The sequence below is a fragment of the Capricornis sumatraensis genome, chromosome 7 (genome assembly GCF_032405125.1).
Source record: "Capricornis sumatraensis isolate serow.1 chromosome 7, serow.2, whole genome shotgun sequence".
Classification (NCBI taxonomy): Eukaryota; Metazoa; Chordata; class Mammalia; order Artiodactyla; family Bovidae; genus Capricornis; species Capricornis sumatraensis.
Window position 1 is genome coordinate 107,113,957 of NC_091075.1, and position 71,004 is coordinate 107,184,960.

At 45.9% G+C, this 71,004-nt stretch overlaps 3 protein-coding genes across 3 annotated transcripts in view; 2 read left to right on the top strand and 1 right to left on the bottom strand.

Annotated features, from left to right (window-relative positions):
* Positions 1-388: 388 nt before the first annotated feature.
* Positions 389-26,528, bottom strand: ZBTB49 (zinc finger and BTB domain containing 49). The gene is made up of 8 exons (XM_068975484.1): positions 26,467-26,528; positions 21,170-21,340; positions 16,794-17,896; positions 13,348-13,394; positions 6,402-6,475; positions 4,885-4,967; positions 4,637-4,798; positions 389-1,246 (listed from the first exon to the last, which is right to left on the bottom strand). Exons 2-8 carry the CDS (start codon positions 21,319-21,321, stop codon positions 570-572), a joined length of 2,298 nt encoding a protein of 765 aa, XP_068831585.1. The 5' UTR covers positions 21,322-21,340; positions 26,467-26,528; the 3' UTR covers positions 389-569.
* Positions 26,529-26,675: 147 nt separating this feature from the next.
* LYAR (Ly1 antibody reactive) lies at positions 26,676-45,872 on the top strand. Its single transcript, XM_068975459.1, has 9 exons — positions 26,676-26,790; positions 34,610-34,795; positions 36,131-36,245; positions 37,092-37,199; positions 37,323-37,406; positions 41,179-41,587; positions 41,932-42,018; positions 45,054-45,139; positions 45,643-45,872. Exons 2-9 carry the CDS (start codon positions 34,674-34,676, stop codon positions 45,775-45,777), a joined length of 1,146 nt encoding a protein of 381 aa, XP_068831560.1. The 5' UTR covers positions 26,676-26,790; positions 34,610-34,673; the 3' UTR covers positions 45,778-45,872.
* A 15,708-nt stretch (positions 45,873-61,580) lies between these two features.
* Positions 61,581-71,004, top strand: part of TMEM128 (transmembrane protein 128) — a 13,867-nt gene continuing 4,443 nt past the window's right edge. Inside the window, exons 1-3 of the mRNA XM_068975587.1 lie at positions 61,581-61,682; positions 63,203-63,344; positions 67,738-67,896. Coding sequence (XP_068831688.1) covers positions 61,586-61,682; positions 63,203-63,344; positions 67,738-67,896 — 398 coding nt within the window. The 5' untranslated portion in view covers positions 61,581-61,585. The remainder of the gene's footprint in view (positions 61,683-63,202; positions 63,345-67,737; positions 67,897-71,004) is intronic.

Consider the following 71,004-nt stretch of genomic DNA (forward strand, 5'->3'; position numbering starts at 1 on the left):
GGGTGGGGAAGATCCCCTGGAGAAGGCAATGGCAACCCATTCCAATACTCTTGCCTGGTGGCCTACAGTCCATGGGGTCCACAAGGGTCAGACAGGACTTGGCAGCTAAACCACCACCACCACATGGTCTTTAGGTTAATAAGAATGTTGGAGGAAACACAATATTATGCAGAAAGGCAACTTCCATTTATTCAAATTAAATTATTGTATGAGTTCCCTATACAAATAAAATCTTTTTTGTAAATAAAAATACAAAATGCTACAAATTTCAACCATGTAAAAGTGCAAAAATAATATCTGGATTATTATAGATGTATCCTTTCACTTTACCATGACCAAAATAAGCAGCAGTTCCCCGCAGTCCATACCACCCTGTCCGTGAGCCTTGTTCAGTCCCGTGTGCACCTCCCCGAGGGGCCAGGAGGCTTTCTCCCGCACGCTGAGCTCAAGGTGCTGAGATGCTCACCCCTGCCAGGTCAGGGTCAGGCTCTGTCTGGAGCTGGTGAGAAGGTGTCCCGCTCCGAAGCCCGGCCCCGCCCCCCGATGCTGAGTGAGACCCGACGGGGGCCTCATTGGTCTAGCTCGCTTTCGTTCTGCAGCGTCTTCATCGCCAGCCCCCAGAGGGTCATGCTGGAGAAGAACTGGCCCTCCGAGTTCCTGTAGGCGGGGGCGGTGGCGCGGCTGCCCAGGGGGTCGGTGCAGGGGGGGTGGTCCAGGGCCGCCAGGGACGATCGCAGGGCGGCCACGCCGTCGGCCTGCAGCGGCTCGGCGCCGGCCGGGGCGTCCATGTCCGGGTAGCCATAGGCCTGGTGCTGCGCCGGCGGCACTTGCGGGGGCTTGGCCAGCTTCACCGGCTCCAGGCTGAGCTTCTCGGGCTCACTCGGCCCGTGCGGGGGCTGAACCACCGGCTGGAACTTACAGGGGCTGTCAAACTCCGCCACCGAGTCCTCATCCGCCGGGTGCGCGGGGATTTTGACGGTCACGGCGGGCATCAGAGGCACGGACACGTCCTGGGAGAAGGAGTCGGAGCTCTGGGAGCGCTCCAGGTCCGGGGCCTCGATGGCCCGCGCGAGTGCCTCCAGGGCGTCCGGCCCCTCGTCGCCCGCCCGGCAGTGCGTCTTCTTGTGCCGCCGCAGCACGGCCGAGCGCGTGAAGCACTTGTTGCACACGTCGCAAGTGTATGGCTTCTCCCCAGTGTGCGTGCGCACGTGCCTGCGGAGGTCGCCCGACCCTCCGAAACACTTCCCTGCAGGAACAGACAGGGCGCTATTCAGAGGAGGACTTTCGGGAGGGTGTCCCCGCCGCCCCCAAGTGCCCCACTTTCCTGTGAAGTCGGCCAAGCGCTGCCATCACCCACTCATGCCAGTTCCAGACCCTTCCATGCCCCACCGCTGCAGCCCCCCAACCTGCAGCCTCGGTCTCCACGAGCCGTGTCACCTGAGGGCTCCGGAGCCCCATCTCCCTGCCCAGAAGCATCCCAGGGGGGCCTGGGCGCCTGACCGACAGCCCACGCTGAGAAACTGCATCAGCGCTATTCAGCTATCACCAAATCGACCACAGCCAATCTCCACTTTAGAAGCATCTTTTCTAAAGTTACTTATACACTCAATTTTTAACGTAATTTTACGCTCCTTCTCCAGGTCGTATTTCCTTTCTCTAGGTATAAACTAGAGATAGGTGACCTAAGGCCTGCCATGAGGTCAGAACACCAGAAGAGAAAAACCAATATATAACCTTATAGAAGCCATTTACAAAGGACTGAAACAAACTATGCTTTGTTTGAAAAGACGTTTGCTCCTTGGAAGAAAAGTTATGACCAATCTAGACAGCTTATTAAAAAGCAAAGACATTACTTTGCCAATAACGGTCCGTCTAGTCAAAGCTATGGTTTTCCCAGTAGTCATGTATAGATGTGAGAATTGGACTATCAAGAAAGCTGAGTGCTGAAGAACTGATGCTTTTGAACTGTGGTGTTGGAGAAGACTCTTGAGAGTCCCTTGGACTGCGAGGAGATCCAACCAGTCCATCCTAAAGGTAATCAGTCCTGAGTGTTCATTGGAAGGACTGATGCTGAAACTGAAACTCCAATACTTTAGTCACCTGATGCAAAGAACTGACTCACTGGAAAAGACCCTGATGCTGGGAAAGATTGAAGGCAGGAGAAGAAGAGGATGACACAGGGCGAGATGGTTGGGTGGTATCACCGACTCAGGGGACATGAGTTTGAGTAAACTCCAGGAGTTGGTGGTGGACAGGGAGGCCTGGTGTGCTGCGGTCCATGGTCACAGAGTTGGACACGGCTGAGCGACTGAGCTGAAACAAACTATATGATTTGCACGGACACACCTTCCAGAACTTCTCACTTAACCCTACACCCCTGTGTTTGAGTCCTCAGCTAATCTAGCCCTGGTCAAGCACTGGTGGGCTGTTTGGACTGCTTCCACCTGTTTGCTACTGTACCTGAGGGTCAGCTCACATCGTCCTTTCCCTTGTTTCCTTAAGATAGATTCTCAGTAGTGGACTTTTATGTGGCAAAAGGTGTCAAAGGATATAAATTTCAGCTGCAGGAGAGTTTCCCAGAGAGGGGAAATGGGAGAAGTCTCTCCTTTGTACCTCAAGTCAAGACAGGGGCTTGATGTGGGTCCCTAGGAGGTCCGAGTGGAGCAGCACCTGCCTCCAGCATGGGGAAAATGGAGACAGCTCGCTTACTGTATGGGCAGCCGACAGAGAGAGAGCAGACGGTCACCTCTGCACCCACGTGGGCCTGCAGACCTCAGAGCACAGAACGTGAGTATTTCCACAGAGCAGACGAGGGTCATGCTCGCAAGGAAGCCAGCCTTGGAACCTCAGAGGACTGCCCAGAGGGGCGCTGGGACACCGACAGGGAAAGCCTCCTCAGGATGAATGGCTACAAAACCGAGGGCTTAAAGGAGAAAGTCTGGCCAGAAGAAAATGCACCTTTCCATCCTGGAAAGTGCAGCTAAGTGGGGAGGGAGAACAGGGTATAAGGGGGAGGCTGTCTGAGGAAGAAGGGAGGGGGAGGGGGAGGAGGAGCGAGGGAAGAAGAGGCAGAGAGGGCCAGGCTTTCAAGTCAGCAAAGCTCAGACTGTGAAGCCACCATGAAATGGAAACTGTCTTTTGAATCCAAGAAAACGAAAACATACACCCACACATACACTTGCATGTGAATGTTCACAGCAGACTTGCTAAGCGAAATGAAGTCAGTTACAGAAGGCCACACATTACAGGATGCTACTTCTATGAGCTGTCTGGAACAGGCAAATCTAGGGACCGAGAGTAGGTTAAGGGTTGCCGAGGGAGGGAGTGGGGAGTGACCGTGAGTGGGCACGGGGTTTCTTTCCTGGGGTGATGGAATGTTCTAAGACTGTGGCGAGGGCAGCACAGCACTAATGCACCCCAACTGCTGACTTGCTTGCTCCAAGTGAGCAGGTTCCATAGACAGGACTCGACTCAGCAAAGCTGCTAATACAGATTCGAACCTGCCACACAGAATCACTCTCGCTCCCTTCCTCTCCCTGCTTTCCTGAAAGCTGACCTCATGTGGGTCAGAAGCCTCAGGTAGCGAGTAGCAGGGAGGGGTGGAAATGAGGGACGGGGAGACAGGGGCCCACTGCACTGCCTTCCCTACAGGGTCGTAGCTGGCAAAAAGCAGGTCCTGGCTGGAAGGAACAGTTGAATCTGAGGTCAAGTTCACAGTCGTAATAAGAATAACCGACATCCTACACTAGGGATTTGAGACTGCAACTGTGATTGAAAGTGATGCAATTTTATCCTCTAAGAGGGAGCAGACAAATCACGGAGCTGCCGATACTGGTGTCCAGGGAATCTGACCCAGCTTAAGCGGGAGACATGAAGGAAGCTGCCTCCGGCCACATCCCACACGTCCTGCCCTATTTTAGGGACCAACCACAATGAGAACAGAGCCGCTCCGAGGATGCCCCAATTCCAGGCTCCCCACGGCCTGACTCTGAGCATTTTTCCTCTTTGTTCTAACCAGGTAATCATAAAAATGGTTACTCACTCATTCAGTCCACATTGCCAGTGGGACATGTGTACACACGTGTGTGCGCACACACATGCACGCCCTCCCCCAGTTCTTCAGAAGCTCTAACACTCTGTGATCACGGGTACTTAACTCGAGGCCCCAGTTCCCTGGCCTGTGCAGTGATGTGCCTGGAAACTGAGCCTCCCGACGATGTCACGGATGCGCCAAATGCTGCAGAGGTGACCTTTGCTTTGTGACATGTGACAAGATCTCAAGAAGCCCCCCTCCCGAGCCCACAGTGTGCCCTCGGTGTCCCGCAGCCCGCTGTGCCCCAGCCCTGCAGCTGCACGGCACGCTCTCCCCCACCTTTCCCATTGCCAATGCCCCATGGCATTTGGGACTCTGTTATCAGTCATCTTTGTATCTAGGGCAGTTGCCGAAACCTTGGGTAAATGGCACATGAACACAGATGAATCAGAGAAGGCCAAAGTGATCAAGAAATAGCAATCACTTCCATGTTACCCATGAGAAGAGGGGTGACTTATCTAAGCACCCCTAATGACCCAGGACAGTGTGTGGGCACAGAGCCCAGCATCCTTCCCGCGGGGTCTGGGGTGGGCGGAAACTTACCGCAGGCAGAACAGCTGTAAGGCCGCTCGCCCGTGTGCCGGATTCTGTGCTTTACCAACTTCCTCTGCATGTTAAAAGACTTCCCGCACTCATCGCAGGTGAAGACTTTGTCAGCCGTGTGCGTCTTTTTGTGTTCCTTCAAATTACTGAAGTTACTGAACCCTAGAGGAGACCACACACCGGGGTTAGGCTGAGGGATGGAGAACATTTTAATTGGAAATCTTCCGAAGGGAGACGCTCGGCCGTACCTCGACCACAGATGTCACACAAGTGTGGCTTTTCTCCTGAGTGGATGATAATGTGACGCTGGACATCTCCCGAGGCTGCAAACCTGCAAACGCAATTTGGAAAGTCAATTAAGAGCCTGCCTGCGTCACTGCAGACCTTTCTAACTCCAAGTCACCCAGGGAGGGGACGAGCTGCTCCCTCGGAATGTGACCAGGAGTGGCCTGATTTCGTTTGTGATGCTCATTAGAAAAGAACATCTTTTTTTCCTCTTCTTTTTAAAGGAAGAGTAGAGAATGATCCTAATGTTTCATTTCTAAAACAGTTTTTCCCTACCTACTTGCGTTAACCCTTCTTCCTCTGAGGTGATTGCTAGGTGGGCTGCGGGTGGGGGGTGGGGGGGCAATCCTGGCCCAACCCAAGCCCCACTGTGGAGCTAAGTTCCTCTCTGTCCTGCCTCACTTGATTTCAGGACCACAGGTTGCATCTGGGAAGATGTATCTGGTAACACTATAAACACATTAACTTCTAAATGGGAGTTCAGAAGGCTCACACTGAAAACACCCTGAGAAACAAGACTCTCAAGGACCCGCCCCGCAGCGAAACAGCAGAGGGCCTGTGCTACAAGGCACCCCAGACAGGCAGGACCCAGGACCTGGGTGCTAAACCTGGCCTTCAGTGTCTGGGCAGCTGCAGAGACACTATCAGGCCAGGAAGCCTTTATTTCTGTTTTCTACCATCTGCAGAGACAACTGCTTTTTCTGGAACTGAATCAAGGGTGCTGTCCCATGCCAGTAGAAGACTGTGACTATAACTGCCCCATATCATCCCACCCCCACCCCCGACTCCTGAATACAAACGTATCAGGAGCAGAAAATGTCAGTGTTCCCATCACAGCACTTAGCATACAGCAGGTGCCTAATAAATGCTGAATGGCTGTGGTAGAGGCCTGGCCATTGCCTCCTCTTCTAGAATGACCAATCACCAGATGATGACCAACCCCCAGATGACAGAGGGAGTGGAATCCCAACGAATGCCTCCGAGGGGCAGGGGGTACAGGCTGCAGGCTGGTGTGCCCACAGAACGGGGCACCTCCACCTCCAGGGGGAGACTGTGGTCCCCCAAGTCCTTGGCCTCCCCGGCCCTGAGGCTCGCCTGTTCTTCCTGCGGCTGCACTCTGCCTTTTCACGGGTCTGGCGTGCCCCCAGCACCCCCTCTCCTGATTCCAGGCATTCAGGCTGCCAAGTCTCATTTCCCTACCAGACGGTCACCTCCATGGGACCAGTCATCTTTTAATAGACGTTTCTGGAATGAATGGAAATTTTAGCGTAATTCTGTTTCCCGTAAAATCCCATTTCCTACGACTGTGTCCTAGATTCTCCTTTGAGTAACATGTCCATCTCTTTCCGCCGTTCTCATGTGTGTCACAAGGAAGGCCAGCAGGCTGGGCTCTGCTGTGTCCCTGGGTGGCAGCAGCCCCGCGGGGCTCGGAGCTGCCGAGCCGGCTCCCCTCGGGCGGCTGACCGAGCCCTGCACTGACCTCTTCCCGCAGACCTCGCAGATGTACGGCTTCTCCCCAGAATGCCGACGCAAGTGAGTCTGCAAGTTACCCGCCTGCAGGAAAGGAAAAGAAAAAATATGCCAATAATGGAAAAAAAACTTTTTTAAGGGCACATACATTCAAAAGGGACACTGACAGATTTAGCCAGGTTCCAGTCCAACTTCCCACTGAAGATCCCAGATGCACGACTCAGAAGCAGCCACGTGCAAGGAGATGGAGGCCCAGCCTGATTCTGATTTGGGAGCGGCCCTACCTGGCAATGAACTGAACAGGGGGCGACTGATTTCAGCTCGGCTCCATGCCAGCCCCTGGCCCATCCCTCAACAGGGGGACAGGCCGCCATGTCCCTGTAAAATGGGCCCGACATTCTGTGGGGGCTGCTTTTAGGTTTGCTAAGCTTGTCTTTTGAACAGCTGTTGATGTATTATATATTTTTTTTTTTAACCTCGACCACCTACATGCAAACATCATTTGAAAAAAGGTAGCATTTGTACTTGGTCATTTCAGTATTCATTGTTTTTTCTTGAAAAACATGCTTTTGTTCATAAGGAAGGTAAGACATTTACAAAAAGTATTTCTTCTGGTGGTACAGTTGCTCTTACTGACAGGTTGGTCATTTTTACTTCTGTGCAAAAAAAGCAAATCAGGAGATTCACGGTGGTCCTTCAGCTGCAGGCCTTTTATGTTTCTAATCTCTGAAACAGCAGGGCTTTACGAAGAATAACTGATTTAAATGGAGATCACAAAATAGATTTCCATGTGCTAATTAATCAACAGGAAATCAACACTAAATTGCCTAAAGTACAGTGAAATTAAACCTGCAAATGCCTGACTTTACAAAAGCTACTGGCAAATGTTTCAAATTAGGACTGGAAAACACAATCTTCCATCGCTGTGATTTACATTAACAGTCTCAATCTGCCACTTCCCAACTTAATTTTTCATAGTGTTCTGCTATGAACAACACTGAGGAGGACGAAGACATCCAAGGTAATAATGTGCAGGCCTTACGTACAAAATAAGCCAAAAAAGAGAATGAACAATAATCCCCAACTCATAAATTTGGCTTGTAATTTTTTTTTTTGGATAGGTAAGAAGTGGATTTATTTAGAGAGAAACACACAGACACTGTGGGCCACCTCAGAAGGCACGAGTGGCTGGCTTAAACTACATTTTAGATGAGATTCAAAGATAGTTCATGGTTATAGGACTGAAAGTATAAAGAAAACTGCGGATTTCATGTTATGTAACACAGAAGATTCTTTAAGTCTATCAGAGTCTGAAAAAACTGAGTTAGATACTGTATTTCAAAATATGATAAATATGGCTTAAGGAAAAAAAAGCTGGTTTCTTTTAGGTAACCAAAGAGAAAGTATTTGGCAAAACAATGGGAAATACCTAGCTTTTAACTGAATGACTATTAATAACAATAATAAAACAGCAAATGTCAACAGCAATAGACATTTGGTCTACTCACACATAACCAAATTACCCCTAGAAATTGGTATTATTGTCTCTGTTTTCTAGGTGTACAATTGAGATTCAGATAAATAAATCAGTTGCTCTGGTTACACAGTAGGCCAGAAATTAATGCTGGTTGATCTGAGCTTAAACTCTTGTCTTCCATGAGGGCCTGCAAGCTTCTGTGAATAAGCTAGCTTGTGCTGAATTCTCAGTATGACAGTGACTGTGCTATCCAGGAAACGGCTCACTGGATTTAAGATAACACACATTTTATATCAGTCACTTCCAACTTTCAGAAAAGCTGGTCATTTAAATAACAATTTGTATGGCACCATCTGCTCAATGGTTTAATTAGATCCTTCGTTTCAAGTTCTTATATAAACCATGTATTATGGTTAAAATACATTCGGATTCAATTCTTAGCAATGGTGCATCTTTCCTTTTTAAATACAGCTTAACAATTACTTGTTTTCAAAGTAAATAAAACTGAATAGTCTTCCACTTAACATTACAGTGGTGGTGGTTTAGTCGCTAAGTCGTGTCTGACTCCTGTGACCCCGTGGACTGTAGCCTCCTAGGCTCATCTGTCCATGGAATTCTCCAGACAAGAATACTGGAGTGGGTTGCCATTTCCTTCTCCAGGGGATCTTCCCAACCCAGGAATCGAACCCAGGTCTCCTGCGTTACAAGCAGATTCTTTACCGACTGAGCTACAAGGGAAGCTTAAATATTACAGTAAACAACAGTAAAACAAAATAAGATGTTTTCTTAGCTATTTAATACTGAAAATGTATAATGAAAATGATTATCATTCCCCCTGATAAAGGAGCATATATTAGTCTGATAAATGGCATAAAAGTAGATTAAGTAATGGAAAGATTCAGGCAAAAAAATTTCAATCATGCATTCAGATAATGTATACCAAATTACATAGCAAACTGGGGCCCCGATTATTTGCCCTTTAGTCAAAAGTCGTCATTTTTAGTAATTTTGCTATGCTCTGCGTGCTTGCATGCTAAATCACTTCAGTCATGTCTGACTCTTTGTGATCCTATGAACTGTAGCCTGCCAGGCTCCTCTGTCCATGGGGTTCTCCAGGCAAGAATACTGGAGTGGGTTGCCATGCCCTCCTCCAGGGGATCTTCCTGACTCAGGAATTGAACCCTAGGCTCCTGCATTGCAGGTAGATTCTTTACCACTGAGCCACCAGGTTACTAATTATATCCTAAGTACATGGATGACATCTTAGAAATTATCTACGTACTGCTGGATCCCTGAAAACTCCAGCAGGGGGTAAATACCAGGAGGTCTCCTTTGTTAAGAGTTTACTACGAGTGGAACACTTGCTCACCAGTTACAAACTGACTTTCAGAGAGTCCTTACAATGTCCTCATAAAGTGCCATTCACCAGCTCCAGGAGGTAAACAGAGGCCCTGGGAGGGGAGCAGCCATGGCCCCTACAGCTGGCATGGAACACTCCCCAATTCGACTTTGTCTGTGGACTCAAAAAGCTTGTGCTGCTGTTGGGGTGAAAAACATTAGCAAAAAAGGAAATTCTACCCTTTCTAAGTGGACACCACTTTAGTTTAGGATGGAGTTGTCAGAACTCAAAAACTCTGCTGCAGAAAAGAAGTTAACACCTGGTTTGCTGAATAATTTAAAAAATAAACTCCTTCCAACAGGTACCTGAACCTCAGTATTTAACCGTGATCAAATCAAGCACATGTTCTCGAGCAGAGTACCCTTCTAGTGGTGGGTGACTGTTTCTGTACAAAATCGGGAACTGTGAGACTTTACAGACCAAAGAGAAGTCAGATCTTAAAAGTCATCTTGAGAAGTTTTAAGACTATGAAACAGAAAAAAAAAAAAAATCTGGAGATTAGCAGAAGGCTGTTACCTAAGGGACAATGATTACTCCACTGATAAAAGGACATTTAACATCAAAAGTGTGGGAAACACCACCGCAGAGTCGGAAGATTTAATAATTTAGGTTCACTGAAGTATTGCTTCTGGCATATTCACCACAGATGGGATGCAGCTTTGCCACCTCTGGCATGGGGCCGCATCAGCACCCTGGAACATGTCTCAGCAGCCTCCCAGGGATGCAGCGCCCTGCCAGTCACACCCTGCACAAAGGAGATGCGGGGAGGGTACTGAACCTCTCAGAACCCGACCTTCCGCAGCAGCTGTTCAGGGTCTCTATTCTGATTCACTGGAGAGGCGAGGCGACTCCCCTCCCCTCCCCCAAGACAGCTGAATACACCGGGTTTCCCTTTGCCTGTTTTTCTTGTGACAGGTATTCCCGACCCATCATGGTCTTAGATTTCGCCTCTGTTTGCACTGAACAGCCCGGGTTCTCCTGCACATGGGAGACATGTGGCTCCCAACGGGGCCTCATGCACACTGTCAGCTACTGCGTGACTCTCACTTGCTGCCATCCGGGCAAGGGCCGTGTCCGAAATTGCGTTAATACACGCAGAGCCGGCTGTCACAATCTAGGCTTGTCACAGCTTTTCCAAAGCTGAAGTAAACTGTTTGCTGACTCATTATTAAGGTTGTGGCTAATTTTATTTTTTTTTAAAGACTAACCAACCCTATTAAATACTACAATGAATAAAGTTAATTCTTATTGGTAGGTCCACTTTCTGAATCTTCCAGAAGGGAGGGTATTTCCAGTTCACTGTAACCACGTTTTCCAGTTCATATGAGAAATGAAGGCCCGGTTACTAAAGTATAAACACCGCCACTGCTCCCTCCGCCTGGAATGCCAGAGCCTCAGGCCCATCAAGGGCTCCCATCCTCAGGGCCCTGCCCCAGTCACGGGACAATTCCCAGGACCTCAACCACCCAAACATCACAACTTTCAGGCAGGAATGACCACTGCCCTCTTCACCCAAACTGTCCCCTGCACAAAAGCCATGGAATTTCCACCGTTTCATTGTGCTTTACCACTTTATGCACCTGTTTCTTCCTCTAAACATAAAGCTCCTTGAAACCTTATTTATCTTTGTGCTGCAGCACAGGCAGAGCTCCTCAGACATTGCAGGTTTGTAATAAATACTTGTTCAAAGAGTCCTTATTCACAAAAACTTCATCATTACATTAGGAAGTAAAACAGCAATATACATCTAAAAACCATAAATATATGGTTATGTTCATTAAAAAAAACCTCGATGTTTATAAAAGTCTGATAAAAACACAGACACCGATATAGAAGAGGAGGATTTCTGTAGCGTCTATCAGACACTGCTGCCCTTGGTGGGACTTGACGGGAACATGTAGGAAAGGTCTGAAGCAGAGGACGGGGTGCTACCAAAACCACTGTACTCAAACGCGCCGACACTGAAGCCCCAGCCCCAAGCAGCAGTGCCAGAATCTCTGAGGGTGAGCCCGGCATTAACTCCAAGAGAGAAGGCTGAAGGCAGACCCAATGCCTCAGTGTCTGGTTTCACTTTATTTGACTAACAGTGAAAACCCACGGGATTCTGAGCAAGAAAAGGATAGAACCTAAACTGTTACCACAGTGTAAATGCATAAAGGACTTTCACGTCCATTTTTTTTTTCATTTAATCCTCCGAATATTCCCATGAGGTGGTATCATCTCTATTCTAAGAATTAGAAAAATGAGACCCAGAGAAGTTGTGATTGCTAATTATTAATGGTCGTTAAGCCACTTTTTTAAGGCTTCCCATGACACCAAAGCTGGAAAGATTAAAGTGGGGGGTGGAGTAGCGGGGGAGTGTCCCTTCGGAAGACTGGTCTGTAAGAGCAGAGAGGACAGAGAAATGAGGGGCAATGGCCACGGGAGAGGGGCTACTGATGTGTCCTGAGGACTCACCACAGGCCAGGCGTGATGCTGAACATCTTCAGTTGCTCAGTCGTGTCTGACTCTTTGCAACCCCATGGACTGTAGCCCACCAGGCTTTTCTGTCCATGGGATCTTCCAGGCAAGAATACTGGAGTGGGTTGCCCCATTCTTCTCCAGGGGATCTTTTCGACCCAGGGATCAGACCCTCCTGCCTGCAAATGCAGGCAGATTCTATACCACTGAGCCACCTGGGAAGCTGACTGTCTTATAAACTCATTTACTCCTCACACACCATGAGGGCCAGTGGTCCCACACACCTGCTTCACAGATAAGGAAGCCAAAGTGCCAAACACGGAGACTGTCCGAGGTCAAAGCAGAAAACCAGAGGCTGGATCCAAATCCACACTGGCTGGCTCTAGAGGCCGAGTTCTGACCTCCAGGGCAGGCTGGAAGGAAGCAGCACAGGCCTCAGCTAGAGTGCACGGCAGGTAGACCAGCAATCCCTCCACTCAGCTCAGCAGAGGCTTACGGAACACTCGGTGGGGCCCACAGCCCCTGCCTGGACTGATAACGCCAAGGACCACGCTGGGGCATGGTGAATTATGGCTCACAGCCAGCAGGAAGAGTGAAAAGCAGCCAGATGGCAGGTGTGGGCGTGTGGGAGGCTGAAGTGGGCGTCAGTGCTGGGGCCAACCTGTGGTTCCTGTGCTCCATGGGGCGAAGGGGTCCAGCTCCTCCACCGAGGCCCAGCCCCAGGGTCCTTCCCCAGTCAAGGAGCATCTGTACATGCTCTTACTCCATGACTGCCATGCGAGTGTAGAAACGGTTGTGAACTATCTCCTCTGGGCACTGGGCCTTTCGAGCAGCTTCTGGGAACAGCTACCTTCTGTTGCAGAAGGATAAGCAGGTTCCCACAGCCATTCTACCGTGTTCAGAATACCTCTGAAACCTTCGCTCTCTCTGTCTGGTGCCCAGATGAGTACAGAGCCTACATGAGGACACACACACCGGCCAAGTGAGAGGCAGGGAATGCAAAGTGTGTGGTCTTTTCTCCAACACCCTAACATCTACAACCCCAATCAGAGTAAAAAGGCATCTGTCTTGGGTCCAGGCTGGCATAAACTGCAGCCCCCACATGTGTATTCAGTTGTTCAGACTCTTTGCGGCCCCACGGACGGTATCTCGCCAGGCTCCTCTGTCCATGGGATTCTCCAGGCAAGAATACTGGAGTGGGTTGCCATTTCCTTCTCCAGGGGATCTTACCCACCCAAGGATCAAACCCATGTCTCCCATACTGCAGGCGGATTCTTTACCACTGAGCCTTCTAGGAATCCCCCAGCCCTCAAGTGGTGCTCAGTATGGTTTATATCATGCACAGGAAGAGAAGAAATACACTAGAATTAGACCCATCGTTAATGAGGGATAAGGTATTGTGAGAGTTCAGTTATGCTTATAAAAAAATGGTAACCCCCACAATGAGCTAGAAATTTTTTTTCTTGAAAATTATTTTCTCCTGATTTAGTCTGAAGTCTTTTAAGTTACAGATATCATCAGTCTTCTCTCACAAGTCCCAAAATTATGTCTCATCTGTAATAAAAATAAACACTGGGTTTCAGGTTTCTGATTATTAACAATAAATAAAAGTATTCCCACCTGAGAGAAGTGTTTCCCACAAATGTTACATTCAAAAGGTTTCTCACCTAAAACAAAAGAAAACAACAGCGGGTAAAATCATTAGTAATACCTGCACGACAGGTTTCCACTTACAATGTTTAAACTGCCTTCTGTGTCCCACCATTCAAAACAGAGCATAACGTACTTCACCATCAGGGTATGAACATGGGGAGCCTCTGTCCTCACCATCTCTCTCACCCTCAGATGACAGGCAGAGATGATAAAAGTGAGATCTATATCTGTGTGTGTGCTCAGTCATGTCTGACTCTGTGACCCCATGGACTGTAGCCTGCCAGGCTCCTCTGTCCATGGGGTTTTCCAAAAAGAATACTGAAGGGGTTGCCATTTCCTCCTCCAGGGGATCTTCCTGATCAAACCCATGTCTCCTGCATCAGCAGGCGGATTCTTTACCACTGAGCCACCTGGGAAGTCCCAATCTATATTTACTTCTCTCTTTAAAAAAAAAAAAAAGTGGTTCTTCAAATTTAAACCTGTATTGAAATCAAACACATTTATGTGCACTCAAAGTACACTGGGGCTTTGGACAGATTTCCCCTTCAGTCGAAAATCAAATGTGAGTTTTCTTGCTGAACAGCACAAACCCATCTTTTAGCCTGGCTCCTGCACTGACCACAGGTGAGTCCTAACAGAACCAGGGGGACTCATCCATTTCACATGAGGTATGAACCCCAAACTGCTCCAAAGAGAGCAGGACCTCCTGTGCATGTGCTGGGAAAATGCCCCTCCCCACTGCCTTTTAGCCTTGGTTGAAACGTGCTAACAGAGGAAAAGAAGATTCCACCATGGGACGTGTTCCCTTGCTGACTGCTTGGCCCCTCTGACTTCACTAACTTTGAATGATCACATGTTGGGACAGAACAGATGTAGAGAATGGAACTCTACTACAAAGAAACCACAACGGTTCTGAAGACAGTCTCCAGAAAATGGTCTGTTTAAAGACATACTTCAGGTACTGCCTTTAACCTATAGAACCCTAATAAACAAACAGACCCCATGAAGGCCAAGAACCTTTCACTTTCCCCATCCCCTCAAATCAAGTGCTTTCATTAAGATCCCTTCTAAAAAATGTTTCCCCTCCTATTGTGTTGCTGGAGTTGGCTAGCTTTCTGGGCTTCTGCTAAAGTACTTTTGATCTTTTCCTGAAACTGTTTAATGGCTTCCCCAGGGATGAGTGGGGAGCTCCTGAGCACAAGTACAGGTGACCCTTGAACCACAAGGTTTTAACTGTGCAAGTCCACTCACACGTGGATGTTTTTCAATAGTAAGTATCACAGTACTACATCATGGAGGTTGGCTGAATCTGCAGCTGTGGAGGGACCGGTACATGCAGGACCAACTATAAGTTATACCAGGATTTGACTGCTCAGATGGGCAGCACCCCTAAGCCTCGTGTTGTTCAAGGGTAACTGTAATTATAACCACATGGATGCGGCATTTTGAACTACATTTATGTCTGAAGATAAGGGAGATAATAGATAACGTTACATTAAAGCCCCCACTATGAGAAACGAGAGTCTGAAAAAAGAGGTTACTAGTTCCTTAGAGTCTCAGGTGACCAGGGTTAATAACCCTACACCAGTGGTTCTCACACTTTTTGCTCTCAGGACCCCTTCACACTCTTAACAGTTGAGGACCCTAAAGAGCTTTTCCTTATGTGGGCCGTATCTGAGGGTACAGTCTATATTAGAAATCAAAACGGAATGATTTTTGAAAGAAACGGCCAGACATTTTTCACTGGCCACCAGGTGAAGCCCTCATCACACATTCTGCAGCCTTGAACTGACCCCACTGCACACTTGCCCTGGAGGAGGAAACGGCACCCAGCTCCAGTCTTCTTGCCTGGAAAATTCCAGGGGCAGAGGAGCCTGGAGAGATACAGTCCATAGGGCCACAAGGAGTCAGACACGACTGAGGGACTGGGCACTGTACACTTGTTGGGGAAGCAGGAGGGAAGGAGGAGCATCCTACATGAGGCTACAAATGGTTCTGGCCTCACTGACCCCCTGAAAGGATTCCCCAAACCATACTGAGAACTGCTGCCCTTCTCAATCTACTTATGTCCCAGGAAGCAAGTGTGCCACAGAACTGACTGCTATTATTCAAAGATGTTCTTGCAGGATAAAAACAATTCTTGTTTCCTTTAAAGCTAAAGCAGGTAAGTTTCTCAAATAAAAATTATACTGATCTTTAGGCTCCAGAATATTACAGAATGATCTAAATTAAGCTTTTGCAGGGCAAAATTTAGTCAATGGTACTGTCTTTGTATGGAATAATTTTGAGCAACTAGTAAAAATAATGATAGTAGTTTATATTCAAATACAACAAAATTTATAGAAGGCTTTCATAAATATTAGTTCAGTCTCAACAATGCAATAAGGGAGCAAATGGGGAATCAGGAGTGATAACAGGACATCACACCAATAGTCACAATCACACAAGCACCTTGAAAGCAGTTACTTTAGAAGCCTCCTGAACATACTCCTTCTCATGCCTCGAAGATAACTGCCAATAATGTGTAATGTGTACTAGGGTCATCAGGCTTAAGTGCAAGAAAGAAAGTAATATACACGTGTTATATTACATACTGTATAAATATTGTATAACACTTTTTCAAAAGCTTTGGAAAAAATAAATATTTTGGAAAGGGGAAGAGGTATAAGCTAAGGTAACAGAACTTTGAAAATTCAGTGTTCAAATGGAAGAATTTTTCACTTGAAAATACCAAATGGTTAAAGCTGATCCTCATTCAGAAGTTTACCTCCTGCCTCCCAAATCACAATTTTTAAAATCTGACATTCAAAGACGGAGGGGACATGTACACCTATGGCTAAGTCATGTTGATATATGGCAGAAATGAGACCAATATTGTAAAGCAATTCTCCTTCAATTAAAAATAAATAAAATTTAAAAAACACATTAAAAACAAACAAAAAACCTGACATTCAAATTACTTTCCAAAGTTTTCAGAATTACTCAAACTAAACTACTTTGGTCTGAATTAACCAACATCATGCTTTAAAAAAAAAAATAATCTAATTCTGAAGAAAGAACTAAATATTGCTTATCTGTTTTAGAATTAATTTGAAAATCTGAGTGAATCAAAAGAATCTGCCATACTTTGAGATGGAAAGCTTCTCATAGAAAACCACAATTAAAAGATGAAAAGTGCACCATCTTTTAAAAATGGCTCTATGAAAGCTTTTACTAACTTAAGATTATTCTTTAAAAGACATCACCAAAAACACAAAGCAGAAGATAGCGAACACTCTTTGATTTGGGGGGTAAATATCAATGACATCATCAAGCAATAGCAAAACTTCTTACAAAAACGGGAGCAGGCAGTGGTGTCTGATCGTCTGGTATTATTTGCTTTCCTTCTGCCTGCGGGGACCAAATCAGTGTACCTGTATGAGACCGTCTGTGCAGCTCCAAATTGCTGGGGTGTTTAAAAGGTTTCCCGCACAATTCGCACGCGTACTGTCTCTGGGACTGCGGCATCTGGGTCTGGTCTTCCAGGGCCGCGGCGTCTTCGGGCCTCTCTGTCTCACTCACGCCATTAAAGTTCTCAGAACTGCTGAGTTCCTCGCTTTCCTTTTCTTCGGCGCTGGGGCTGTTCACTTTCTCCACACCATGTTCCCTGGCAGCTTCAAGCCTCGTGGTTAAACTGTCATTGGGTTTCGGTTCAGAGGTTTGCTCTGCAGATTTCTGTGACTTTAGGAAGTTGAGTTTCTTAAGGTGAATGGCCTTCTTGAGCCTCATCTGCCGGGTAGGCTGTTGGCTGGCGTGGTCGGACGCGGGGTCTGGGGCATTTTCACCCAAAGGCTGGGCCAGGAAGTTGGAAGGCAGGTGCTGGGAGGACTCGAGGACACACTCGGCGTGGCCGACCGCACAGGGCTGGTGATCCGTGGTGTGAAGGTCTGCGGAGGCGCTGAAGGTGAAAGGCTGCTCGGTCACTCGCTCGTGACTGGGACAGCCGGCGTGTTTGTAGTACTGCTTACTGTACAAGTTTCTGAGCTTATAGTAACAATTGGGCTGTTTGAAAGACAGTTCTGTGCAGCTGCCATCGAACGGGTCGGGGGCTTGTTTGGAGGTTTCGGCCGTGGGCGGGTGAAGGCCGACTGAGGGTGGGGCATGCGAGAGTGACCCGTCCACGGCCCTGCCCTGCTGGGTGCCCGCGGAGCACTCTGGCAGCAAGTGAGGCGGGTAGTTTTCACTGAGGACACAGTTCGTGTCGGGAGTCAGGGTGCTCTGCAGGGAGAAGGTGCTGTGACAGGGCAGGCCTGGAGGCTGGTCGACGGTGGCTGACTTCAAAAAGGTGTGACACAGATTGAGGACGTTCTGAACCTGCAAACACTGGGCTGTGTCCAGCATGACTTGTATGTTGTCCTGGTTAAGATCCAGATGCGACGTGTACATGAAGTCCAGGATCTGCCCGATGCCACTCACATTCTTAATATCCAAATGAAAAACATCATTCTTCTGGCCTGAAGAGTTCTGAAAGAGGCTCCTGATAAAAGAAAGGATATCTGCTTACAGGGTTAACAATCCATACATTCTGATAGCTTTTTCTTTTAAGTAATATGCATGCTAATGTTCAAAATGACTATCCTTCGATAAATGCTAAGATTAAAAATTAAGTATGCTTTTGAGAATTCCATGGACAGAGGAGCCTGGCGGGCTACAGTCCATGGGGTCACAGAGTCAGACATAACTGAGCGACTAACACTTTCACACTTCTATTTACAATAGCTCAGACCTGGAAGCAGGACTTCCCAGGTGGTGCTAGTGGTAAAGAACCTGCCTATAATGCGGGAGACACAGGTTTGATCCCTGGGTCGGGAAGATCCCCTGGAGGAGGAAATGGCAACCCACTCCAGTATTCTTGCCTGGAGAATCCCATGGACAGAGGAGACTGGCAGGCTACAGTCCCCAGGGTCGCACGGAGTCAGACACAGCTAAAGAACTTAGCACAGCACAGGACATGGAAGCAACCTAGATGTCCATTGGCAGATGAATGGACAAAGAAGTTGTGGTACATATACACGGTAGACGCTTACTCAGCTATGAAAAGGAATGTATTCGAGTCAGTTCTAATGAGGTGGGTGAACCTAGAGTCTATTATACAGAGTGAAGTAAGTCAAAAAGAGAAAGACAAATATCATGTACTAATGCATATATATGGACTCTAGAAAGATAGTATCAACGATGCTGTGTGCAGGGCAGCAAAGGAGACGCAGACACGAAGAACAGACTTTGGGACACAGTGGGAGAAGAAGAGGGCCGGATGATTTGAGAGAACAGCATTGAGATATATACACCCCCATATGTAAAAACAGATAGCCAGTGGGAGTTTGATGTGTGACGTCGGGAACCCAAAGTTGGTGTTCCACGACAATCTAGAGGGATGAGGTGGGGGGGGAGAGGGAGGTGGGGTTCAGGAGGGAGGGGATGCATGTATGCCTATGGACGATTTATGTTGATGTATGGTAGAGGCCATCACAATACTACGAAGTAACTATCCTCCGATTAAAATATGTAAATAGAAAGAAAAGGTAACAGTTGTTATCGACATGAATAAGTGCTAGATCTGCTACGCAGCATAGTGCCCACGTTAACAACACTGTGCCGCACACTTAAACACATGTTAGGTGTTCTTACCACAGCAAAAAAATGTTAAGTCTGTCAATTCTGAGTCAAGATCCAGGTGTGTTTGTGATATTATTGATTCTCAATGTTTTTCAGTATTTTTCCAATCACTCAAAATAAAACATGTCCTTTTTAAAAGCAAAAAAAATAATTAAGTATGCTTCAATCCTTTAAGAAGTGTTTGCAAGCTAGTCAATAAAGCAATTCGGATTAACTGAATTCGTATGCTGAATATCCAAACTTCCAAGGAAATCTTAAAGTAAGATTTAAAAATATACTCATTGTTCTTTTTTTAAAAAATATAATTATTCATATGCATTATTCATTGCATACAGATAGATTACAGAAAACTAAAGAAGACACTTTTCAATATTTTGTTTAGTCTGACAAATTATCTATCTCAAACCATAAAACACATACAAAAATACTTCTGTATCTTAAGCGTCTTAAAAACATCTGAAAATGAAAATAGCTATAATAAACCAACTCTAGATATACTTCAGATACAGACTCTTAAAAAATATTTTTAATTTGTTAACCATGGCCAAACACACATAATGTCAAACATCTGGCTATATGGTTCATATGATAAATTCAGTGGCACCATGTACATTTGCATTATTGTGTAACCACCACCACTTCCCATTTCCAGAATCTTTTCGTTATCCCAAAAAGCAACTCTATTCATTGAACAATTACCCCCGTTATCCCCAACCCCTCAGCCCCTGGCAACCACCCTTCCACTTTCTATCTCTGTCAATGTGACTGATCTAGGTACTTGATGCTTCTCAGAAACCCAATGGTCCATAAACCAGCAGTGAGAGAGCCCTGAAAGTTAATGCAGGGAAAAGGCACCATAAAGCCCAGGCACTTTGTTCTGGGCCTAAGTCAAGTTCACAGGTGGATGAATGTGTCTCCTGTAAAAATACTGAGTCAGGTGAGTTGTCCTGCAAGTTTGTTAAAGACATTTTATCAAATAAACTAGCCAATGTTTCATAATATATAGACCTAACTGTCCTGGAAAGACAGAAGAAACAGGCAAAGCCCAAGCAGGGGACCACTTTGCACATGGGCAGAATGCTGCCTCAGGGAGTCAATCCACTATAATACGACTTGCAGCACTTATGACAGCTGAGACTTAATTTGATGATTCAGGATTATCAAGGAAAGAGTAAATACTGTTCCGTATATCATTTACTAGAGTAGTAAAATAGTATATATTTTAAGGGGAAAAGTTCTGAAAAAGTGCTTGTGTGTGTGTTAGTCGCTGAGTCGTGTCCGACTCTTTGCAACCCCACAGACTGTAGCCTGCCAGGCTCCTCTGTCCATGGGATTCTCCAGGCAAGAACATTGGAGTGGGTTGCTGTTCCCTTCTCCAGGGGATCTTCTCTTCTGGTCTCCTGCTTCGCAGGCAGATTCTTTACCTTTTGACCTACAGGGCAGTCCTGAAAAAGTGCTTCAGGACAGATAAATCCAGTTAACCAGAAAATGTGTGTAGAATACTTAAATGAAATACTATTGCTTGATCTTACTGTTTATAAGTAAATCTTTCATTGAGGCAAAAACAATTATAGGGATAAGTAAATTGAGTTCAAACCTGTTTTCTTAGAATAGTAAAATGCAAACAAAAATGAAAATGTTTTAGTTTTTTAAAAATGGCATATAGGATGTTTTCCCCTCTCAGATTTCTTATTACAGAAATGTTCTTATCAGAAACTCTATTCCTCAATCTTTTTACCTGGAAAGGACAAGAAATGCATACAGAAGCCTGATATTAATTACAACTCAAAAATCAAAGACAAAGTGCCAAATTACTTTCACAGCCCTAAATATATGTGTGCATGAACGCTCAGTGGCTTCAGTCGTGTCCGACTCTCTGTGACCCCACAGGCTGCAACCCACCAGGCTCCTCTGTCCATGGAAGTCTCCAGGCAAGAATAGCTGAGTGGGCTGCCATTTCCTCCTCCAGGGGATCTTCCCGCTCAGGTCACTCCAAATACAAAAATGAAAAAGCCCACAATGTGCTACAAAAGATAAGGAGAATGAAATCCAAGGAAAAATAAAATTTAGACAAAAGATTTCCATTCCAGAAAAGCTTTCTCTCTGTACAATTAGAACAGTCTAAAACACGTACCTAAAGTACTGGCTGAAAGCTGCTAGAACGTTCTTATGGGCTTTAAAGCAGACTCCTTTCACCACCAACATACAGTCGCAGAGCAGGCCTTGAATCCGCTGCTCGTGCAGCTGCTGGAGAAGGTGGCAGCTGTGGGCAGCAACTGGGTCCATGCTCCACCATCCAGGAAACCTAGGAAAAAGGGTGCTCATAAGGAGTGATCCTTGATGCCATGACTGATCACTAAAGGGCACCCAAACCGACCGACTGATCTGTGCTTCACTGTCATGACTTCCTGTGCCACACGGACGCAGAAAAGCGAGCATTATGTCAGATGGCATGGCGCGGTCCACAGTGCCGAACCCTCAAGGGTGCTGAATGTCCAAATGACTGAGTGATCGGTTATCTACCCTGCCCCACGGTTGCCTGAAAAGAAAAGCCATTTTGGTTTATTATTATTATTAGCTATCATTTACTGACTCATACAGACCGGGCACTGTGCCCGGAACATTGCAGCCATTAACCCAAATAATGCTACAAGAACCCTTTGATCACCATTTTACAAGCGAGGAAATTAAGAAACGAGGAGTTAAAGTAACGTGGCCATGATCGGAAAACTGTTATATTCCAAAGCCAGGACTTAAATCCTGGTTCCTACACCCTGAAGTCCATGCTCCTATGCCCATGAGAAAAGGGACAGGAGAAACACAACACAGAACTTTCCTCCAAAGACTTTAATGCTAAAATACAGCAAATGTCTTGAGTCTACATCACACGTTCTCTGGCTATACAGGAATGACACGCAAAGTTATGAACCATCCCACAACTTGACTATAAAAACTGTAACTATTATTATGTTACTTAGTATAGTTCTCTAACTGCTTCATGATATCCATCCTGTACCTTCCCAAATTAGATTATAAAAAGCTCCAGAAAGAGAATTTGCATCTTACATTTCTTATGTGTCTTACAAATAACCACCACGAATCATAATGTATCATATACCTCATAAGGATAATCATCATATTTATCCAATGTTTCCTTTACGTCAGGCACTATTTTAAGCCCTCTACACATATTAACTCATTCAGTTCTCAGAATAACTGTAAGAGAGATACCACGTACCATTAGCCTCACTTTACAGACAGATGAGGACAATGAAGCACATGGCAGATTAAAGATGGCCACAACATCTACGACTCAAGGGGAGGTGGGATCTAGGTCTCCTCTCCTTGACTTGGGGCAGCCTCTATCTCAATCAACAGAACAGGTGAAAGGAAGGGTGTAAAGCTGCGCTCTTTTCTGGGCCAAGGCCTTTGAACCAACAGCTCCCACCTTCCATCTGCCGGACGATGGGTCCGGGAGGCCTGCTTTGCCAACAGGCCTGTAAGACGTCCAGCTGGAGCCAGTATATGGGGCAGGAGAAGGGCTCTGCTGAACCCAGACTTCCAGTCATCCCTTCCAAGGGACCAGACATGGGAGCAAAGTCACGCTGAAAGCTCCAGACCAGCCCCACCGCCAGCTGAACCCCATTCGCCACCCACACCAGTGTAGGGCTGGAGAACCATCCGGCAGAGCCCTGCCTGAATTTCTGACTCATAAAACTGGGAGATAAAACAAAACAGTTTTGAAGTTACCAAGTTTTAGGGTAGTCTTTCACAAAGCAAATAGATAACCTGACCACAGTTAGAGAGGACCGACACGGCTAATAATAATAGGTATCAATAAGAGGCAGAGTTGGGATTTAAACCCAGGGAAAGCCCAAAGCCCACATGCTTAACTGCTACTCCAAGTTACGTGCAATAGCTCAAAGGCCTTCCTTGGAATCCAATCAGCACCGTCTTCAGTCTATTACCAACGCCTGACTGTCCAGGTGGCCCCACAGATAAGCACCAATGTAAAGCACAACACACATGAGGACAAACGTGTGCAACACAGGCTTTGTGCTATGACACAAGGAGCACGGTGCGCTGTCTTTGCGGCTAACTCACTTTTAGACGAGCAACAAAAATCTACTGTTATCGATTAGCATATCTTTGGTATCCAGAAGAGTGCCTTGGACATAGTAGGTGTTCAATACATGGTTTTAAGATGGATGGAGACTCTGGGCCTCAGTGTTTTAATCTGTAAAAATAGAGGGTCCCCTATTGGGTTAGATAATCTCTAAGGTATCTTCCTGTTCTAAATCTACATCAAGAATGTGATGGTGGACTGAATGGCATCAAATATGGGGAAGGAGAAAAAAGGAATCATAAGAAAAAGCTTAGACACGCGCGAACGAAGAGGTGCTTCTACTGGGAATAAGAACCAGAATGGAATTTTATCCTGTAGCGACAGCTCCTAGAGCAAAGGCCCTTAGGTTCCATGACCAAACACCATAGGAAAGAATGTGGGCAGTCTGTTCAGTGGGGCCACTGACAGATGACTTCTCCAGGTGTCCGAGGTCCACACACACACTTGCCTAGAGTGGTCCTCCCTTCCTCTCTGGCCATCAAGCTTCTTAAATGGCTTGGTCCCCAGCCCCCTAACCCAATCCTAATGACAAAAACACTGGCTACGTGCACATAAGCCCAGGTTCCTGTCTTAGCGCTACAATGACTCTATGATGCTATGGAGACCATCTGAGTTAAGATGATGTTGTGTGCCTGCTGCTGCTAAGTCACTTCAGTCATGTCCAACTCTGTGTGACCCCATAGACAGCAGCCCACCAAGCTCCCCCATCCCTGGATTCTCCAGGCAAGAACACTGGAGTGGGTTGCCATTTCCTTCTCCAATGCATGAAAGTGAAAAGTGAAAGTGAAGTCGCTCAGTCATGTCCGACTCTAGCGACCGCATGGACTGCAGCCTACCAGGCTCCTCCGTCCATGGGATTTTCCAGGCAAGAGTACTGGAGTGGGGTGCCATTGCCTTCTCCGGTTGTGTGCCTAGTACATGGCAAGATATTGTGGTGAGGATGCAAAGTTGATAAACTCAGGATGGAATGCTCCCTGCCCTCCACAGGCTGCGTCTCAGTTTGAGTCACTCACATAACTTCACAGAGTGCCCACTATACACCAGGCACTGAGATGAGGTGGTAAACAACTCAGATATAGTCATCCTATGCTTTCACAAAGAGTCAGTTTAGTGAAAGAAACAAAAATAGGGCTGTATTGGCGATATTAAATGGGGAAGGTACAAATTAATTTGGGGGATGAGGGTCAGAAGAAAACCTTCTGGAGGAAAGACATCTATGCTGAAACCTGAAGGTTAAGTTTGCCAGAGAAAGAGCAAAGAGAATTCACCCTGAGTTTTCACGGGGAGCAAACAAACAAAAAAGTGCAGAAGAGCACAAACAAGGAAGAGACTCACACATGTGCTCTGCACACAAACCCACCTCGAGTATCCAGCTTTTAAACCCGGGCAACCTGTCACTTCTGTTGGAGAATATTTCCCTCTCTGTCCATCCAGTAAATTCCTTCTTTTGTGGGCTGAATTGTGTTTCCCTCCAAATCCATATGTTGAAGACTGTATTTGGAGATTGGGCCTTAGGAGGTAATTAAGTTAAAATGGGAAAGTTAGGGTAGATCCTAATCCAGTCTGACTGCTGTTCTTATAGAAAAACAGGAAAGCTGGACATATACACCAGGGATGCTGTGCACAGAGGCAAGATCACCAGAAGGCATGGCCAGAAGATGTGCGGCTGGGAGCCAAGAAGAGCAGCCTCGGGAGCAAACAAACCTGCTGACACCTTGATCTTGGACTTCCAGCTCCCAGGACTGTGAGGAAAATATATGTCTGTTGTTCAGGCCCTCCAGGCTATGGTATTTTGCTACTGGAGCCCTTCCATACACCCTCTATTCCATTCCTGACACTGCTCACCTCCAGAGGGAAACCCTCTTTATTACCCCCACACCCACACCCTAGTCCTAATTTAGCTTCTCACAGTTCTCTGTTCACACCAGGTTCAACCATCATTTGCTCAGTGAAGCCCCACAGTGACCACCACTGCTATGTGCGGGACCTGTCTTAAGGGTTGAAGTGAGAGTTGCTCATTTGGGTCCGACTCTTTGAGACCCCATTAACTATACAGTCCATGGAATTCTCTCCAGGCCAGAATACTGGAGTGGGCAGCCTATCCCTTCTCCAGAGGATCTTCTCGACCCAGGGATCGAACCCAGGTCTCCCGCATTGCAGGCGGATTCTTACCAGCTGAGCCACCAGGAAGCCCAAAAATACTGGAATGGGTAGCCTTTCTCTTCTCCAGCGGATCTTCCCGACCCAAGAATCCAACGGGGGTCTCCTGCACTGCAGGTGGATTCTTTACTAACTGAGCTATAGAAGCTGAAGTCGGGGCTCCCACATTTCTGGCCAACTCCTTAGCATTGCGGGCAGACTCTTTACCATCTGAGCCACCAGGGAAGCCCCAAAGTGAAAGTGAAAGTTGCCCAGTCGCGTCTGACTCTTCGCGACCCCATGGACTGTAGAGTCCATGGAATTTCCCAGGCCAGAATACTGGAGTGGACAGCCTTTCCCTTCTCCAGGGGATCTTCCCAATCCAGGGATCGAACCCAGGTCTACCCAAGTGAAGGTTGCAGGCGGCTTCTTCACCAGCTGAGTCACCAGGGAAGCCCGAGAATACTGGAGTGCGGTAGCCTATCCCTTTCTCCAGCGGATCTTCCCGATCCCAGGAATTGAACCTGGGTCTCCTGCACTGCAGGCGGATTCTCGACCAACTGAGCTACCAGGGAAGCTCCTTAAGGGTTGAGAAGAGCAGATAAGCACTCTACTGAGTGCTCTGCAGGAAATCCTACAATAATCTTATCGAGTTAAGCACGGCAGTGTAACACGCCTTTACAGACGCGGATCCGAGGCACGGAGAGGTCGCACGGCCACGGGACTGGGCTGGGCTTTAGGAGCTCTGGGGTCTTCAGCGCTAACTCTCTCAACTTTACACGGCGATGGAGGGAGCCGGGGCGAGGAGAGGGGACCCGCGGCTTCCAGCGGGCGGTGCCCCGGGCGGCCGGGAGGGGAAAGCGGGTGCGGCGTCCAGGCCGAAGGTGCTGCACACGCCGTGAAGGACGCGCTCCGGAGCCCGGCCTGGTCGTCGCGTCTCCTAGCAGAAGCACCTCACGGCCACGGGCAGACACGCCCGACCCAGCAGCAGCTCCACGGCCCCTCACGGTGGCAGAGGGATGCGCGGGGCGGCGGCCGGTCCCTGCCCTGACCTGCCCGGCCCGGCCCTTCGGGCGCCCAGCCCGGGGTTCCGGGCCGTTTCCATCGCCCTTAGGCCCGCACGCTCTCGCGAGGCCGGCCTACCAGTCCGGCAATCCCCACCTTACCCTCAGAGACCGCTTCCCGCCCCGTCGCCTCTTCTTCACCCGCAGCCGCCACCGCCGCCTTCAGCGCTCCTGGCCGGACTCAGCCGGCAGCGGAAGCATCGCGACAACACCGCCCCTCCGACAGCATTGGGCCGGCGGCACCCGCCCTCTGACTTCCGGTTGCCTCACTTCCGCCAGGAGGTGTGGTCGCCGGGCGCCTCCGAAGCGAATTCTGCGCGCGGAAGCCCTGGAGGGAGGTGCAGGTTATTGAGCCTTGCGGGAAGCCGCGATTCCACGTGCTCCTCTCCGGGCGGGTTGAAACCGTTGGCGGGCGCTGGCTGAGAGGTGAGGGGCGGTGGCTCAGAGGTCCTACCTGGGAGGCTGGAGCTCAGGCTCTGGGGCGGGGGGTGGAATGGGGTAGGGTGGGCGCACTGTGGCCGTTGCCTGCGTTTCCACCGTTAGAGAGTCTTTCCTTTGGCTTAAACGCATGGAAGAAAGAAGTGCATTCAAGTTTCATTCGTGCTCTGGGGGAAATGGAAGAAGTCCTGGAGTTAGAATGACCAGTTCCTCCGGATTTTAAAATGGAAAAGTCGGTGCCGGGAACCCCGCAGAGGGGGATCCAGCCGGGATGGTTGGTTGGTTCCCCCACTGGACTGCGTTGTGCAGGCTTGCTGCATGTTGGGATCGAGGCGCTTGCCTTCTTTGAGTCTTGGGGAGCTCGATCCCTAAGGAGGAGGCCCTTAGGGCATAGTGGTTGAGAGCGCGGGGCTTTAGGGCCGGGAGTAGCTGCGTTGTGAATCCAGGTTTGCCACCAACTGCACGTGTAGCTTGCTGACAGTTACTGAACCCCTTTGTGCCTGGTCTGTCAAAAGAGGATAATAATAGAACCTACCGAACTCAGAGGATTCTTGTGAGTATTACAGGAGCCAGGGCTTGGCACATAGTAGATGATCCGTCAATGTCCGGATTTGCTGCAGCCCCTGCCTTTGTGGAGAGGTTAGAGGCGCGAGGTGGGGTTTGATGCTTGCAAGCCTACTGTTCTTGCAGAGTGCCTACCTGGGACTTATACACACAGCACCTCCAGTCCCCCCAGTGCCTAACGTAGTGCCTGACGTGTCGGCTTCCACAGGTAGTTATTACACCAGTGAATAGATGCTGTTTAAACCACTGCTGTTGATGTAGTATGTGGGGAGGGTGTGAGACTGGAACTTGGGGTTCGAGAGACACCGCTCAGCTTCTGTGAGCCTTGGCTCATCTGTCAAGTGGAGATGGATGTGCCTTCCTTGAGAGTCTTTGCAGAGCAAGGAAGAGATCCTGCCTGACTATATACCCTACAGTCAGGAGCTTCGGCGTCATGGTGTACAGTGTAAAGTGTGTCCCTTTCACCATGCCCCTGGTTTCTTGGAGTTTTCCTCTTGGGAGGAGGTCGGGGCTAGCCTAGTTGGCCTGATGGATTGTTTCACAGCCTGGAGAACTTAAGTCCCTAGGGGTCAATGACTTGCTTCAGGTCTCAGGGCTCACTGGAGGCTGTTGACAGCTTGGCCCTTAAAGTGGGCAGTTTTGGTGGTGATGGTGTCAGTGGGATTTAGGTCTGTGTGTGTATGTTTGTGAAGGAATTGTTTTTTAAGAATAGTAAGACAATACAAAAATGTGTAAAGAGGAAGGTTAAAAAATTGCCAACATCCGCTGGATCATGGAAAAAGCAAGAGAGCTCCAGAAAAACATCTATTTCTGCTTTATTGACTATGCCAAAGCCTTTGACTGTGTGGATCACAATAAACTGTGGAAAATTCTGAAAGAGATGGGAATACCAGACCACCTGACCTGCTTCTTGAGAAATCTGTATGCAGGTCAGGAAGCAACAGTTAGAACTGGACATGGAACAACAGACTGGTTCCAAACAGGGAAAGGAGTACGTCAAGGCTGTATATTGTCACCCTGCTTATTTAACTTATATGCAGAGTACATCATGAGAAATGCTGGGCTGGAAGAAGCACAAGCTGGAATCAAGATTGCCGGGAGAAATATCAATAACCTCAGATAGGCAGATGACACCACCCTTATGGCAGAAAGTGAAGAGGAACTAAAACGCCTCTTGATGAAAGTGAAAGAGGAGAGTGAAAAAGTTGGCTTAAAGCTCAACATTTGGAAAACAAAGATCATGGCATCTGGTCCCATCACTTCATGGGAAATAGATGGGGAAACAGTGGAAACAGTGTCAGACTTAATTTTTTGGGGCTCCAAGATCACTGCAGATGGTGATTGCAGCCATGAAATTAAAAACTGCTTACTCCTTGGAAGAAAAGTTATGACCAACCTAGATAGCATATTCAAAAGCAGAGACATTACTTTGCTGACTAAGGTCCATCTAGTCAAGGCTATGGTTTTTCCTGTGGTTATGTACGGATGTGAGAGTTGGACTGTGAAGAAGGCTGAGCGCCGAAGAATTGATGCTTTTGAACTGTGGTGTTGGAGAAGGCTCTTGAGAGTCCCTTGGACTGCAAGGAGATCAGCCCTGGGATTTCTTTGGAAGGAATGATGCTAAAGCTAAAAGTCCAGTACTTTGGCCACCTCATGCAAAGAGTTGACTCATTGGAAAAGACTCTAATGCTGGGAGGGATTGGGGGCAGGAGGAGAAGGGAACGACAGAGGATGAGATGGCTGGATGGTATCACGGACTCAATGGATGTGAGTCTGAGTGAACTCCGGGAGTTGGTGATGAACAGGGAGGCCTGGCTTGCTGTGATTCATGGGGTCGCAAAGAGTCGGACACGACTGAGCAACTGAACTGAACTGAAAAAATAAATAAATAAATCACTGCAAATACAAGCTTCCCTGGTGACTCAGATGGGAAAGAATTTGCCTGTAATGCAGAAGACCCGGGTTGGATTCCTTGGTCAGGAAGATCCCCTGGAGAAGGGAATGACAACCCACTCCAGTCTTCTGGCCTGGAGAATTCCACAGACAGAGGAGCTTGGCGGGCTACTGCCTATGGGATCGCAGAGTCAGACACGACTGAGCGATTTACACGTTCACTTCACAATCCCAGAACCAATTTGAGTTCATGTTATCAGGGAACAGGATGGAAGTTTAGGCACCCAGGGGATGGGGAGTCAGCAGAGACGGGTGAGTTTATGAAGATAAGATGGGTAGATTGAGGGTCATATTTAAAGAAGCAGTGTTTGGAGGGGACTGGGAGAAATATCACTGATTTGCAAGTAAATAGACCACAAGAAATTTTACCATTAAGTAAGGATTTGTCTTTCAAATCTGGTATCTTTAATTTTCCACACAATACTGTATGGTATTAGACCCATTTTATAGATAAACAGATCCTGAGAAGCTTAGGTATCAGGTCATTTAGTTTTTAATTGGCAGATGCAGATTCCAGCTCAGATCCTCTGGCCCTGAGTCCAGGCCCAGGTCAACGGAAGGTGGCCACCAGGTTGATAAGAGGAGACTGAGGTCCCTGAATTGCTTCACTCGTTCCCAGCTGCTAGGGATGCTGTCTGCTACCCATCAGGTCAGCACTGGTGTTCAATACCCATCATCCTCTGCTGTGACATGGGTGGTCTCCTTGTCCAGTGTGGCCTAGCTTAAGAATAAAAGACTTACGGTTGTAATATTTTTAAATGAACAGTCATGACTTAACAGGGCCCTTAGCCGGGTATATAGGTGTCATGAAAGTCTTAATGGAACATGGTTTTAGCTTTTCTAACTTGTGAAGTCCAAATGTTACAAATTTACCAAAACATCATTTGAAAATGTGACTGTTTAAATTTCTTTCACATTTATTGAGTCCTGTGAAGTTTGAATGAGTTGTCTTTTGTGTGTAGGAGGTGCTTGCTGTTTTCATTTGGAGGGGCTGCATTTTCACAGGTGTGTCTTTTTGTAAGTTTGTAAGATGTCCACTTCTGAAATTGTCAAACCTGCACTAGGATTTGCCACACTTGAGTCTGCTGTGCAGTTTGGATGGTTTTGATCTTACCGTTGTTTGTAGCCCCTTCCTCCCACCGCAGACACACATATCAGTGTTTATGTGCAAAAGAAAGATACTTCCCTGGAGGGCTGGGTGAAGAGGGACGGGTAAGCTCCTTTCAGAGCTTATCTCCTTAGCAAGCAGGCAGCCACACTGCCCGGTGTAGATCAAGGCTCAGTATGCAGCTGTGGCTCTAGAACTCCAGAGGAAGGCCCTAGGAGTATGAGTTCCAGCTTACTGTGCAAGCTACCCATTCTATCTTTGAAAAAAATCCCAACAGATTTCTGAATGTGAACATATGCCACAAAAGACCAAATGAAAACGATTGGAGAGGTATCTTTCCAATCTACATGTGACCCAAATCTAATTCTTTCCTGAACTGATGTTTATGCTGTGTGTGTCTAATCACTAGAGAGAAGACATGTTTTGCACAAATATGCTGAGCACCATTTTTTGTCCACATCACTGGCTTCATTCAGTAGGGAAATTTTGTCTCCAGCCGTCCTTCTCAGGACTTTTAATTACTGACCTTCCATGACAGGCTGCATCTCTCAACTGGATCTCAAAGTTTGGCAAAGCCTTCCTCCCCTCCCCTCTCTGCCTCAAACAAGATACGGAATAGACCTCAAAAATAAAGGTTGGAAAGCTGTAGGCCGTAGCTGCAGTTTGAGGGGGTTATTCTTTTCATGGTCGAATCTCACTGTGAAAGTACTTTCAACATTGTCAGCAGGTAATTGAGTTTGTCCCAGCTGCTTCCCCCTGTGTGTAAGGGGGCAGTCCATCTCTCGCTGACTATGGTTTACTCTCGTTTTGAGACCAAAATGCCCTTGTATGCATGCGTGTTCAGTAGTCTGCCAACTCTTTTGCAACTCCATGGACTGTACCCCGACAGGCTTCTCTGTCCATGGAATTCTCCAGGTAAGAATACTGGAGTGGGTTAGCCATTTCCTTCTTCAGGGCATCTTCCTGACCCAGGGACCGAAGCTGCTTTGCAGGCGGATTCTTTACCATTGAGCCACTGGGGAAGCCCGGCTGCTTTTGTTGCCTGCCAGCAACCTGGTCATCCTTTTGCTGAGAGCAGAATGCTGGCTTTGGGGGAGTGGGTCACAGTCCACGTGAGACCAGCTCCCCCGGACCTGTGACTGTTTCATACGTCTTTCACCGTAACCAGGTGAGAAGATGCTCTTGGTTGGTGCACATCCCAGAACAGTCAGGCTTTCTTTCCTTTGGATTTGCTGTTCGGCTGTAACTGACCCCATGTAACCCTGATGGAGGGCTGAAGAAGGGGGTCTCTGGGTCAGGGGCCCACGTTTTATAAGCACATTAATCAAACTGCAGGGCAAGAGAACCTCCAAGAGAGACCAGCTGAGCCTCTGTAAACCCTGGAGTTGCAGCCAGGATGTACATTTTCATTTGAGGCTGAATGGAGGGGAATAGCCCTGCTCCTTTCTTAGGTTTGTCCTCTCTAGCGGTGACTCAGAAGGTGGGAGTACAGGAGAGATGGTGATCTCGTGCATGAGAATTTTCCATGAACCAGGAGTAGTCTCTCATTTGTGCCAGAGGAGTCTCAGATGAAGTCTTAACCTGAACAGTGTACTTGACCCTTACCTTCGTGATGAGAAAGAACATGCTGGGTTAAACATTTGTTCTCAGTATTTTTGCTCTGAAAGTTATTTATAATGTAAAATGACAATCTAGTGATTAAAAATATCAAGGTCTTAATGACCCAGATAGCCACTATGGTGTGATCACTCACCTAGAACCAGACATCCTGGAATGCGAAGTCAAGTGGGCCTTAGGAAGCATCACTAAGAACAAAGCTAATGGAGGTGATGGAATTCCAGCTGAGCTATTTCAAATGCTAAAAGATGATGCTATGAAAGTGCTGTACTCAATTGCCAGCAAATTTGGAAAACTCAGCAGTGGCTACGGGACTGGGAAAAGTCAGTTTTTATTCCAATCCCAAAGAAAGGCAATGCCAAAGAATGCTCAAGCTACTGCACAATTCTACTCATCTCACACGCCAGTAAAGCAATGCGCAAAATTCTCCAAACACATCTTTGACAATATGTGAACTGAGAACTTCCAAATGTTCCAGCTGGATTTAGAAAAGGCAGAGGAACCAGAGATCAAATTGCCCACATCCTTTGGATCATTGAAAAAGCAAGAGAGTTCCAGAAAAACATCTACTTCTGCTTTATTGACTATGCCAAGTCTTTGAATGTGTGGATCACATCAAACTGGAAAATTCTTAAAGAGATGGGAGTACCAGACCACCTAACCTGCCTCTTGAGAAACCTATATGCAGGTCAAGAAGCAACAGTTAGAACCAGACATGGAACAATGGACTGGTTCTAAATTGGGAAGGTTATATGATGAGGCTGTATATTGTCACCCTGCTTATTTAACTTATATGCAGAGTACATCATGCAAAATGGTGCACTGGATGAAGCACAAGCTGGAATCAAGATTGCTGGGAGAAATATCAATAATCTCAGATATGCAGCTGACACCATCCTTAAGGCAGAAACTGAAGAGGAACTGAAGAGCCTCTTGATGAAGGTGAAACAGGAAAGTGAAAAGGCTGGCTTAAAGCTCAACATTCAAATAACTAAGATCATGGCATTGAATCCCATCACTTCATGGCAAATAGATGGGAAAATAGTGGAAACAGTGACAGACTTTTTTCTTGGCTCCAAAATCTCTGCCGATGGTGACTGCAGCCATGAAATTAAAAGATGCTTGCTCTTTGAAAGAAAAGCTATAACCAACCTAGACAGCATATTAAAAAGCAGAGACATTACTTTGCTAACAAAGGTCCTTCCAGTCAAAGCTATGGTTTTTCCAGTCATCATATATGGATGTGAGAGTTGGACTGTAAAGAAAGCTGAGTGCTGAAGAACTGATGCTTTTGAACTGTGGTGTTGAAGAAGACTCTTGAGAGTCTCTTGGACTGCAGGGAGATCAAACCAGTCAATCCTAAAGGAAATCACTCCTGAATATTCATTGGAAGGATTGATGCTGAAGCTCCAATCCTTTGGCCACCTGATGCGAAGAACTGACTTATAGAAAAAGACCTTGATGCTGGGAAAGATTGAAGGCGGGAGCAGAAGGGGGTGACAGAGAATGAGATGATTAGATGGTATCACCTACTCGATGGACATGAGTTTGAGCAAGCTCTAGGAGTTGGTGATGGACAGGGAAGCCTGGTGTGCTGCAGTCCGTGTGGTTGCAAAGAGTCGGACACGACTGAGCAACTGAACTGAATCTTCGAAAGTTACAGTGATTTCTGGCACACTTGTAAATGAATTTGTGTTTTGTTGAGGGCAGTAGCACCTCCATGAACTTTTTAAACAGTAGTTATGTGTAGGTGTGGACCCACTGAATCATGGGGCAGTGCTCCAGATGCCTGGGTTTGGGAGCCCACTCCAGTAGTTGCGCACCCAGCATTGGGACACCTGGAAGGGCTCCGTGGTTTCTGATTGATCCAACAGGGGACCACGCCTGCTCTCATCCACTGAAACTGAGGTGCACATCTGCATTTTTAACACCTGTGGATACATGGTTATGCCTGTATGAGTGCTGTTTGTGCTTATAGTAATGATTTTCAGGCCTCTTCTCCACTCTCTAAACTTTCCGTGATTCCCCTTTGGCTGTGTTCTTATTGTATTTGGGGACTTGGAGTACTTTTAAGTGCTCACCTAGAGGCAGTAGAGAGAAAGAGACTGCATGTGTGCACTTAAAGTTTTCGGAAAAGTAGGATATTGCACATGACGTCCCCAAACTTCATCTCTAGAGCCAACCTGCCAAGTTTAAATCCTGGTTCTGCTACTGCGTGACTTGGGACAGTTTCCTTAGTCTGAGTCCCGATACCAAGTGTAAATTGTGAACAATGATAGTCCTTCCCTCATAGGGTTGCTGTGAGGGTTAATGAAGTCCATACACCTAAAGCTTTTAGAATAAAGCCCAGCGCGTGGTGAGCACACACTCAACCAGTTTTAGCTGTGTTAATATTGTTGAATAGTTTTACTTAGGTGATGGTAAAGGTTAATGTAGATTACGAATCAGCTTTGATTCTGTTGTGTTATTTTCATGTGAAGAGTTAGCTGTCTGAGTCATATATTTGGAAAAGAAGTTTCACGTTACAATGATAATTATCTTTTTTCCTTTTTAATTTTTTTTTAGGACAGGGCTTAAAACCCATCTTGGGTAAAAAAAAAAACAAACCTATTTAATCATTTAGCTAAAAATGGTATTTTTTACATGCAATGCATGTGGTGAATCAGTGAAGAAGGTACAAGTGGAAAAGCACGTGGCTCTTTGCCGAAACTGCGAATGTCTTTCCTGCATCGACTGCGGCAAAGACTTCTGGTAAGTCCATGTGGATCTGTACGAAATGTCCAAACCAGTGATGGGATCGTTGGTTCCACAAAGCATTAAAAAAAAAAGAGCAAGAGGCAAATTTGAGGAAAGAAAATTAAGAAAAAAATGTAGAGCCTGCCAGGACCATTTGCTCTTTAAAGGTGATGCAAAGAGAAGACTCAGAAGGGAGTTGCGGGTTTGGTCATAATCTGATGAGTCCGTGGCACTTGCTGACCTGTCCTTGGCACCGTTACCGGAGCCAGGGAGGTGACCATGCCGAGCAGGGTTTCTGGGTGTGGTGTGCTGATCACAGGGAAGCGATGGATTTACAGACCAGAAAATGAAGTTATTCATTCACAGTGGAGATGCCTGGGAGAAGAGACCTGGTCCTCCCCCAGAAAATCAGAGGTGATGGAGGGAGTGAAGCTCCTGGCCCCGAGTGTGGCAGGTGCTTCCAGTGAAGGGGTCTCTGGAGAGGTGAGGACTGAGGGGAGGGGGCAGGGTGGGTCCTGCCCATCCAGTGTTTCTCAGGGAGGGTTGTCTGCAGTTGGCTAATCTCATTCCTGCACTGATTGCCTTCAGCTTCAGAGGGTTCAGCTTTTGGCACATGGGCCCTACTGGCCTCTGTAGCATTTGAGGGATATTTGCAAACAGTCCCTTTTAATTTCATTCTAAAGCAGTGGTTAAAAAAAAAAAGTTCGGAAACGGATAAAGTCTTTGTTCATACCTAATCCTAGGAGGAAGGATATACAGAAACAGGTGAAAATTGGGCTGTTACTCATTAAGGGACTTTGCCCCTGACCTCTTCCCAATGTTTCCCCAAGGACCCTGTAGAGCTTCAAAGGATCATATAAGACAAAATCGAGTGTACTTTTTTTCCAAGACTCCCAAGATCCAGAACTTTCTCATGACCTGATACTACCATTTTATACCACCTTTTAACTTAGTCTATAGCTGATTATTGATTGTTCGCTATATATTACCAGGAAACCCTACAGGCTTTGTAACTTAAGATAAAGCCCTCCTGTTGCAGAGAATTCTTTTTTATTTATGACTTTATTTATTTATTTAATTTATTTGCTTATGACTTAAAAAAAATAGTGCCTATCAATATGATTTTAAGACATTTGTATATAAAAATGGGTGGAAAGTTTGGTGATGGGATTTGAACAGTTGGGAGGAAGGAAAATGTGACGTGATGAGGAGGTTATCAGCGTAGTAAGTGAAAGGGATGGGGTGGCCGTGCAGAGCACAGATGGGAAGGTAGGTGTGCACTGCATGCTAGCTTTGCACAGAGACTCCGATTTGGGGATCATTGTAACGGTGGAACTCTCTCACTTTAAGGGGTGATGACTATAAAAACCATGTGAAATGCATAAGCGAAGATCAGAAGTATGGTGGCAAAGGATATGAAGGCAAAACCCACAAAGGCGATATTAAACAGCAGGCTTGGATTCAGGTAAGGTCTTCCTGATTCACCAAGGAGCTTCATCTGTCACCTGCTTTCTTGGGAAACCTAGATAGCCAAGAATTAATGCATCTTATGCAACCAAGTACATTCACAGGGTTGTACGACCATCACCATCATCCATCTCCAGAACTGTTTCATCTTTTGATAGAGGTTACATCTGAACCTGTAGCTCTCTCTAAGTAGTATTGACATCTTAATATTGTCTTCAGTTCTTAGACATGGGATGTCTTTCCGTTTCCTTGTATCTTCTTTAATTTTTCTCAGCAGTGTTTTTTAGTTGTCAGTATATATGTAGTTTACCTCGTCGGTTAGTTAAGTTTATCCCTAAGTATTTTATTCTTTTTGATAGTAATATAAGTTGAATTGTTTATTAATTTCCTCTCCAATTTGTTCTTTTTTAATGTAGGGAAATGCAGCTTGATTTCTGAGTGTTGATTTTTGTATACTGCAACTGCTGAACTTAATTAGTCCTAAAGATTCTTTCTGTGCAATCTTTTGGGTTTTTGACCTGTAAGAAGACCATGTTATCTGGGAACAGAGATCATTTTACTACTTTCTTTCCAGTGTGGATGCCTTTTATTTCTTGCCCTAGTCTTGGGGAGATAGTGAAGGAGAGGAAAGCCTGGCGGGCTGTAGTCCATGGGGTTGCAAAAAGTCAGACATGACTTAGCAATTGAACGGCAACAATAAATTGCTCTGGACTTTGAGCACTCTGTTGAATCTGTAAACATAGGCGTTAACCCAGAATCTGGACTTGAGGTGTGAACCCAGTAGTTTGGCTTTCATGAAACTCATCTGTCGATTGTTTATTGCTTTTATCTTCCTTTTCTGTAGAAAATTCATGAATTAATAAAAAGACCCAATGTCAGCCCCAAAGTGAGGGAACTGTTAGAGCAAATTAGTGGTTTTGACAACGTTCCCAGGAAAAGGGCAAAATTTCAGGTATGTATTTGACTGGACTTCCCTGAATGGAGGGGATATGGGCACTTCAGTGACAGCTTCTGTGTACCTGTCAGCATATGGGATAAGTGGGTTTTTTTTCTTTTTTCTTTTTCACCCATTCAGAATTGGATGAAGAACAGTTTAAAAGTTCATAATGAATCTATCCTGGAGCAGGTGTGGAATATCTTTTCCGAAGCTTCCAGCAATGTAAGTCTGATCTCACTCTAGACTTGCAGTGTGGCAAAAGTGGTTAGTAAAAATGAAACGGGAATGTCTTATTTTTGGAGGTCAAGACAGCCTTCTTTTTCAGAAAGCCTCTTTGTGCCTTCATTAATGGGAAGGAGTACACTGAGTGCACTGCAGAGATTTCCTTAGTGTGCAGAGAAAGGTGTTTAATCCCTATGTTTGATAACAATATCAAACAATCCCGATGTTTGATAGCAATACCAGCTGACTAGACTTGATCGGCTTAGACACCAAGTAGTGGGATGATTGGAAAAGAACAGGTGCTTTGGGTTTCTGACAGACCCAATTTGAATCCTTGCTTTGCTGTTCGCCAGGCGTTTGCTCTCGGACATTTTATTTAACCTCTCTGAGCCTTCGTTTCCTTGTCTTAAATAGAGGTGGATCGTTAGACTAAGTAGGGGCTTCCCAGATGGCTCAGTGGAAAGAATCGGCCTGCGGTGCGGGAGACCTGTGTTTGATCCCTGGGTCGGGAAGATCCCCTGGAGGAGGGCATGGCAATCCACGCCAGTATTATTGCCTGGGAAATCCCATGGACAGAGGAGCCTGGTGGGCTAACACAGTCCATGGCGTCACAAAAGAGTTGGACGTGACTTAGCGACTAAGCAACAACAGAAAAGACCCAGTACTTACTGTGCCCAATACGTGTCAGGCCCTGAACAAAAAACAGAAAAACATCTCAGGAGGGTGATAGTGGCAGGAGGGAAAAATAAACAGGGTGAGGACGAGAGAGGGTGACCAGGTATTCTGGTAGGTGTGGGGTGAGGGGACGTGTCCTAGTACTAAAGCAGATGAGGGAGTACAAGCCTCCCAGCTCGTGCCCAGCAGGGCGTGGGCGCTTGGTCGGTGCTGGTTTTCTTCCTTCCGGTGGCCAGAGGGGTTGCTTGGAGCACATCAGTAGACCACCTTCCGAGAAGATGTTTTGATCCACGAGGCCCCAGATGTGGAATACACCTGCAGAAAGTTGTAGTGTGACACCTTGTAGGCATGTCCTTGCTTCCGTAATTCAACATTTTTTCTCGTTAACTCAGTTGTACTTTGCCCCTACTTGGGGCTTATATCCCATCTGAAGACATTATTAGTGTTTCAGAACAACAGTGGGGTCCAACTGGTCTTTTATTCTCCTCACAGCTGTCAGCAGTTGATGTGCTTTATGCAGAGAGAATGGTTTTGACCACAAATTGGGATAAAAAATGAAACTTTCTCTTGGCATGCATCTAGCATTTGTCTCTAAACACACAAATTGGCCCTTGAAACCTTATAACCAATCATTCAATTGGCACTTGTGTGGCACCTGTTTTTTTAAAGGTTATTTCCATTATTTGGGACTTCCCTTGTGGCTCAGCTGGTAAAGAATCCGTCTGCAATGCAGGAGACCTGGTTTCGATCCCTGGATTGGGAAGATCCCCTGGAGAAGGGAAAGGCCTGGAGAATTCTACAGACTGTATAGTCCATGGGGTTGCAAAGGGTCAGACACGACTGAGTGACTTTCATTATCACTTCCATTATTTTAATTAACAGTCATAAAAGTTTGTGGTTATTTAGCTTAACTCCAGAGTCCAAAAAATAGAGTTCTCCAATTTCATTTTTGAAGCTGTGAATATAAAAGAATTAAATAAGATAACCAGTAAGCAGCTCGTGGTAAACTCTGAGCTCTGCAAAATGTAGCTTATTGTTGCTTTTGGGCAGTGAACGTCCCGGCATGTGCCTGGAGTCGGAGGTGGAGATGGTGCCAAGGCTCTGGGGGTGCTGGGCTGGAGGCTTTGTATCCTTCTCAGGTGAAACACTCACTGCCCCAGTGCACAGCGCTCCTGGTCACTGTGGACCCAGCCTTCCTTGGACCTGGGTCCCTCCCTCCAGAGCTGTATGCTGGCAGGAGAGACCGACACCTGCTCTAAGAGCTGAAGCTGTGATGTCGGGTGGTGACACAGGCCAGGAAGAAATGGGAGGCAGAGGACAGGGCAGAGAGGGAAGGAGGGGAGCGTCTCGCTGTCAAGACAGAGGCAGTGAAATCGTGTCTGAGGAGACCACGTTGGAGGAGAGTCTGGAACGGAGTAGGAAGCTGATGGGGAGTGAGTTTGTTCACTCATTGATTGAGGGGCTGCTGGGTGGGTGAGTGTGTGTCTCCCTCCCTCCTTCCTTCCTTCCCTCCTGTCTCCCCTCTCTCCCAGAAGCTGGGGTGCATGCAGGGGGAGGACTTGGTTAGGAAGTGGAGGCGGGGCAGCAGCCGGAGACTGGGCTGAAGGGGGCAGGCCTGGGGCTGCGGTGCTCAGACCCTGGTGGGTTGATGCTCACAACACACTGTACCATAGGATGGAACTTGTAGGACAGGGCGAGGTGTCCTGGTCCCCCTTCCTCCTGAGTCCTTTCTGAACTCATCGCCTGCCTCCCCCGCATGTGCCTGGATGATTTGATCTCTGAATTCTTACTGAAAAAACTCCAGTTGTTTAGTTTAGTCTCAATACCCTAAATACTACTCTTTGAGCCTACGACTGGGTCTTACAGACTTCGTGAACTCAGCAGAGTGCTTGTACAGGAGTGAAAGCCAGTCCTCCTCCATTTGGTCCCCTTGTGACCTCGCCTCTGAAAGGAGGAGGACTGCCACCTGGCCAGTTACTTAGGAGATGGAGCTTGACCGTGAGTCCCGGGGTTTGCAGGACACCTGCAGCGGCCCCGGAGCTGCAGACGCATCAGGGCTCACGGAGCAGTTCAGTGAATTGCTCTATGTACTCTCTTGGGAAGGGGCAGGCATGGAGGCCACACCATATTTATAGTGAGAGTGTAGCAGGCAGTGGGGCTGGCTGTGCTGAAGTCACTCGGTTTGAGTCAGGTGGTGCAGTAAATAAGAAGTTTGTCTTATTCCAGCACGTGTTTCCATGGTTCCTTACTTACCATTCTTGACATTCTGCCCAGGTGTCCCTCCCTGACATTCCTCTCGGTAGCCATCCATCTGAACAGTGATGGTGATAAGGGCACCTCTGTCTAGTACTCAGGAGTTTACAAAACTCTTCCTGTACATCCAGCTGCTTTCTCAAGCTTAGCTTTTCTCATTTTATTTGTACATAAACTTCCCTGGTGGCTCAGAGGTTAAAGTGTCTGCCTCCAATGCGGGAGACCTGGGTTTGATCCCTGGGTCGGGAAGATCCCCTAGAGTAGGAAATGGTAACCCACTCCAGTATTCTTGCCTGGAAAATTCCATGGACGGAGCCTGGTAGGCTACAGTCTACAGGGTTGCAAAGAGTCAGACACAACTGAGCGACTTTACTTTCACTTTCTTTCAAACTGTATTAGGTAGGTTTTTTTTATAGATGAGGAAATAGGTTTGGAGCAGATAAATACTTGCTCTGAGTCACCTGGCTAGTGAATAGAGCTGGAACTTGAACCCAGGCCTGCAGATGCATAAATTTGGTGGTTTCTGCCACACCTACATGCCTGTCTTCTATCTAACAGGTGGCTAGTGAGCCAGAATTAAAGGTCTGACTTTTCCGTGACATACAGATCCTTCATTTTTCCAGTGGAATGAAAATATCTGTTAAAGGCAGAGAGGAATGTGGGCTGGGGGTAGTTTTTCTCATTTTGTGTATTTACTACATGTGAGCTATGGGGCTGGGGTGAGGGTCATAGTTATAAAATGGTAAGTAATAGTTTCCTTAGAGGAATTTATTCAGTAGATACACACAATGATATATGTTTGGAATGAGTATTTATGTGTGTCTTGGTTTTGCTTAATAATAAGGAACCCGTCGGTAAGGGGCCAGATCAGCAGCCACCAGAGCCAGTGACCAAGCCATGTGCAGAGAACACCGAGGGCCCGCCCTCCAAAGCAAACAGCAGCCCGGAAGAGCCAGCAGAGGCCAAGAAGAATAAGAGAGAAAGGAAGGCAGAACGGCAGAAGAATAGGAAAAAAGAAAAGAAAGAACTAAGACTAGAAAACCACCAGGAGAACACAAAGAGTCAGAAGCCTAAAAAGCGCAAAGCGGCACAGGAGGCCGAGCAGGAGGCGGCTGACGGCTCCTTGGGGACGAACAGCCAGAGGAAGAAGAGCAAGGCCGTGCGCGCCCAGGATGGGGCGGTGGATGGAGGCGCTGAGGTCGGGGAGCAGGCAGATGCTGGTCCAGGGAAAAGAAAGCGCAAGCACTCGGAAGGTTTGTGGCTCAGTTACTCTCCAAGGGTTTGTTAAAGAATGTTTGAGCGGTGAGTTGGGGATGGATAAAAATGTGTCAGACCTTGCTGTTTGAAACCACTTGCGGCAAAAAGCATAAGGCCAGCCTGGGCTTAGTCCAGGGCAGGCGACACCACCTCTCAACTGCCCGTTTTGTCATCTGCTTTGGAGGAGAAACCTCGGGGCTGGGGTGCCTGGGGGCATGAGCAAGGTGATGGGTGTTTTGTTTTCAGGGCCTTGGCCCTGTAGGGCTCTCATTAAATAGTAGGTGCTGTTATAAATGTGAAATCTGGTTTTTTTTCTTTTTTAATCTTCCTAATGACTTAGTTGAAGCAGATTCTAAGAAGAAAAAGATTAAGCTCCCAGAAAATTCCGAGGATGGAGAACCGGAAAACCATGAGGCTCCTGCTAAAGGTATGGCTGCTGTGCTTTGCAGCTCTGCCCTCTCTAGGTTGGGGGAGAAGGGGGAGGGTTGGGCCCGTCGGGTGGGTCGTGCCCTCTGGATGCAGGGAAAAGAGTCTGAAGCAAAACCCATACTCCAAGGTGTGACTTCAGAGTAATAGTGAGCACTTAGTCAGTCTCACAAGGGTCTCTCCAGCTTTAAGGATAGAATGTAGAGCCGTCTAAATTGGAGACGTGTATTGTCTTTGGAGCTTAAATAAGCCCCTTTCTGTCCCTGCCTCTTGTCCCTGCCTCTCATCACTCCCATAGATGTACCCTGAGGTCCAAGGTACAGGAACAGGCTTGACTCCTCCTTCTGTCTCTGGGTCTGTCCCTGGTGTCCCCTTGCTTGGAGCCCCACGGCCACCATCTCTTTCAGCCAGAATGTGTACTTGTCAAACTCCAAAGTGAAAGTATAAGTTGCTCAGTCTTGTCTGACTCTTTGCGACCCCATGGACTATTACAGTCCATGGAATTCTCCAGGCCAGAATACTGGAGTGGGTAGCCTTTCCCTTCTCCAAGGGATCTTCCCAACCCAGGGATTGAACCCAGGTCTCCCACATTGCAGGCAAATTCTTTATCAGTCGAGCCATAAGTGAAACCCAGGAATACTGGAGTGGGTAGCCTGTCCCTTCTCCAGGGGATCTTACTCAGGGATTGAACCCAGGTCTCCCACATCGCAGGCTGATTCTTTACCAGCTGAGCCACCTGGGAAGTCCAGAGCTCCTGTTAAATACTGTCTTCTCCACAGAGCTGTTCCCACTGCTCAGACCGGGAACACTCCCCAGGGCTGCCACTAAGAACACGCCCGAGCACCCAGATGGGATTTGAGATTTTATTTACGGGAAGTTCAGTAACTGCCCAAGTGTAGTTAGATTACTTAGTTTATAATTTTGTACATGTGAAGTTTTTTTTTTCAGTTCTGAGATAATTGTAGATTCATGTGCATTTTTAAGAAATAATTAGACTTCAAGGATCCTTCTGTGGCCTCCTCTGAGGCTGAGACCGCCCACATCTGTAGGACAAAACTTCCCTGGGTGTTGACCTTAAACAGTCAAGAGACAGACATTAGACAAACATTCCTGTCCCCGAAGGGAATGCTCCCACTGCCCTCTTATAGCCATACCCACTCTCCTCTCGCCCCCTCTACCCCAGAGGTCAGCCTATCCCTTACTTCCATGTACCTCTCCGTTTTCCTCTCCATTTTGGAATTGTGTTGTTTCCGGATGTGACATAAATGGCATCATTTACTGTGTAATGGGCTTCCCTGATAGCTCAGTTGGTAAAGAATCCGCCTGCAATGCATGAGACCCCAGTTCCATCCCTGGGTTGGGAAGATCCCATGGAGAAGGGAAAGGCTACCCACTCCAGTATTTTGGCCTGGAGAATTCCATGGACCGTATAGTCCATCATGTTGCAAAGAGTCGGACACTGCTGAGCGACTTTGACTTCGCACTGTGTAACCTTTTGAGACTGGCCCTTTTCACCCAGCCTTATTCTAGGGAGATTCATCCAGGTTGCTGCGCATCTCAGCAGTCCATTCCTCTGCACTGTGAGCAGTGGTCTGTGGGGTGAGTGTCCCACGGCTTGGTTATCTGTCATCTGTTGACGGACAGCTGGGTTATTTCCGGTTCGTGGTCCTGATGAATAAAGTGGCTGTAAGCCCTCATGTAGAGGTTTTCCTGCGTCGTGTTTTCTGGAAGAAGTGTTCAGCGGGTGCAGCAGCTGTGTGGCACATTACTTGCATGTTTGGTGTTTTAAGAAACAGGTTTTTCAAGAGTAGCTGCACCATGCTGGATTCCCACCAGCAGCGTGTGAGAGATCCAGTCTCCCTGCACCCTAGTCAGCATTTGCTGGTGGTGCTGCATTTGTAGATCAAGTTTTTGGTCTTGATGAAGCCTCATTTGTCAGTTTTTCCTTTAAGAGATGATACTTCTAAAGTCATCTAAGAACTCTTTGCCAGCCTTAAATCCATGGAGGTTTTTTTCTTTTTTCTTCTGTTTTTTTCTTAAAGGTCCTATAGTTGCATATTTTACACTCAAGTCCATGATCCATTTTGAGTTAATTTTTATGAGATATGAAACTTGGTTGAAGGTTTATTTCTTTGCTCATCAGTGTCTGGTTGGTCCACACCATTTAAAAAGGCTGTCTTTTCTCTCAGTGAAGGGCCTTTCTCCAGTATCGGTGTGGGTCTATTCTGGGTTCTCTCTCATTGTGTGTGTCCGTCCGTCCACCACACACTCTTGACTAGAGTAGGTATATCCAAAGTCTTGAAAAGGGGTAGGCTTATTCTCACTTTATTCTTTTGCAAAATTAGAAGATTTATAATAATCTTGCCTACATCTATAAAAGGTCTTGCTGTGATGATAGAGGACTTGGATCAATTTGGGGAGAATTGATCACTTTATTTACTGTGTTGTCTTCCAAGCCATGAACATGGCATGTCTGTTGCTTTAAATCTTTGATTTCTTTCATCAGAACTATGTACCTTCTGTATACTCGTCTTCATCTTCCCAGAAGCAAAGGTTCCCTAGATGAGTCGTAGCCTACTGACAGTCTTTGCTTTGCTTACTGTGTTTAGACAGCCCCTTGATCTCAGCAGATCCTTAGTAAATCTTGAGTTCATTAGACATAACTCATGTCTTTCTACAGGAATTTGTAGGATGGTGGTACCTAATGACACTTAGTTTTTCTGCTCACTCTGAGAATGAGTATTGTAGGCGATAGTCAGTGCCTCTCGGCCACTGTGATTGGACAGGTCAGGTGCCTGCTACACAGAGCTGTGGCATCCTGTTCATTCTGGCCTTGTTCATTTCCTGTGTAGCAAACAGGTGGTGCAGAAATGAGGCCTCATCGAGGCCAAAAACTTGCTCTACAAACGTCGTACCACTACCAAATGTTGACTGGGGTGTAGGGAGACTGGATCTCTCACACACAGCTGTTGTTTCTTAACCCTTTTGGTAGTACCACAAAACACAGTATTTTACATATTATTTTCTATATTGTAGGTAAATTCAACTGGAAGGGAACTATTAAAGCAGTTCTGAAGCAGTCCCCAGACAACGAAATAACAATCAAGAAGCTAAGGAAAAAGGTATGAAGGGTGTGAATCAGGTATATAATGCTGGGGAGAATCAGTTCTTTATTTTAAAATGTATAGTTTTGTTCTGTTTTTCTACATCTGAAACACTGTAAACTTGTGTGTGTGTACACACTGTAAACAAAGGTGTGTGTATGTCTCAGTGACGTTCAAGCTTCTCCTTTTTAGCCCTTCAGGGTGCGGGTGGGGATGGAGTCACCCCAGTCCACGTCTCAGCCGGAGCAGCGTCAGCGTTAAATCTGAAAACCACTGCTCTAGACATGTTACTGTCTTTTGATTTTTCCAGGACAGTGTTTTCTTCCCTCTTTGTAATTTTTTTTTTACCTGGTGTCACACGTGTGCAGCTGTGTGAATTGCCACAAGCAGGACACCCCCATGTAACCAGCACCTGGGTTCTTTCATTTGTCACTGTCTGCTGTGCTGGGAGCCAGAGAACTCACACAGAGGGTAAATTTTCCGGACAAATACGTATTTGACCACTGTTTTTCTTTGTGAAGGTTTTAGCTCAGTATTATGCGGTGACGAATGAACATCACAAATCTGAAGAGGAACTCCTGGTCATCTTCAACAAGAAAATCAGCAAGAACCCCACCCTGAAGTTATTGAAGGACAAGGTCAAGCTTTTAAAATGAACATTTTTTTATTTAACAGTTGAGTCCATTCTGTTGATCTCTTTCCTTTCATAGTTGTTTGTAAAACATGTAATGAATTGTAACAACTCGAATTTTGCCTTCCAAAGCCGTATTTTTAAGTTAAGAAAAAAGTATATTTTGGTAGAACTTCTATGACAAAATAAAATATATTCTTATCCCAAGTTCTAATTCTGTAGCAGCGAAAATTATTGTACTTAAAATACTCTCGTATGGGAAATAGTACCAAATGTGAGAAGTCAAAAAATAACTTGGTCAGACTAGAAAGCATTTGTTTTTATCACGTCATTTTCTAAACATTTAGAGGGCTTACGGGAGTTAATTTTTTGTGTGGTTTAAATGCATGTGAGAGTTGTGGTGTTTCACCCAGGAGCGGGGGAAACAGTCCTTTCTGTGTAACAACCCTTGCCCAGCCAGGAGTTCTGCTCTTCACTGGGGGTTCCTGTGTAAGTCTGGCCCATCCACTGTGACCCAGTTCATCTTCAGCCAAAGACAGATTGGTCGGTGGCTGGATTTGAGGGGTGTGGCCTGTGACCAAGTATAGGGAACCAGCCATATTAACAATACAGCTAATCCATTGTTCAGCTGTCTTACCATTTCAGTGCCCTGGTTAGATTGGTCTCAGTCCTAGTTCACTGTGCAGGAGGAGAGCCAGGCCACTTTCTGATACCTGGGTAGGTTTTGCCCACGAGTCCCTCAACAGCTGGTATGTGTGGTGAGAATCACTCCTTTGGGACTTCCCTGATAGTCCAGTGGCTGAGACCCTGCGCTCCCAATGCAGGTGAGCTGGGCTCCATCCATGGTCAGGGAACCAGATCCCACATTCCCACACACTGCAACGAAGATCGAAGATCGTGCATGCTGCGACTAAAACCCGGCGCAGCCACGTGAAAAAAAAAAAAAAACTTAAAAAAAAATAGAATAAAATTTAAAAGAAAAGAATCATCCCTTTTACCAGTGTTAACTATCATCCTTAATACCTCTTGCTAGAGGTGAAAGCAAGAGTGGGACATGGAACAAGTATTGGAAGGATTAGGCCAGGGGGAATTAACAGGAGGAAGGGCAGCGGGGTGGATGGAGATATGCTGTGGGCCTCTAAGTCTCAGATAGGCCCGCTTACCTACCCTGGACCTTCCCCACGTTCTGGTCTGATTGGGGACGAGCTGCTGTGTCTTGGCTGGATGCAGGGGCACTGTGTCCAGAGGAAGGAAGACTCTTGGGAATCAGGCCTGGAGTCAGGCCCTGGCTTGGTCCCTTCATTGTTAACCTCTTTGAGCCTCCCTCTTTTCATCCAGACAGTCAGACAGTAAAGGGTGTTCTCTGGTTGCGACTGAAGGAACTGATTTGTGAAAAGCTGACAGCACTGTACCTGGAGGCCGGAGGCATCCGTTCCGTGGTTGCCAACTACTGTTAGCAAGAACAACTTCTGAGCCATGAGCGGCTTTAGACATTTTGGAAGTAAAGGGGAAAAAGTGGGAAAGTGAAGCTTGACCCAGAACACGTGCAGGTGTGCTAAGTCGCTTCAGTTGTGTCTGACTGTTTGCAAACCTTTGGACTGTAGCCCACCAGGCTCCTCTGTCCATGGGATCCTTCAGGCAAGAATACTGGAGTGGGTTACCATACCCTTTTCCAGGGGATGTTCCCAACCCAGGGACTGAACCCGCATTTCTTACATCTTCTGCATTGGCAGGCAGGTTCTTTACCACTAGTACCACCTGAGAAGACCCAGGACACAGGGGCAGGGCAGAGCCCTGCGTCCAGCCCAGGACATCTTCCTGTCTCAGGGCTGAAGGAGCAGAAGCAAGCGACGCCGTCCTCGGTGGGGCGGGCTGGGTGTGCAGCACTATTTCCTGAGTGCACGAGCACCACGGTATTTCAGGATTTGTGTGGATTTTTATTCTTTGTCAGTTTTGCTGCCTTGCCTTTAAGGCAGAGTTTGGCAAATGTGACAGAAAACTCATACTTGAACTGGGGTGGGTCCTCACTTCTGCCTTCCGTGTCAGCCGTCACCCAAGAGTCTCCGGTGTTACAGCTTGCTGGCAGCACAGGACACAGGGTTGGCTGTGTCGGAATGCTGGCAGAGCACCGGGGCTGGAGAACGAAGTAGCAGCCCCTCAGCTCCCTGGTGAAGCCAGGCCAGCAGACAGTGATTCTGACGGTCAGAGTCACAGCCACACGTCTCTTCATTAGAAACTGCAGTTGGCAAGAACGGCTCCTGTGTCTGCTGTTGCCCATGGCTCTAACTGCAAAGCACAACCCACAGGTCCTTCCCGTGGTCTTAGCTCAGAGACCACCCTTTGGTCAGTTGCCGGCTTGACTTGAACTCAAACACACACGATATTGGAACTCCGGGAACTTCGGAACCAGTCTAATGATGTTTGTTTTGGCTTTACAGCTTTGTTTGTCTAAGTTGAGAGTAAGATTGAATTATATGTTGTTCTGTCCCCTTGGTCTGATGGGTCTGGTACCTGACTTTCCCCAAACCTGCCAGGGATGCATTTTGACATGTCATTAAATTTTTTTTTTTTGATTCATTTCTTTCTAGTATTCTTGGTTTTGTCAGCTGGCCATTTTCTGTGATGCTGTTTACAAACAGGATTTGAGAGAAGATGGGCTGTATTCTGCCCAACAAAAGATTAAGATGTGTCGCAGGCTGGGGTCCTCCTCAGTGTCAGACACACCAGATATCTTGCAGTCTGATGAGGAAACTGAGCCTCAAAACAGTGAAGGGAGGCCACACAGGAGTGAACCCAGGGCTACCCTTGCCTCTGATCGGTTGTAGCAGCCAGACTCAGGAAATGCAGAAGTCTAAAAATTGAAGCGCTGATGACAGGCGGCATTGAGGTGGAGAAAGTTTAAAAATTGCAAAAGCTGATTCAAATGTATTCTTTTTAACGGCTGAGTAATACTCCATTGTGTATATGTACCACAGCTTTCTTATCCATTCATCTGCTGATGGACATCTAGGTTGTTTCCATGTCCTGGCTATTATAAACAGTGCTGCAATGAACATTGGGGTACATGTGTCTCTTTCAATTCTGGTTTCCTCGGTGTGTATGCCCAGCAGTGGGATTGCTGGGTCATAAGGTAGTTCTATTTGCAATTTTTTAAGGAATCTCCACACTGTTCTCCATAGTGGCTGTACTAGTTTGCATTCCCACCAACAGTGTAGGAGGGTTCCCTTTTCTCCACACCCTCTTCAGCATTTATTGCTTGCAGATTTTTGGATCGCAGCCATTCTGACTGGTGTGAAGTGGTACCTCATTGTGGTTTTGATTTGCATTTCTCTGATAATGAGTGATGTTGAGCATCTTTTCATGTGTTTGTTAGCCATCCGTATGTCTTCTTTGGAGAAATGTCTATTTAGTTCTTTGGCCCATTTTTGGATTGGGTCGTTTATTTTTCTGGAATTGAGCTGCATAAGTTGCTTGTATATTTTTGAGATTAGTTGTTTGTCAGTTGCTTCATTTGCTATTATTTTCTCCCATTCAGAAGGCTGTCTTTTCACTTTGCTTATAATTTCCTTCGTTGTACAGAAGCTTTTAATTTTAATTAGATCCCGTTTGTTTATTTTTGCTTTTATTTCCAGTATTCTGGGAGGTGGATCATAGAGGATCCTGCTGTGATTTATGTCGGAGAGTGTTTTGCCTATATTCTCCTCTAGGAGTTTTATAGTTTCTGGTCTTACATTTAGATCTTGAATCCATTTTGAGTTTATTTTTGTGTGCAGTGTTAGAAAGTGATCTAGTTTCATTCTTTTACAAGTGGTTGACCAGTTTCCCAGCACCACTTGTTAAAGAGATTGTCTTTACTCCATTGTATATTCTTGCCTCCTTTGTCAAAGATAAGGTGTCCATATGTGTGTGGATTTATCTCTGGGCTTTCTATTTTGTTCCATTGATCTATATTTCTGTCTTTGTGCCAGTACCATACTGTCTTGATGACTGTGGCTCTGGAGCCGATTATACAGAGTGAAGTAAGCCAGAAAGAAAAACACCAATACAGTATACTAACACATATATATGGAATTTAGAAAGATGGCAATGACGACCTTGTATGCAAGACAGCAAGAAAGACACAGATGTGTATAACGGACTTTTGGACTCTGAGGGAGAGGGTGAGGGTGGGATGACTTGGGAGAATGGCATTGTAACATGTATACTACCATGTAAGAATCGAATCACTAGTCTATGTCCGATGCAGGATGCAGCATGCTTGGGGCTGGTACATGGTGATGACCCAGAGAGATGTTATGGGGAGGGAGGTGGGAGGGGGGTTCGTGTTTGGGAACACATATACACCCGTGCTGGATTCATGTCAATGTATGGCAAAACCTATACAGTATTGTAAAGTAAAATAAAGTGAAAAAAAAAAATAAAATAAAAAATAAAATTAAATTTAAAAAAAAAATTGCAAAAGCACTGGAGTTTCCCCAGGTTCGTTTTGCTTCAGGCAGGTATAAGTGACTTGTTACCTTGGTGTGAAGTAAGACGACCCCTCTGAGGAAAGAGGACCCTGTTCCTAGTTCTCTGTTTAAACCTACCCTCACAGGGTGATTACAAGAATAAGGTAATAAACGTCAAGATTAATAACATTGTTACAGATCTGCAGATTTTATGAATATCCTTAAAAATTCCTGCTGCTAAGTCGCTTCAGTCGTGTCCGACTCAGTGCGACCCCATGGACGGCAGCCATGGGTTGCCATCCTAGTATCCTTCAAAATGTGTCATTTTTGTTTTGAAGTTAAAACTTGAACTGACCAATTGCTATTAAAACAATTTACTTTGATAGTATCAAAGCAGCCTGAAATTACTTGTCTTTCCCCAAAAAATTTCTAGGAGTAACAAAAAGATTAGCAGTCTTTAATATAGACTGTTTTCTTTTAGAGAGCACTTTTGCAGTTGAATAAAGAAAGTTTTAAGAAATCAGTGGTTTTATTAGTGAAAGCACGTTGATAGTGTATCTTAGTTCTTTATTCCATCACTGAAAACTGATCTTCCTAGCTGTTTTTTGTTTGTTTTTGTGTGTTTTTGTTATAGGGTTTTTTGGTCTCAGTGATGAACCAGGACTCAGCATGAGTAATTATACATTATTGATTTTTACCTCAATACAGAACCATGATGCCATAGCACTCTAAAGATTATAACTCCTTCCCTGTGGAAGGAAATTAGAGATCAATTATTATGCTCATTCACATGAAAGAAAAGGCATATATATTTACGAGTACTTTGTGGTTGCTGGAAGGGCTTTCCTGGTGACTCAGATGGTAAAGGATCTGCCCGCAATGCAAGAGACCCAGGTTCAATCCCTGGGTCAGGAAGAACCCCCGGAGAAGGGAATAGCAACCTACTCCAGTATTCTTGCCTGGAGAATTCCATGGACAGAGGAGCCTGTCAGGCTGTAGTCCATGAGGTCGCAGAGTCCGACAGGACTGAGCAGCTAACACATACATGGTTACTGAAACAGTATATATTCAGCTTTTATCCCTTCTTCTAATTAAGCATTCAAGATGGCTAGAATAGGCCTTCTAAGTTGCTATTCTCCTTAGTGAGCCAAGAAGAACACATTGTATTTCTCATTTACACTGGAACAGAAGTGTTACTTTATATTGATTCCTAAATTGCACCTGGGCAGGAGGCTGGTTATGTAGGTCATCCTTGTTCTCTCTCCAGTAAGCTGGATTTTAGTATATTTCTACTAAAGAGAACTAAGATTCTGTCTCCAGAAAAGCTGGTCCCTGTGAGAACCTTGCCCCTTTCAGCTTTAGACAAGGAATCATTGATCATAAGCATGTATTGGGATTTTCCTTGAAGAGATGCTGTTGGGAAGTTGTCTTGCGTACACTGATTTTTGCTTTTCCTCACAAACATGTTTGGGCCTGAATCCTCCAGTGCTGGTCATGTGGTTCTGCTGTAAACTCTTGTTGAAATCATTCTAAGTCACAGGAACTAATGAGATAATTCCAGAGGGTCCACCCTGGACTGGGCTGTGTGCTGTCTTTAGGGAGAAGGAGACAGAAGACCCTGAAGCAATCTCAGAAGTCCTGGGGGGCTGAACTGGTTGTAGGGTGTACTCAGGGAGGGAGGGAGTCATTCTGCCTAGCATGAGGATAGAATGGTTGGGTTATTACCAGCCCCCCTGGATTAAGTGATGGCTATTTATTAACTACTTGCTGATGGGATCGTCTTTCTCTTACTTCTGCCACCTCGCTGTAACTGAGCAGGACCCTTGAGGCCTTCCCTGAATAGAACCCCCCACCACCCATGTCCTCCACCTGCCTTTTGTCTGTAGAAAAATTTAGGCAAAGAATAAATTTTAATCAGAGGAGCGAGAAAATGTCAAATCAGACAGAATAATCATACTTTAGCCATTAAACAAAGTCAAGGACCTTTAGTTCTTCCTCAAGAACTATAGATAATATCCTGAGCCATGTCTTTTGAGCTGTTTTGCAGATACTAAGACCCCCACCAGGTGGAAAAGGTTAACTTCCTGCTGACCATAAGCACTTAGACTCTAGTCCAGTTGGAACCTAGAGGTTGATGATACTGACTCCTGGTGACCTCACTACCAACCAATCAGAATGCCCACGAGTTGGCCACGCCCTGCTCCCTGAACACTGTAAGACTCTTCACTAACCCCTCCAGCTGGGGACATGCAGTTTTGAGGACATTAGCCCACTGTGGGCCCCTTTACCTGACAAAGCAATAAAACCGTTCTTTTCTGAAAGTGAAAGTCGCTCAATCGTGTCTGATTGAATTCTCCAGGCCAGAATACTGGAGTGGGTAGCCTTTCCTTCTCCAGGGGATCTTCCCAATCCAGGGATCAGCAAAGCAATAAAACCATTCTTTTCTACTTCACCCAAAACTCTGTCTCTGAGTTCCTATTTGGTACCTGTGAACAGAGGCAGAATTTTAGCAACATCACTTACCTTTCACCCGACACCCATTCCTATGTACATAGGAGACAACAGGAGATGATAAACTCTAAACAGTTTACTTTGCCCCAGATGCACTGAAACTGAATATTTCTTAAATTCCATCTCTGTATCTTCATGTATGCATGCTGTCGTGTCCAACTCTTCGCGACCCCATGGACTGTAGCCTGCCAGGCTCTTCTGTCCATGGGATTCTCCAGGCAATAATACCTGGAGTGGGTTGCCATTTCCTTCTCCAGGAGATCTTCCTGTCCCAGGGATTGAACTTGCATCTCCTACATTGACAGGTGAACTCTTTACCCTTGTGCCACCTGGAAAGCCCATCTCTGTATCTAGCTTCTCAAAATAGCTGTAAAATTCAACACTGTCAAGTATAATCTCTGGGGTTTACCACTAGGTTATAAAACTGGAAAAGGTCATCTCCAAGTTTTCACAGATTTCAGTCTTGAATGATGTTAAAGATAAATCAGAATAACAATTTCCCTCAGTTAAAAAAAAAAAGACATCTGCTTATTAATAGATACTCTGCGACTGTCCTTTTAGATTTTAGATTTTTTTAACTTCTGTAATTTGGGGCTGAACCTTCCTTCTAACTCTCTGTCTTGCTTTCAAACAGTAAGGATTTCTGAGAAAAGCTGTGTGCACCAGTGAAAAAAGAGAGGTTTCTTTGACTGCAAAGGCTAGTTGAGCTCTTTTTGTTCTGGGATCCAGGGAAGTTTTAATTTATTCCCTTTGATAAAAGTGATTAAACTGCTGCTTTAGTAGCTTAAGTTGTAATTGCTGAGAAAATACATACATTTGTCAAGAGTTGAAAGGTCAGACATTGATGGGAAGGTCAGGCCATTGTTTGTCCACAGAGAAGGTATTGTGAGCCGCTGAAACATGACCTTTGCTGCTCGCCTTCCTGGTGACCTGCTGGAGGCCTGTGGTCATCCATATATTAGATTTCTCCATTGTAGATCAAAGGTAGGTAAAGATTCCGTTCTGTTGGATAGTTTGAACAACACTGCTCTTGGGATCTGGCATCACATTGACATCGGATACTAATGGTAACATTATAGGATTGCCCTGCTCCATCCAATTTTATCCTGAACAGAGGGAGACTTTATAGTTAAAAATGGAAAGATAATCTCTCTTCTCAGTTTTAGAGAAAGGTTAACGTAATAGAATTTTCTCATTGTTAAGCTGTCCCTGCCTAGAATTTCTTCAGCCTCTTGGCCCATATCACCCTCCATTCTAGTTTAGATGCTGTGAGAATTGACATAAATTTTTATAGGGTATGGCTGTTTTTATTTTTTGTTTTCTAATGAGAATCAATTCGATTAGAAAAGACCCTGATGTTGGGAAAGATTGAAGGCAAAAGGAGAAGGGGATAACAGAGGATGAGGTGGTTGGATGGCATTACTGACTCAACAGACATGAATTTGAGTAGACTCCAAGAGATAGTGAAGGACAGGGAAGCTTGGCGTGCTGTAGTCTATGGGGTTGCAAAGAGTAGGAAACGACTTCACTACTGAACAACAAAACTTTTTGCCTCATTTATCCATATTTCATGAGGTCCCCCAAAGTGCTTGGTATTCTACTATTTGAGGATGTTTGAGAATTCTGGGTCTGGAAAGAGAGGGAGTGGTTCCAAAGCACTGTTGTGGTAGCAGGCTTGGGCATACACTAAGCCTTTTGTGTATATGTATATGCATGCGTATACATATAATTAAATCTTTCAACAGCTCTGGGAGGGTGATATTACCATATCCATGTCACGGATGATGAGTTGCAGGGAGCTTAAGTGACTTGCCCTAGGTCACACTGTAGTAGCAGAATCAATTCAAACTCCGGTGTTTCTCTGATAACTTAGATTTTTTTCCCTCTTTGGTCAGGATCCCCATCTTTGCTTGCATCTGTCTTTTCTTAGCACTGGTGATTTAGATCATTATTATAAACTCCAGGTAGAGCTTTAAAATAAAAAAAAAAAGTCCAGGCCAAGGATTCCCAAGTGGTTTCCGTAATTTCATGGTTTTATCTAATTCAAGATACTTTGTGGTGACTGGATCTCAGAATGTATTGTCTTCATCCCCTCTACCAATTAAAGCTTTCAAGAAATGGCTAAAATAGTTCTTCTAAATTTGTATATTTAGCGGAAATGGATGACAATGTGAGGTAGTGAGGGAGAAAAGGAACAGGCCAAGCTGACTCCATCTTGAAAAAGAAGGAAACTCCATCTCGCACTTCCAGTGAGCTTTGGACTATATGCCTGGTATCCATGGGGATAACATACCTATGGCCAAACTGGCCTCTGGGACTGATAAACACCAGATTCCACACCAAGATTTCCCGACGCCAAAAAGAATGTAATAATTCCCTGTGTAGTCAATCACCTTTGTAATCTTTATGGCAGCCACTGGTGTAGGCTACAATGTATACCCAGCTGACCCTTCTGGTTATGAATCATGGCTGTAACCTGATTGTATCTCCCTTTAACACTTTCCAGGCTAGGTTTAAGGAATTTGGGGATGTGGGCGTGAGCAGTAACACTTAAGGTATATAAGGTTTTCACCAAAGTCGGTTGGGGTCCTTGGCTAAGAGGAGACTCTGCTTTGGGCCCACCAGTGTAATAAACGTCACTCCACTATCTGCATTGAGTGAGTTTTCTTCCCAGAACGCATGGCTACAACAGTAGAATATATTATTAAAAATACAGGAGTTGGATGAAAGGAAAAAAATTGTTTTATTTGATGACATTAGTAACAGGCCAAGTTCTAGGCTCTGAACGGTTTAGATCGTGTCGCTGGTCGACCGGCATTAACAGCCTGCAAGATTCTGGGCACCTGTGGAGCAGAGGCAAGCCAGGACACACCTTCATCCTGCTCTGGGTTTGTAAGCCTGATAGCAGGTTTCAACAGCAATTTAATACAAGGGACAGTCCTCCCACAGAACCCAGTGGACCCAAATGTAGTTCCCAAACTGGCCACACAGCCAGAAATGTCAGGAGTGTTACACGGACTAGGATTCCTGCCTACCTAGCCTCTCAGTGTTAGGCCAGTCCCCACCTACCAACCTCCTCTTCTTTCTCGTTTTAGGAACGATCCTTTTCTGTGTCCTGATCTTTCGGTTGAGACCAGCACCTGTCTCTCTTCTGCCGGATGAGCTGGCAGCCACAGGGAAGTTTCTCCACTCTTCTCCCCAACACCCTGTCCAAGAAAACAGCATGCTGCATGGCCTTAAAGGGTGCCTGGAGGCTTCTTTTGCTAGTTCAGTAGACATCTGTTTGGTTCATGTTGATTTCCCTTCTGCGAGAATTTCCTCTCTCTCACTGCTAAAAAGGATGGACCAGAGAGAACCCCAGGCAGAGTGACATCTGAGCTGAGTCAGCAGCAAGCTGGCATGCACAGAAATGCTAAGGGCCGGAGGAATGGGGCAGGCTCACTGCCATCTGCTATAGACTTATTCTTGTTTGCTTTCCCAGAGCCATCCTGGGTGTCACCCTCACCCAGACTTGGTTGAAATCCTATTCATCTTTCAGTCTTGTGAAATACTTCAGAGGAATTCCAACAAGTTTTTTTTTCTTTTTTTTGGCCGTGGGGGATCTTAGTTCCCTGGCCAGGGATCGAACCCATACCCCCTGCGTTGGGAGCACAGTCTTAAACGCTGGACCACCAGGGAAGTTCCAAGGTTCTTTTCTTTCTGCTTTTTTTTTTTTTTTAAAATTGTACATGTATTTTGTAAGGATTATTATTATGGCTGTCATTATTTTTGCTTAGTTATTTTCAGTTGTGGTTTACTAAAATAACTTCTCCCGGTAGTTAGTTGAATAACAAATGGGCAGGGAATAACTAGGTCCACTAGAAGAGGGTTCAAGTTATAGTCACTGTGGAGTGAATATATACGAGCACTGCCTGGGCACTTTCCACCTGCCTGGATCATCCATTTAGACACCCACTGGGCAAATTCATCCAAACTCTTCATCACAGGCTATGGGGAGTGAAGAAAGACAAAACAAAATAGAGGTATGAGCATGATCACCCTCAAAAGGTAAATAATAAACTGGAAAAATATATAATGATATCCTTGATCTATAAAAAAAAATAGATGAAAATCCCCAAAGAAAAATGATGTACAAATGGCCAATTAGTGTGTGAAAAGAATTGCTAATAAAAAATTGAAATGATAGATTTTTCCCTCCAACTATCAACTGGGAAAATTTTACCAAAATGATAAAGCCAGTTGGTGTGAATGATGAGGATGGTTGCTCCTGTGCACTGCTGCTAGGAGTTAAGTAGTACAGTCTGCACTTTCTGAATGAAGCTAGTTTTAAAATGTAGATCTTTCTTTCAACTGAGTGATTCCGGTTCTATTGCTTTTATCAGAGAAACAGACATGCAGAGAGACATATTTCACTGAATTATTTATATAATAAAAGGGAGACTTTTAAAAAACTGCCTTTCTCTTTGGAATAAAGGGTTGCATTCCAAATGATAGATATTATCATTTACTGAGCATTTTCCACATGGCAGGTGCTTTTCTAAGAACTTTACGTATACGAACTCACTCCTGGAGGCATTTGCAGTCCAGTGAAAGACCAAGGGGGCAGGTACCAGGCACAATGAGAGAACATTGTACATGAGAGGGTGGTATTGGTATGGCCTCACGATTGCAAGTATCAGAAAACCACTCAAACTAGCATTAGTTTGAAAAAAAAATCCTTCTTTTATTTTTGGCTCAGAAATCTGTGAAATGTCAACAATGGATAATAAGAACAGCTAAGACTTATTGAACTATAGTTAATACACCCTGTGTGTGTGTAGTCACTCAGTCATGCCTGATTCTTTGTGATCCCATGGACTATAGCCCGCCAGGCTCCTCTGTCCATGGAATTCTCCAGGCAAGAATACTGGAGTGGGTTGCCATTTCCTTCTCCAGGGGATCTTCCCGAGCCAGGGATCAAACCTGGGTCTCCTGCACTGTGGGCAGATTCTTTAACGTCTGAGCCGCCAGGGAAGCCCAAATATCCTGTAATAAATCATAATGGAAAAGAACATGAAAAAGAATATATTTATATATATATGTGTATGTGTGTGTATATATGTATAACTGAATCACTATACTATACAGCAGAAACTAACAGCATTGTAAATCATCTGTATTTCCACTAAAAAAAAGAAAGGCATATCAAGAGCTTTCTATGGGCTAGGCATTGTGCTGAGCAATTTGCATATATTAATACTTTTAATCTTTACCCAATCTTGTAGGCAATGGAGAAGATCCACTACTTGCTCAAGGCTGAAACAGCTAGTAATGACAAAACCAGTTATGACAGCTGGCCCGGCACAGCTGGCAGCTGGTTCCAGAGTTCTTATTCTTAACTACATCAGCTAGGTCTTGGCTGGATTTGGAAGCTGAAACAGTGCTATGAGACTTCTTAGCTTAGCTTGCATCTGAGCTTCCTTTCTGGGTGGGTTCCTCTGTGTGTCTCCACAGTGGGTGGCATCCCCAAGCCCACACTGACCTCTGAATGATCTTCCCAACAGCCCCAGCCTGAGTCCTGGGGGCTGACAGTTCTGGTCTAGGTCCTGAGCCCTCCCCAAGGACAGAATCAGTCTACTGAGAATATTACAGGGCTATTACAGAAGGGAGAAAAGGCCAGACTTAATTGTGACAAGGATCAAACTGAAAATCAGGTAATATAATCCATGCTACATGCTAGGTGTTTGCAAAGCACTGCTAAGATGTGACTGTAGCCCCCAGTCAACTGGGAGAGGCCAAGCAAAACGAAACTGCCACAAAGAGAAACTGGAGCCCAAGGAGAAAGGAAGAACTGATAAGGAGGTAAGCAGGAACCAGATCCAGAAGAGCTGGCAAGCCCAATTAAGTAGTGAACAATGACTTAACCTGAACATAACCCTGCTTGACCATGGGAAGCATTAGGCTAAACAGTCAGCATACATTTATCTTCACTCTGGTACCCCTGGTGTCACTGATGAGGAAACTGATACCTAGGACGATGAAACAACTTGCCCAAGGGATCCAGAACGATGGAGCCAGGATTCAATAGTCTATAAACACCTTGGACCTAACCACATTGCTAAGGGGAGGCCCAGCAAAGATCACAGTCAAATTTATTTTTCCCCCACAAGTAATCCACATTGAAAAGGGAATTTCTTGGTTGGTAGCAATCTGATATCATGTATCTATCATTATGGTGCACAGTACACACATTGAAGAACTTATTTAATGGGCCCCAGCAATGAAGATGTGGTCATTAAACCCTGGATTTTTTCCAACCTGCTTTTAAGTATCATCAACGTGGTCTGCAAGTTGTGCATTTAAAATATTAGGGGGAAAAAAGGGCTGAAAGGAGTTCAGATCCAAATACAAAGACTCTGAAACCACCAAAGGGGAAACTGATCGGACCTGAACACACTACATATGGAAACCCTGGAATGCCTGAGATGCTCTTGGGAATATTCAATTACAGGGAGACCCAGCGCTGACCTTTTCGCAAGGAGACAATCAACAGGAGACCGTATTTGATGAGGAATTCGCTTCCTGTTAACAAGGCTTCTAACCTTGTACCAGAGAGAAGAGAAGGGAGGGCAAAGACCCCAGGTGGCTTTGAAGAGGTGAACTCTGGTTATTTACGAGTCTGAAAAGAAAAAGGGGGGGAAAAAAGCAAGACAGGAAAAAGAAGGTATTGTGTAGAAAGGCCATATGATCCACCCAGCTGTTAAATCCTATGCGCAGAAGCGTTTGCTATAAAGGCTGAGGAAATGATACTAATAAACCTGTAGAAACTTGACATTCTTTTCTTGAATATTTATTACATTTCTCCTGCAAATACTCAGGACATATAGAAGATATTAAAAAGTGACCAGTAATTCAAATTTTACTTCTGGGGTGACTTTTCAGACTATCCATCCCTGAATATAACCCACCTCAAGCCACTCTGTGATCTCCACACAGTCCAGCAGAATGAAGGGCTGCCCTTTATGAATTGAGTCACTTAGTCATGTCTGACTCTTTGCGACCCCGTGAGCTGTAGCCCACCAGGCTCCTCTGTCCATGGGATTCTTCAGGCAAGAATAGGGGAGTGGGTTGCCAGTTCCTTCTCCAGGGAATCTTCCCGACCCAGGAATCAAACTCGGGTCTCCCACATTGCAGGCAGATTCTTTACCATCTGAACCACCAGGGAAGCCCTTTATTCAGCCCGTATACAATATCTCTGTCATGGCCTTGTATGGAAATTTTCTCCTCCACTAGATCTAACTTACCTCTGTCCTCAGCATTTTAGCAGATGTAGCTGCTCAGAAAACGTTTGTTGACTGAATGAATAAAATGCTTCCACACATTTATATAAACTGCTCTCTACTGTAGTAAGTCTCTGTGGTCATTTTTAGCCCAAGGAGCTGCTCAAGTGCAACCTCATGTCTTATCCATCTTATCTCCATTGTCTAGCAAGGTGCCTAAGGGTTCCTTACGGAGAAGGCAATGGCATCCCACTCCAGTACTCTTGCCTGGAAAATCCCATGGACAGAGGAGCCTGGTAGGCTGCAGTCCATGGGGTCGCACAAAGTCCTACACGACTGAAGAGACTTAGCAGAAACAGATGGTAGGTGCTCAGCAAAGGTTGGAAGGGTTAAGAACAAAATTTCTCAACAAATGACAGGGTAGCAAGGAGGCAGGAGACTAGTAAACAGGATTAATTCTTTTGCTTGATTTTTTACAACTCATAACTATAACTTTATGTATTTGCCTTTGAAATCTTTTTTAAATTTTATTTATTGGCCATACTGCTGGGGCATGTAGGATCTCAGTTCCCTTGCCAGGAATGGAACCCCATGTCCCTGGCATTGGAAGGCAGAGTCTTAACCACTGGACTGCCAGGGAAGTCCTGTGAACAGGACTATTGATGGAGTAAAACTTGTGAATTTGTGGCAAGAGCCTTTTTCAGTTTATGAGCATGACTGATGGGAAATGGTGGGTTCCTGGCCAAATACCATGTACATGAGTTTGAGCAAACTTCAGGAGACAGTGAAGGACAGAGGAGCCTGACATACTGCAATCCGTGGGGTCGCAAGGAGTCGGACACGACTTAGTGACTGAACAACCACCGGTTTAGCTTCCACGATCCTGACTGGGGGCAATTTCTCACAAAAGTCCTAAGAAGGGAGATAACACAAACCACACACAGGTGCTTCATATTTAAACCTCCAAATATATCCATGAAGCAGGTATAATCCCCATGGTACAGAAGAGCAAACAGGCTCAGAAAAGTTTTTACTTCTTGCCCGGAGTCCGTCCAAGCGGTCAGTGCCAGGCCCAGGCTCCACCGCAGGCTCCCGGCCCCGGCCCCGGCTCCACCGCAGGCTCCCGGCCCCGGCCCCGGCCCAGCGGTCCTTCCCTCCTCCTGGGCGTTCTCCAACCCTTTCAAGTCTAGCTGGGCGATTCCTGAGGAGGAAAGAAGCTGACGGGTTGAGACGCTACTGGCACAGGGGAGCCACGGAGGGCTCCCGGATGCAGAGAGCGGGACGCAGTCAAGTACCAAGGCAGGGACCGACAGTCCCGCCCGCGCGCATCCGCCGGCCTGTTAAGTTTGATCCTTCTGGGCTTCCGTAGCTAGGAATAAACGGAGCGTCTTTCGTTTGAGAAAGGTCAAAGTTTCGAAATTCAAATCCTGTTCGCAAATTTGAGCACGGAGACAGCGAAGCCAACGCTACCCTACGTTCTTACCAACTAAAACCTAGAAGACAACATAGTCTCCACTTTTCATAGACGGGAACCCCCTCCTTCCGCCCGGATGTCGCTACAGGAAGTTCCGGGGAGGTTAACGTCACTTCCGCCCCGTTTCTGGGTGGTGCCAAGATGGATGCTCTACGGGCTCGGGAACAGCTGCGGCGGCGGTACTTGTTCCCGCCCGACGCGGAGGTCCCACTGGAACACGAAGGCTACCCCAGGCCGGGTGAGGCGCTTCCCCGGGCACGCTTCGAGCCGCCTCGAGGTTCCCGTAGGCAAGGCGCCAGGAAACGGCCGGCCCCGCCGACCTCCCGCAGGCCCACCCATTCCGGAGGGACTGGGATTTGTTTTTATCAAGGCTTACCAAGTAGTTTTGCAAGTTAGGTATTTAAGTATCGTAAAAGAGCGTTAGAGGTCAGGTAGCCTTCCGCATCTTCATCTCAGCTGCGCTTCAGGATTCCCTGGAGAGCTGGTTTAACACCTATTTGGCAGTATCCATTAAAATAAAAAAAATTTCCACTAGTTGTGTCTCTTAGGAAAAGAAGCATATTTGTAGCAGTACACAAGGACGTATGTGCGTGCAAAGTGTTTCATCTCCGCATTGCTATTGCTAGTTATAGCGAACGACTGGAAGCATCTAATTGTCCGTCAGCAGGGAGCTAGTTAAATACTCTTGGATATCCGTACGTCACACAGCAGGCCGACTTTATGTACCAATGTGGGTAATTTTCAAAGGGAGGCGCCGAACAAAGTATGATATACCACCGCTTGGGTTCAACCCAGATAACATGCGGTGTATGCCCTCCTGTAGATGCATAGAATATGCAGGAACTCAATAGACTTTGATGCTGGTAATTGCTTTGGGCTGGGGAACTGGGGTTAAGGATCGAAAGAGATTACATCTTAGATGTTTTTTTGTCCTGTATGATGTTAAAACGTTCTGTATTTATTACCTTTAAAAAATAAACACAGAAAACTTCATGATCAGACTTTCTGGTTTATAAATTTTGAGGATGTTTCCCAGAAATTGTATTATGAGTAAGGCGCCGGGGAATTCTGATGGTCAGCTAAAGTCAGGAACCTCGGATGCATACCAGTGGTTCTCACATGAACTGGGAGAGCGGGTATATCAGTCACCTGGGGAACTTGTTCGACCCCATTTGACCCAGAGCCAGCCAGTTGTTCTTTCAGATCAGGTCCCCGGTGGAAGGAATTTGACTTGTCCATCAGTAGTCTAGACAGTGTGGTGTTGGAACTGTACCTCCAGTGTGACCTTTCCACTTTTGAGGTGCCTCAAAGGTTGTGTTTGTTTAAAACAAGTAGATATGTAGTGTTTGTAAGTAGTGTTTTTGGAAAATCAAAGTCCATTTTGTGTTCTAATGTTTGTCACTTGCATTTTTCTGAATTAACAGGAATAATCACTTTCCTAGGCAATATATGAAGCACAACGTGAAAATTCCTACGCTACAGGATAGCATTATTTCCAAAAGACTGTTTAAGTAAATTTAGCTCCAAAATTGATTTGGTGGAAAAAAGTTGATAATACTGAACAAGTTTTATAGCAGCTCCTATTATTTCCAAAAATATAAACCTATTTTGGTGGTTTTACAGAAGAAATTGATACTCTAATAGAGAATCTGGCTGTTAGAAAGCTCTAGGAAGTTATTTTATTTGACTTGAAATAGGTGTAGTTTTTCCTGTGAAGCTAATGGTTACTTGATCAGTTGAAATCTCCCTTATTTGCAGAAACCTCTACAGCTGTTGAGAACAAGGAGAAACCTCTTCCAAGACTTAATATCCATTCTGGGTTCTGGATTTTGGCATCCATTGTTGTTACCTATTATGTTGACTTCTTTCAAACTGTTAAAGAAAACTTCCACACCAGTAGGTAAGAAAACTTGATGGCTCTTATTTTTTCACATTATGTTTTGTTAGACTCTTAGTAAGCACCTGCTTTCTGCCAGCCAGGGTGTCGGAGGGGCTGGTGATACAAAGTTGAGAAAGAGTGCACATCCTGGGCATGTACAACAGAGTGGACATTATTTCAGTGGGCCTTTTCAGCCTAGACGTTTTGTAGGATGAAGAAGGCAGTGAATTTAAGAAGGACCTGCTGCTGCTGCTGCTAAGTCGCTTCAGTCGTGTCCGACTCTGTGCGACCCCATAGACGGCAGCCCACCAGGCTCCCCCGTCCCTGGGATTCTCCAGGCAAGAACACTGGAGTGGGTTTCCATTTCCTTCTCCAATGCATGAAAGTGAAAAGTGAAAGTGAAGTCGCTCAGTTGTGTCTGACTCTTTGCGATCCCATGGACTGCAGCCTACCAGGCTCCATTCGTGGGATTTTCCAGGCAAGAGTACTGGAGTGGGGTGCCATTGCCTTCTCCGAAGAAGGACCTAATCATTTGTAAAACATGGAGAGAGAATGACTAAAGGTGTTTAGGAGATCAGAGCCACAAGCCTTGGGAGGAAGGAATGAGAACTGTGGTGGGTGAGAATCAGGTCTCAGAGCTCCTTTTTAGAGAGTAGTTAATGGCCAGTGAGGTACATGTACAGGCTGTGATTGAGCTAGAGTTGAGTTCACTGGTGCAAGAAGTGCGGCAGGATGTCAATTAGTCCATCATTCACGTAAATTGAGATCTCTTTCAGGAGCTGATGGTGGGTGTGGGGGCGGTTGGGCGGGAAAGGTTGTTGATCACCCTCCTGAGTCTTCACTGAATGTTTGAGAGTGTTCTGGAGGCCCCTAGATAACGGAAAAAGGTGGGGAGGTGTTGGTGAGCGTTAGAGCTCCATCGGGACGGGTGGTTCTCTTAGAGAGCAAGTGTACTTGTCTGGAAGTATCAGTAAGACTTCCCTGGTGGCTCAGATGGTAAAGAATCTGCCTGCAATGCAGGAGACCTGGGTTCAACTCCTGGGTTGGGAATAACCCCTGGAGAAGGGAATGGCAACCCACTTCAGCATTCTTAACCTGGAGAATTCCATGGACAGAGGAGCCTGGTGGGCTACAGTCCATGAGGTCCCAAAGAGTCAGACACGGCTAAGTGACTGGCACACACACACCTCAGTGAGGCCAGAAAGGTGCAGACAGGACTGCCGATCAGGTGTTTTCACTGGGGATGGGGGCATATGGTTTTTCTCTGTCAAGGCCTTCAGGAGGGGCAGTGACTGCTGGAGGGGCGCCTGTGGAGAGTGAGGGAGCAGGCAGCCAGGGGACAGCAGGGGTGGGGGTTGATGTAAACTGTGGGAGGGAGAGAGCTTGTTCACTTTCCTTATCTCCACAAGCAGGGGCTTTCCCCGAACACTCCCCATCACTGCTTCCCCGTCCTGCCCCATCACTGCTCCTTCCCTGGGAGGTGCTGGACCTCCTGATGGGGTTTGGGATGAGAACCAGACTTGTAACTCAGCCCCTTCTTTCTCTTCAGAGCCAGCTGCTCACAGGAAGCAGATTCTGGGATGCTTGTCTGTGCCATAGTTTTTGTTGTTGTTTGTTTTAGTATTTTTGGATCTCTTTTTCTTAAATTTTTTTTTTTAAATTAGAGTTTTAATTGTTTTTTATTTTGGCTGCCCTGAGGTTTCGTTGCGGTGTGGTGCACGGCTTTCTTCAGTTGCGGTGCGTGGGGGCTTCTCTCTATGTGTGGCCTCTCTTGTTGGCGAGCACAGGCTCTAGGGACTTGTGCTGAGTAGTTGTGGTGCAGCGGCTCAGTTGCCCTGAGGCGTGTTTGATCTTAGTCCCCTGACCAGGGATTGAACCTGTGTCTCCTGCATTGGAAGGAGGATTCCTAACAACTGACCACCAGGGAAATCCCTGCACCATCGTTTCGTGGGGCAACACTAAGATGAGAAGGTCTCTAGGTTTTCACTGTGTCTTGAAGCCAGTGGCTAAGTCTGTCTATTCCTGGGTTTCAGTGTGAGGAAGCACTCTGTGACCGTTCACCAAAGCCATCTTCTTTCCATAGCTCCATTAGTTAAAAAAAAAAAAAAAGCTGACACTTGATCTTCATCAGCCTGGCTCCTTTGTCTCTCAGTTGGCTGGAAAAAGAGGGAACATTCACTTCAAACACCACTCGTATCAGCTGCCCCTTCGTTCACTAAATATTTAACGAGAACCTGAAGTGTGTCCAATTTTGGTGCCAGTGATGAACAAGGCACATTTCTCACCCTCCACCAGTTCATTTTAGGCTGTGATAGATGAACAGGTCACGTGGTATGTACTGTGTTAGTGTATGAGTGTGTGTGGGATGACATAGGAGTGCCTTGAAGGGGCGCCTCGTCTTGCCCAACCTAGGGTTGTTGTTGAGTTACCCAGTTATGTCTGACTCTTTGCGACCCCATGGACTGCAGCACACTAGGCCTCTCTGTCCCTCACCATCTCCTGAAGTTTGTCCTGGTTCATGTCCATTGCATCTGTGATGCCGTCCAGCCATCTCATCCTCTGACACCCTCTTCTCCTTCTGCCCTCAATCTTTCCTAGCATCAGGGACTTTTCCAGTGAGTCAGCTGTTGGCATCAGATGACCAATATCCTGGAGTTTCAACATCAGTCCTTCCAAGGAGTATTTAGGGTTGAGTTCCCTTAAGATCAACTGGTTTGAGCTCCTTGCCGTCCAGGGGCCTCTCAGGAGTTTTCTCCAGCTGCACAGTTGAAAGGCATCAGTTCTTCGGTGTTCTACCTTCTTTACCATCCAGCTATCACAACTGTGCGCCAAGCTCATGAGGTGGGTGTCTTTGAGGTTTTAGGAAAGATGAGAGTATTTATCTATTTGTGTCCTTCTATATCCTTACATAAGAGAATACTAAGTATTAGCAGTTAAGGGAGATGGGAGGTGAGGAATAGCTCCTTCCACTGTGAGATGTTTGGGGGCGCCTGCAGGAGTAAGAGGCATGCCCAGGTGTGTGGCAGAACCTGACTCAACCGCCAGACCAGGGCAGTGGGGCATGAAAAGGAAGTGGAAGTCATAGGTCTGTCCTTGAATAAGTGTCATCTTAGAGGAAAAGAGACAGAAACACCCACTCAGAGGCTGAGAACTTTGAACAGCGTTGTGTTCTTGGCTAAGGCCTCAGTTCGCGGGGAGTTGGAGCAGCCAAGGCGTGAGAGCGCTGCCCAGAGGTGGTCCGTGGAGGCTGCCTTCTGCTTCCTCGAAAAGGGTTTTTTCCTCTGATTTTCCAGATCTGGCCACATCCCGGTGACTGGCCGGGACTGATGAGGGTTCCCCACATACACTGAGCCAGGTCTTGGATGGAGTTGGAAGGAGGAAAAAGCCATTGCCCCTTGGGGGAGTACTGGGAGATAGTCTAGGAACGGGAGGGTTTCATTTAGAAGTCTTTTATGACAGGCAGTTTAACTCCTTCCAAACTGATTTTCAGTATTCCAAGAAACCCTGCCTGACTTGGAGAAGTTGATGGTATCTGTTGAAATATTTATTAATCTCACACTCAAAGCTTCAGAAACAACCAGAAACTGCTGTTTTTCCTGTATTTTTAAAGAAAATGCACTACCGTAACAAGGGTTCTTTTTTGGTTGGTTAGTTTATGAAAGAGTGTGTGTGTGTGTGTGTGCGTGTGTGTTTAAAGCCTTCCTTTTTCATCCTTTCTTGCGTATCACTCCCGTATTTCTCGCCCATTTCCTACTAGACCTAGATCTTCTGAAACCTGGGATTGAGTAACGGGGTCCCTGTGTGCCCCTTCCCCAGTTGACACCTTCTTAGAAATAGGTATCTTGTCTATTAATGAAAACTTTAAAGATCCCTGATGTGCTAAGTGCTGTCATTCAGCACTTTAAAAAATAAATCATTTTAATTTTGTGTCCATATTTGCTTAATAGTCACTGAATGTCTAGGCCAGCTTCAGGGAACTGAAGAGCCTTTATAAGTAGTTTATATTGTCTACACCCAAGTTATGTGCACACAGTTGGGAGCAAAATTGCAGAACACGGGCTTGATCCGAAGAATCGTAAAGACACTTCCTTGCTCTAGTAGCAGGGCTGAGTCACAGCTGGCTGGTGGGACACCAGACACAGGTACAGCCAGGAAAAGGGTGCAGAGCACGAAAAACCAAGCTGTCCCCCCGTGGATGGCACAGGTCTCCCAATTCAGACTGCCTGTATGCAAAGAGCTTACAAAACCTTCGTCAGGTACACACACTGTTAGGAACGGGATTGCTGCCATTGGTATGGTTAGCCAGCAGCTGTCCTGTGTCACACTGGAGATGTGTCAGAAAAGACTCTCTGCCCTTGGGCCTGAGAGATGACGTATGAGCGGCTGACGGAAGGGTGTTACTTTGTCTCTACAGTTGGTTTCTCCTCGGCAGTGCCTTGCTGCTCATCAGCGTGTCGATTGCGTTTTTCTGCATCGTCTATCTGGAGTGGTATCGTGGAATTGAAGATTATGATATCAAGTATCCAGCACTGATACCCATTACAACCGCTACTTTTATTGTAGCAGGAATTTGGTGAGTTACCTTTGGAATGACTAATAAGAATAAAGATTGTTTGATCGAGTAGTGATATACATGGTACAGAATTCAACAGGGGGAAAAAAGGAATAATGAGAAAGTAGTCTCTGATTTCTCTTTTCAGTAGTGTCTTTCTTTACTTATATAGCAATTTAAAATACAAATGGTGACATGCTATATATATTTTGCATTTTGCTTTTAAAATCACTTTCATTGTGAAGTTTAATACAGAAAAGTGGAAGAATGTAAATTGTATGGCTGAGAGAATTATCATGCAGTGAGCCTTTGTGTAAACCCTCACGAGGGCAGAAGAACTGTAACCCCTCCCCTGCCCCCCTGCCCCAGTCATTCCCTCTTCCTTCCTGCCCACAGGAGGACACTGACCCCACCTTCCTGGTAGTTCCTTTCTTTTGCATCTCTTCAGAACTTTTACTTTTTTTGTTGTGTCCGTTTTTTTGAACTCTATAGAGATGGGTTGCTGTAGTATGTGTTCTTTTATCCTTGGCTGTTACATGCTACACGGTGTATGATTCCTCTGTATTGTTGTGCGTAACAGTTGCTCATTTTCATTGCTGTTCAGCATTCCGTCCTATAACTGAATTCCAATAGATCCATTCTGCTCTTGATAGAATTTGGATTGTTTCCAGTTTGAGGTTATCATCTGTGATGCTGTTAAGTAAGTTGTTCGAGACGTATACAAGACATTCTTGTATGCGTGCCTCTGTATAATTCTGTTGGGCGTCTGTGTACACGCATACATATGTATATATAGGTCTCTCTAGAAGGGAAATCGTTGGCCTACTGGGTATGCATTCCTCCAACTTCAGTAAATAGTGCCAAACTGTTGTCCAAAGTGATCTCCTTTTTACACTGAGTTTGTATTTCTTCCGTTTTGGTGCGTGTAGATGTGGTTCATTATTTTTATGGTTACGTGGTTATCACTGCATGGACATAGCATGATTTATTTAACCAGCTTTATTTCTTTAAAAAATTCTTTTGCTGTTATTAAAAATGCCACAATTAATATCCCTTTTCATACTGTTCATGGGGTTCTCAAGGCAAGAATACTGAAGTGGTTTGCCATTCCCTTCTCCAGTGGACCACATTCTGTCAGACCTCTTCAACATGACCCGCCCGTCTTGGGTGGCCCCACACAGCATGGCTTAGTTTCATTGAGTTAGACAAGGCTGTGGTCCGTATGATCAGATTCGCTAGTTTTCTGTGATTATGGTTTCAGTGTGTCTGCCCTCTGATGCTCTCTTGCAACACCTACCGTCTTACTTGTGTTTCTCTTACCTTGGATGTGGGGTATCTCTTCACGGCTGCTCCAGCAAAGCGTAGCCACTGCTCCTTACTTTGGATGAGGGGTATCTCCTCACGGCCACCCCTCCTGACCTTGAACGTGGAGTAGCTCCTCTCGGCCTTCCTGTGCCCACGCAGCCACTGCTCCTTGGACGTGGGGTTGCTCTTCTCGGCCACCGTCCCTGACCTCGGGCATGGGGTAGCTCCTCTCAGAGTGCAAAAGTATGAGGTCAAGAAACACCTGGGGTAACAGGCAAATTTGGCATTAGAATATGGAATGAAGCAGGGCAAAGGCTAATAGAGTTTTGCCAAGAGAATGCACTGGTCATAGCAAACACCCTTTTCCAACAACACAAGAGAAGATGCTACACATGGACATCACCATATGGTCAACACCGAAATCAGATTGATTATATTCTTTGCAGCCAAAGATGAAGAAGCTCTATACAGTCAGCAAAAACAAGACCAGGAGCTGACTGTGGCTCAGATCATGAACTCCTTATTGCCAAATTCAGACTTAAATTGAAGAAAGTAGGGAAAACCACTAGACCATTCAGGTATGACCTAAATCATATCCCTTACCATTATACAGTGGCAGTGAGAAATAGATTTAAGGGCCTAGATCTGATAGAGTGCCTGATGAACTATGGATGGAGGTTCATGACATTGTACAGGAAACAGGGATCAAGACCATCCCCATGGAAAAGAAACACAAAAAAGCAAAATGGCTGTCTAGCGAGGCCTTACAAATAGCTGTGAAAAGAAGATAAGTGAAAAACAAAGGAGAAAAGGAAAGATATAAGCATCTGAATACAGAGTTCCAAAGAATAGCAAGGAGAGATAAGAAAGCCTTCCTCAGCAATCAATGCAAAGAAATAGAGGAAAACAACAGAATGGGAAAGACTAGAGATCTCTTTAAGAAAATTAGAGATACCAAGGGAACATTTCATGCAAAGATGGGCTCGATAAAGGACAGAAATGGTAAGGACCTAACGGAGGCAGAAGATATTAAGAAAAGGTGGCAAGAATACACAGAAGAACTCTGAACTCTACAAAGAAGATCTTCATGACCCAGATCATCAGGATGGTGTGATCACTCACCTAGAGCCAGACATCCTACAATGTAAAGTCAAGTGGGCCTTAGAAAGCATCACTACAAACAAAGCTAGTGGAGGGGATGAAGTTCCACTTGAGCTATTTCAAATCCTGAAAGATGATGCTGTGAAAGTGCTGCACTCAATATGCCAGCAAATTTGGAAAACTCAGCAGTGGCCACAGGACTGGAAAAGGTCAGTTTTCATTCCAGTCCCAAAGAAAGGCAATGCCAAAGAATGCTCAAACTACCACACAATTGCATTCATCTCACACGCTAGTAAAGTAATGGTCAAAATTCTCCAAGCCAGGCTTCAGCAATACGTGAACCATGAACTTCCAGATGTTCAAGCTGGTTTTAGAAAAGGCAGAGGAACCAGAGATCAAATTGCCAACATCCGCTGGATCATGGAAAAAGCAAGAGAGTTCCAGAAAAACATCTATTTCTGCTTTATTGACTATGCCAAAGCCTTTGACTGTGTGGATCACAATAAACTGTGGAAAATTCTGAAAAAGATGGGAATACCAGACCAGCTAACCTGCCTCTTGAGAAACCTATATGCAGGTCAGGAAGCAACAGTTAGAACTGGACATGGAACAACAGACTGGTTCCAGATAGGAAAAGGAATACGTCAAGGCTGTATATTGTCACCCTGTTATTTAACTTCTATGCAGAGTACATCGTGAGAAACACTAGGCTGGAAGAAGCAC

Coding starts and splice junctions, on each gene's coding strand:
- LYAR (XM_068975459.1), top strand. CDS start 34,674: ATGGTATTTTTTACATGCAATGCATGTGGTGAATCAGTGAAGAAGGTA. Junction 34,796..36,130: donor GACTGCGGCAAAGACTTCTG/GTAAGTCCATGT, acceptor TCTCACTTTAAG/GGGTGATGACTATAAAAACC. Junction 45,140..45,642: donor TCAAGAAGCTAAGGAAAAAG/GTATGAAGGGTG, acceptor TTCTTTGTGAAG/GTTTTAGCTCAGTATTATGC.
- ZBTB49 (XM_068975484.1), bottom strand. CDS start 21,321: ATGGACCCAGTTGCTGCCCACAGCTGCCACCTTCTCCAGCAGCTGCAC. Junction 6,476..13,347: donor GTGGGAAACACTTCTCTCAG/GTGGGAATACTT, acceptor CCTTTCCTGCAG/GCGGGTAACTTGCAGACTCA. Junction 1,247..4,636: donor TTACAGCTGTTCTGCCTGCG/GTAAGTTTCCGC, acceptor CTGTTCCTGCAG/GGAAGTGTTTCGGAGGGTCG.